Raw genomic sequence first — 72,089 nt, forward strand, 5'->3', positions numbered from 1 at the left:
AGCACTCAGTGGGTATAATATAATTGCTCTTAAAAGTCAGCACAGAACTGCAGACTGACCCCACTGAAAATCCCAATTGTGGTGCTCATTTTGACACAGATGACAGACGATTCATGTTTCTGCCAGCAAAAGAAGACAAAATCCATCAGAACAAATCAGAAACACCAATACCCCACAGACTGAAAATTCTTGATGCAGATGACACAAACAAGCAAAACAACTAAACTATGAGCATATTAAAATGGACTAAAGACATGATGCTTTCCTCATACACAATCCTTCCTCATTACAAAATGATAACAATCGGCAGGATGCACATAGTGATTAAAGTTTTGCAAAATACTTTATAAATATCTCATTTTATCTTCCCAACAACCCTGGAAGTAAATGCTATGATTATCCCCATTTTCACAGATGCAAAGCTGAGGAAGGCAGCTACTATGTAACTCACTTGCCAGGGTTACCTAGTTATATATCTGAGGCTAAATTTGAACTTGTATTCCAGACCCCAGACCCATCATATTAACTCATTTTAATTCACCTAGCTGTCTCCCACCTGAAGGCAGATTTCAACTACAGACAAGGATAATACAATCTATTTTGTCTATAGCATCTTTAGCTCTAAATCAAAATACAATATGTTATCAGCCAATACAAAGAAAATATTAAAAAAGAAAACATACATCTTTTAGTCTAGATTAGATGAAACACAAAAAGAAATCAAGGAGCACTTAAAATGTGAAAAAAGAAAGTTGAAAACTTCAAGTCAATGAAAATTTTCACCTAATGTAAATTCTAAAAATTGTTACTAATAATACCATGACAAAAAGTGTACTGATATCTCAGACAATTTCAAGAGGAGATAAATACATCCTTCAGGAGTAGGATAATATAAATCCAATGGGCTACACAGTTATGCCAATACAGAATAATTCGGGAAAGCTGGGATCAGCTTTAACCATTACCTATGAATATATTCTACCCTTCCCCCAACCGTATGTGAAGCAGCTATCTCCACAATAAATATAGGAGGAAAATATTACTATCAAGGAATACCACTAAGGGTAGGTATGAAAAACCATAATGGCAGAAGTAACATTAGAGAATTGTTGAAAAGCTGAAGAAAGGCCTTGGAAGATGAGAACACTTTCTTATTGATAAACATAGCAGAAAACCTGAGTACTATATTAACCAATTAAACACGATGAAAAGGAAACACGTGTAAAGGAATCCTAAAAATAAAAGAACATTCAAAATTGTAAATTCCATAACTCAGCAAATGAAAGTTAAGTCAAAAGGAACCCAAGTGGTACCCCTCAAAAAGTCATTATCAACAATTTTTTTTATTATACTGACTTAAGAAGAAAGAAGTCTCAGGCAAAAAAGAACCATAAGGCAAAAGGATATCAAAAATTCATATTCCTCTATCTAGTTACAGGAAATCCAATAAAAGAGAAAATACAATTTGAATTTAACAAGAATTAGAAAGCTTGCTCACCTTTATATCAAGGAAGGTGACAAAATTCAAGCCTCTCCACAATACTAAAAAGAAATAGAACCAGATACTATCCATAAGCATTAGTGCCAATATTTGGCAGGAGCAAAAGAATTACTAGCAAATCATCTTATCAGCTTTTTTTCCAATATAAGCTTGAATATAACTTCCTTAACAGAAGATATCACATATCTGTTATTAATGGATGAAAATACCAGTGATCCTCCAGACCCTATAGACCAATTACATGTTTGTGCGCTTTATACAAAGCATTCAGTTTCTATCATTAAAAAACAAACAACAAAAAAAAAAAAAACCTATAAACACTTAGAAGAGACACTGTAATTTGCTGAGGAGCAAAAAGTGTGTGCTAGAAGTCCCAGAAGTTAAAAGAGCAACTTCTCATCAATTCAGTAGTTACTGAACAAGCTACCCAAAAGCATTGTAACATATATACTGTCTTTATTGATCATTACAAAGGCTTTGAATCAATTCCATGCTCACAACTTATTCGTAAACTACAAAAATGTAACATAAACCCAAGTTTAATAGTAATGTTATGGTGTTATAACTACATGGAAAATTATTCACTACTTAAAACATTCCTCCAACTCAACAGCAAAAACAATTCATATAAAACATGACATTTTCAAATAGGCAACTTAAGCCCATTATAATTCCACCTAATCTTATATCCATTATCATCTTTCCTAAGTAGAACTAAATATGGATTTCAAATTTAAATTGAATTAAAACATTAACGAATATGAATTGCATATACTAACTATATGACTATGCTATTTATAGAATTATACTGAAAAACAATTTAAATAGCTCTTCCTGAATTCTTTCTCTAATGATATCAAAATTTCATTTCAGTTCAATAGATGTAAACTTCCTAATATATATCAAGAAAAGATAGAGAGTATAGACTTTTAACTCTAATCTTATCCATTAAATCAATGAATGCAGGTGATATCTTGCTTTCTTTTTCTTTAGGCAAAATGCATCAAGTATAAAGCTATCAAAGAGAAAGTTTCAAAGAAACATATTAAAGTACTTTCTGGCCTCCTGAAGTGCAAGCTGAATGTGAAGATGGCATTTAGAGCAATTAACACTTGTGCAAATCCAGTCTTAACATAAACATTCAGGGTAGAAAAAATGGCCAAAATAGATTAGAAAGAGGGTCCATCACCATTATCTTGAAGCATCTCTGGAAAGAGTAATGCTTTTTATTCAAAAATGAGGAAGAAGATTGATAATCATTCTTAGAACGTGTCTTAAATAAGTATAAAACTTCAGGAAACAACCACATATCACTTTACTGCGCAATAGTAAAGATAGATAGCAAGTTCTTATCACTGACCTTGTATGTCATGAAAAATAGTTTATCTATGAAATAGCTAAAATCAAAGAAAGGAATCAAAGGTCCTCAATGGCCAAATCTGCATGAACTAAGCCCAATATATGGTGATATAATGCATCAAACAAATGGGCATTGTTTGGAGAAATGGAGAGATTTGTGATGACAAGTAAAGACCAGGTCACTACTATCAGAAATCATAGAACAGTTATCATTAAGAAATCTAGTTTTAGTGATTAATGTTGATTATGCAAGAAAATAGTGGAGATTGCAAAATACATTACTGCAAGCTATGAAAATTTAAACCTACCAAATACCTAGCCAGACATGACCTGGTAGCTCAAGCTAATATATTAGAAACTGTCTACCATGAATTTACAGATGATAAATACCCATGTGCTGCAAATATAAGCCTCAAAATCATCTAGAAAACTTAATCAAAAAACTATACACAAATATAACATTATTGTTTACCAAACAGTTGTCAACAATCACCCAAATATCACATTCATTCATAAAAAGTGAGAACAAAGCTTTTAATATATGTTATCATAATAAATAGGAAAGCTAGATGGCACAGAGAATAGAGTGCTGAACTTGGAGTCAGAAAAGCTCATTTTTCTGAGTTCAAATCTGGTTTCAGAGTCTTACTACCTGTTTGACCCTGGGCAAGTCATTTAATCCTCTTTCCTTTAGCTTTCTTATCTATTAGAAAATTAACTAAAGAAGAAAATGGTAAATGACTCTATTATCTTTGCCAAGAAAATCCCAAATGGAATCATAAGAGGAAGATATGACTGAAACAGCTGGACATTAGTAACAACATAATCATTCCCAATGCATTAAATTTCATTTGCCCATTATCGCTTTTAACATGTGATTTTCTTCAGTTAGCGTTGGATCTCTTTCTCGATTTGATTAATTCTACTTTTTAAGGTGTTGTTTTCTTCAGTGAATTTTATTTGCATTTGGCCAGATGTATTTTTTAAGGAATTGTCTTCCTTTTCTGAGCTGTTGGCTCTCTCTTGCATATCTCTCATTTCTTTTCTCATTTTTTCTTCTACTTTTATTTGCCTCTTAAAGTGTTTTATGAGCACTTCCAAGAAATCTTTGGGCTTGAGACTAATTCATATCACTCTTTCAGAGTTCCTCTGTGTACATTTTGTCCTCATCTGAGTTGGTGTTTTGATCTTCCCTATCACCATTGCAGCTTTCTATGGTCAAGGTTCTTCTGGTTTTCGCTCATTGTCTTTCTTTTTCTCTTTGTATTTCCTGTTTTTATACTTTTATGGTTGAGTTCTGCTTCTGGGGTGAAAGGGCTGCTATCCCAAGCTTTCTGTGCAGCTCTGAGCCTTGGCTTTGAGCACAGGGGTCCCTTGTGTTTGCAGGAATTAGCTTGCTTGCTGTTTCCAGGAAAATCTGATTTCCAAGAATTTGCCTTCTGAACTGGGACTGGAGGTTGCCCCACTGGTCTACTCCTCTACTGAGCCAGGATTGAGGGTCTCAGTTGCAATTTGCTATGATTAAGACTCTCTCACTGACTTTCCCAGATCCTGTATGAACTGGGCTGAACACCCTTTTCACCTCAGTGAGATTGACCTTTCTTGAAGTTTTCCCAATCTATATTGAACTGGAGTTTGTTTAATTCTGACAGATTCTGTTTAGAGCATTGGTTTCATGTGGTTTTTGAGGGAAACTGAGTTAGCTCCAGCAACTTCCAGTAGTTTCATTCTGCCATCTTGGATCTAAAAATGCATTTTATCTCAGTGTTACGAAAAACTTTTAGAATATAGAGACCTAATAGAGGTCACAAATTATGTAGGAACACAATGAAATTAATATTATCACTAGCATCATGTTGGCTTCTAGGGTTATGCTGAAGAGGTTGCATTGAGTCTACTAAGCTAACTTTATATTGTAATACTTTTATTCACCTACAAAGAAAGCAGCTATTGTATCCAGCTTTGCAACAGTCCATAGAATATTAAAAAGTAAGAATACTGTCAAGATAACAATTGGTTCCAATATTCTCTCTATCTGAATTCCATTGGAAAAGATGAGAAGAACCCCAGCTTCCAGGATAAGAACTCACTATTTAACAAAAATTTGGGAGAAAATTGGAAAATAGTAGGCATTGACCAACACCTAACACCCTCTACCAAGATAAGGTCAAAATGGGTTCAATGATAAATGTTGAAAGGGATGTAGAAAAACTGGGACCATCCATTGTTAGTGGAGTTGTGAACTGATGCAACCATTCTAGAGAATAATATGGAACTATGTCCAAAGGGCTATCAAACTGGGTATATCTTTTGATCCAGCAGTGTTTCTATTGTTTCTGTATTCCAAAGAGATCATAAAAAGGGAAAAGCACCTATAAGTACAAAAATGTTTGTAAGTCTTTTTTCTAAGAAACTGGAATCTGAGTGGATACCCATCAGTTGGAGAATGGCTAAATACGATATGGTATGTGAATGTTAAGAAATATTATTGTTCTATAAGAAATGATCAGGAGGGTGATTTCAGAAAGGCCTAGAGAGACTTACATGAACTGATGCTGAGTGAAATGACTAGAACCAAAAGAACATTGTATACAACAATAAAATTATGCAATGATTAATTTTGATGTACATGGCTCTTTTCAGCAATGGGGTGATTCAGTCAATTCCAGTGAATTTGTAATGGAGAGAGCCATCTAGATCTGGGGGAAAGACTGTGGGAACTGAATGTGAATCACAGCATGGTATTTTCACCTTTTTTATTGTTGTTTGCTTGCTTTTTGTTTTCTTTTTAATCTAATTTTTCTTGTGCAGCATGATGATTACGGAGGTGTATATAGGGAAATTGTGCATGTTTAACAAATATTGGATTTCTTGCTAACTAGGGGAGGGTATGGGGGGAAAAGGGAGAGAGAAAAAAATGGAACATAAGGTTTTGCAAGGGTGAAGGTTGAAAACTGTTTTTGCATGTATTTTAAAAATAAAAAGCTCCCTTTTTTTAGCAAAAGAAAAAGTTGAAAAGAAATAATAATCTTCCAAAAAAGTTCTCTTCTGATGACCAACATTATAGTGTAGAGGTGACTGTGGGTTGGCAAATTTTATATTTTAAAGGATTTTAAAATGACCTTGGCAACAGATAGATGATAATGCTGATGATTAGATAAATACATAATAATTAGATAGATAGATATAATACTAAGTGCTTACCGTAATGCCAAGTATTATGCTATTTTTGGGGGATACTCACAAGCTAAAATATAGCCCTAAAGAAAGACACCATTTATATGGTGCCTATATGTGCCATGCAGAGTGCTAAATGCTTTGTACAACTATATTCTCATTTTATCTTCACAGCAATCCTGCAAGGTAGATCTATAATGATCCTCATTTGACAGTATAAAAAAACTGAGACAGATAAAGGTTAAGAAATTTGCCCAGGTTCACACAATTAGTAAGTGCTATGGCAAGATTTGGACCTACATTTTCCTTATTCTCCAGCATTTGCCTCAGACCAAGCCTCAGGTCAATATACAGCATAATTACTCAAATGAATCTAAGGATAGCACAAGGTTTCATCTTAACTCTACTCAAAATCTCATGATAATCAATTTGGGAGAGAGGATAGGAGATCATTTGGTGTCTTTTCATGTTTTGGTACCACACAAGGTCAAGATATATTGGAACAAATCAGAAAATCCAAATCCCCACTTCCTAGAAATGCTTCAGTGAAGTGACAAGTATTTCAGCAAAGTATAAGTGCCCAAGAAGTGATCTGAGTAAATTCTTTCATTATGTGTCAGTACTGTATCACAAGAAAATTGGAAACAGACTTCAGCTGTTATAATCAAGGACTTTATACTTGCATTTGTCAATGGTATCTTGGGCTCCAAGTTATACAACATATTATGGACATCAATATGAGGTAAATATAAAAAAAAAAATCAATCCATTCCTAAAACACATAATAGATGTAATAGGATCAGAATTTGAAAAGTTAACTAACTGTGAAGAAAAAAAACCTGAAGAATATGAAGATATTAAAAATCTAAATTTAGTTCACACTCCAGAAATACTAGTAATAAAATGGACAGTAAAAATAATGAGAATGAATTATTTTGAAAAAAGAGATGGGCATGCTTAGAATAGAATTTTGAAAGGCCCTTTTGAAGACTATCCCCAAGTAGAATACTTTTAAGAATCTGGTATCTGCTATAATTATTGTGAATAAGCCTATTTTTTCCACAATACTTGACAAAGAGTCAGTCTGTCAACAAGCATTTAAATGTCTATTTTCTGTCAGGCACTTTGCCAATATCTGAGAATACAAAAAAAAAAAAAAAAAATCCCTATTCTCAATAAGCTCATATTCTTGTTTCTTGGTGGTTGTTCTTCCTTCAAAGAGGAGCAATGACTGTACAGGATAACTACATGACTTGTTTGTGAATTGGGTTCAGGTGAGTTACACAACATCATTAGTCTCACTCTCTGTTCCACAGTCAGTGAAGTCCAGTGAGAAGACAAAAGTCAGGACATAATGTAGTAGATAACTTTGTTATCTTTAATATCTGATCAAACTCTAAATGTTCCACAGAACTTGCTTCAGCCACCTTTAGGGCTGTTGGAACAAGTTGTTCTCATCTGTCCATTTTGTTAGAGGAAGTCTTCACTTATTTGAAATAGACCTCCCTCTAGCTCACTGATGACTTTGAGACCCATTAGTTACCCTTAGCCTGTTTAGCCTGTCTGCTAAGATGCCTGGCGTGTGACTACTGAGAATACCACAGCTTCTTGTAGATACAGGTGAAAGGTAGATACCAGAAAAGGTATCTTTTCTGATACCCTTGACAGCCCTGAAAAGGACTCATCTCAGTAAGCCCCTGTACCACAAGTGCTAGTCCTCTCTGAAGACCCCATCCATTTTGCTCATAGGCTAATGAGAATGAAAAAAAATATTTTAGGGCCTTTATACAATAGTATATGTTGTAGTTGTGATGACCTACAGTAAGGATATGGGAGAAAAAGGGAGCATACCCAAGCTACTCCCAATAATAGGCATTAAACAATACCATGGCAAAAATGGGTCAGAAAAAAAGCTCTGTTGAACAAGGGGAAAAAAGCACCATTATATTTCATCAGTTACCTAAGAAGTATTACCCAATAACAGACAACAAAAAAAGAGGCATGCAGAAAGAATAAGATGATACAAGATATCAAAGCAGTTCAGAAAACTAAATAAACAATTAAACATCAATTATATATATATAGATATACATATATACATATATATATATATATACATATATACATATATATATATATATATATATATATATATATATATATCATAGGGTCTTGAAGGGCAAGAAAAATTGTAGGATGAAGATGATTCCAAAGAAGGAATATATGGAAAATCTTGGTTAGCTTTGTATGTAAATTAATTCCACCAAATTTAATGAAAAATTAAGTAAACCAATCCCCCCAAATTACTACAAATAAAAAATGAACACTGAGCAATTATAATGACTGAGACTGGCTCCAAAGAAGGGATGTGAGTATTCACCTAACAATTCTTTGTAGCAGTAGAAAGGAAGGGACCATCTATGGGTGGGGAACATTGAATATACCGTTAGACTTAGTTGGTTTATAAAACTGACCTGGTCTTTTTCTCATTCTTTATTCTTTGGCATAAGGGATAGCTCTTTGTGTTGGTGAGAAGAAAAGGATATATTGAGAAATAAGTTTGGTGTGAAAATAAAAGATGTCAACAAAGCATTAGAATATTTAAAAATTTTATTTCTTCAGAAAAGAAAAACCAATTTGATAAAGAATGCCTATTTTCCAGACTGTGACATGAAGTGAACTGTATAGCCCATAAAGTTTATACATAAATGTTCATCTCTTGGAAAGATATTACAAATGTACAACAAGCCAAACCTAAGATCTAATAAAAGAAAGAAAATACTGAATTGCCTATAGACCCTTGTGCATTGCTTTTAAAGATTCTAAGCATCACTCTGGAACAGAATACACCCATCTTTTAAGATTAATATTCTGTCTCTGCTACCCAGATATGAACCTGTCTCATGTTCACTTCTAGGGACATGCAAAAATCTTTCCAGAATTACATATAGGCTTTTGAGAATTGTAGTTTTTTCTAAGAGAATGGGGGAAGGTCATACACTTTCATATATAACAGGGATTTCTAGATTTTTGCCAAGAATCAAAGACAAGTACAAAGTCCTATGGTTTTTAGATTCTATCTTTTTGAAAATTTAAACATTTCATGATATCCAGAACACTGTAATTCTCACTTTTTTTCATGCTGTGAACAGAATAATAAACTTTATTCAAAAACAAAACCTATTTCATTAAAAGAAAATTATTTTCAATATGTTCTGTGACAAATATAGAAGGAAAGCATGTAATATTTCTATGTTATTGAAAAACATACTAGATTGTGTGTACCAAAGTTTTCTAACTATTTAATTGTCTTTTTTTAATAATAATTTTTTTGAAAGATCACTGAAAGTGATTCAGGATTCATATTTACAACTTTGAAGATCCTGGGATATAGCTCATGTGGGAAATAAATTTCTCTTTTTGACATTTAAAACCCTTTGCAACCCATCCCCAACTATTTTCCCAAGCTTGTAATAAAAATATTCCCTTCCCACACTCAAGTGTCCAGGAAAATCCTACTCTTCACACATAGCACTCCATTATATTGATTCCCTCCCATGCTGGAAATGCATTCTCTCCTCATAGAATTCATATTCAAGTCTCAAGTATCACATTCCTTTCATAATTCCCTTCAGCCTCCTTTCCCTCACAGTTTTGTATTTATTATAAATAGCAATCTGTAAGTATACATATTGTTTGTATATACATACATATATATATATATATATATATATATATATATATATATATATATAAAATATAATCAGGTGGAATGTTGACACTTTTACTTTTGTCCTTGTAATCCTCTAATGCCCAATACAGTGCCTAGCACATAGTGGGTACACAATAAATGTTTGTTGAGTGATGGATTGATTGATCTAGGACCAGTTATTTGAATAAGGAAGCTGAATCTTCTTTTATCATCTACTTCCTTATCTTGTTTTCGATTTCTTATTAATCCTAATTTTAATACTATGCTCCTAGGCAAATGTAACAGAAGCAAAGTAGGGATTGAGTTTTGCCTTCTTTCTATTATCTCTATCAAATCATTGCAAGCAACATTCTTAAAACTTTTTTAAATCTTTCTCTAGATTCCAGAACAAAAAACAAAAAAGCTTCTTTTTTATTTAAAATCTTTTTTGTGTGTTTTTTCCAGCATTTAATATGTCATACCTCATTCCATGTTTTAGCATAACTGAAATTATTCTGATAAGACCTTGTAACTTATTTATATTCATCCTGAGTTTCAGCCCTTGCTTCCATCTTCTGTCCATGTCTTTGTAGAGTCTGAATTAGTATGCAGCCACGTCTGTCTCTACACAGCTTCCCTTTTTCTCCTTCAACAGAATCATAAACTTTGCACTTTGAGAATTTCATTGGCAAGAGCCTCCCATGCCAAATATCCTAGACTTTGAGAGTTTAGATTTCAAAGATTTCTGAATAATCAAAACTCAGAACCATATATTAGGCACGTACTATGTGCTAGACACTTTGTTAAGTTCTGGGTTTATAAAGGAAGACTAAAAACAATCCCTACACTCAAAGAATTCACAGTATAATGGGGGAGATAACTTGCAAACAACTGTACAAACAAGATACATACAGGATGAATTGGAGATAATCAATAGGAAGAAGTACCAGCATCAAGGAAGATCAGAAAAGGTTTCTTGTAGAATATGTAATTTTAGCTGGAATTTAAAGGAAGATATGGAAGTCAGGAAGTAGAGATGAGAAAAGTATTCTAGACATGGAGGACATTCAATGATATGCCTGGGCTCTGAAGATGGAGTATTTTGTATAAGGAAAAGAAAAAGGAACTAGATACAAGAATGGCAAGGTATGGAAGGTAGGTGTGGTGGAATAAAGTGTGAGAAGACTGAAAAGGCCAGGTTATAAAGGCCTTTGAATACAAAATAGGGGATTTTATATGTGATCCTACAAACAACAGGGAGCCAATGGAATTCGTTCACTGAGTGGTGTGAGTTCAGGTATGAGATAATAAGGGTCTCTATCAGGATTGTGAAAGTGTCAGAATGGAAAAGAGTATACTATATAAAGATGTTATGGAAGTAAAATACACAACCCTCAGCAACTGATTGGATATGGGGAGTAAGAGACAATGAGAAGTCAAGAATGACATCTTGGTTGAGAGCTTGAGTGACTAATGGGATGGTAGTATCCTGAGTAGAAATAGAAAAATTTGGAGAGGAGAAAGATCATGAATTCAGTATAGGATTTTGGATGCTGGGGAAGACATGGCCATGTTTGTAGGCAATAAAGAAGCAGCCAGTAGATGAGAAGAGTCTGAAAATAAGTAAAAGCATAAGAATGGTAGAGGATGAATGGAGAAGATGAGATAGAATGAGATAACTTGTGTATGTTGTGGTTTTCTTGGCAAGGAGAAAAGTAATTTCTTCATGTGAGACAGGTATAAAGAAATTAGTGCAGAAACATCTGAGTGATGTGAGATGAAGAGAAGGGGAGAAAAGAGAGCTCATAGTAAAAGGCCTCAATTTTTCAGTAAAATATGAGCAAAGTTCTCAATCAAAAGAGTGAGGAGTTGAGAAAGCCATGGAAGGTCAAAAAAGTTTGGAAAAGCTTATGTGATAAATGATAAAATAAGCAATTAGGGAGCTGTGAAAGGATTGCCTTGCAGCAGGGAGGGCCCAATTGAGGTTATGTAACATACATTTATAGTGACACTAATCAACATAGCTTTGTGACTTTTTTCCCCAGCACCATTTAACAGATCATTCTACTGTTTCTTCAGATCATTCCCCAGCATCATGTGAATAGGTGTGGAGGCTGCAATGGAAGTAATCTAGGGCTAACGTTTAATAGAGCAAAATCAGGAAAAGGATAACATGGATAGAGATTCAAGAGAAGAAAACAGTGTAAAGTTGAACTAATTCACCAAGGAGTCAAGATTAGAAAGGGAAAAAAAATGTGACCAGTACAGAGGTAATGACCTGGGAAAGAATTAAGGGATCAAGGGATCAAGGGATTGGAGGTCATAAGATTTGGAGTTGCGAGGCAAACAGAGAAGAGAAATGACAACAGATTATATTATATAAGGGAATTTCATAGTTCATAAACTTGGAAGCAGAGCATTTGTGCAAAATGATAAGATTAAAAAGTATGACAATCTCTGAGGAGTCAAGTCATAAAAAAGGAGCAAATTGTGATAATGGTATTTGAGGGAATATCTATACATTTTTCTAGATAAATCTATATCAATATATGTGTGTATGTGTATTTGTATGTATGTCTATATATATATATATATATAAGTAAATATAATATAATAGATAATGTATAAATATAATAATATGAATGTATATAAGTAAATATAAATAAAGCTATAGTATAGTTAGGGACCTGGGGATCCTTGGGGGAAGTTGGCTCAAGAGAATAGTAGACTCAAGTTTTCTGTATGAGGTCATATCATCTGCTGATACAGAGAAATTTGGAGTAGAATTAGGGATTTAATGAGAGACAAACAAGTCTGGTTGAGTTAACTGTCTAGCATGAACTAGAAAGTTTATCAAAGATGAATAAAAGGATTGCCTTGCAGTTTCATAATTTTTTGCTTTCAAAGTTCAAAAAATATCACTTATGGATTGTATTCCAATTATAAGGAATGAGCTGCCCAGCTTTAGTTTTGTTCCTCCTTAGTTATCAGTGACTTCTTATCAGATCCAACAACAATTAGCCAAGACCATAATTGAGATTTAGCTCCCTGCTTAATAATCACTGACCAAGAACAGATGTCTAATTAATATGAGGGATGCTTTTTTCTCATCATCTCCTTTCCAATTACCCCTCATCCATGAGTAATCCAGGGGAAAAAAAATACAGAACTGCTAACAGGTATGGACAAGACAAGCTGGTGTGTTAATATACTTCTCTCCAAAGATCATAATCCAAATGAACTTAAATTAAATTTTAAATGAAAATATAATCATTTCATTCCATTCTCCAAATAATTACAGGACATAGTTAAATCACAGTTACAAAACCATTACTCAGTAAGTTGTCCTCAATAGCCAAGATTTCCATTTAGTTGAGGTATAACACTTTATATGCCAAAACTTTATTTTAATATAGAGTACTACCATTTCCCAACATTCTTTTTGCATAATGAGATGGGGAGGGGGAAGCGGATATTTATCATGTCAAAGCAAAATCAAGAAACTTTCCTTGAGGAATAAATAACTTTTGTATGAGTATTTGGTTGCAAAGTAAACCCACTGTATCGTCTATATATTAATATAACCTCTTGCTCAATGAATTTGGAGGTTTAAAATAAAATTCATTAAATTTTCTCCTAAGAACTGGTTTCCAAGATGTTAAAACCTAAATCACATTCAGGTATTCATATGTTGATAGCTATCATTTTGTCAGGTCAGTAAGTTTTTAGGGAAAGGTGATTTCATGAGCCCATGAAGATAAGGGTTTACTTAAGGAAATACAGTATCCAAAATTTCCCTAATGGACACATATATAGAAGGTGTCTAATGAAGTTATATGACCCACATCTGAGTAATATTTTTTCATTAGTGACTGTCAAATTGAAAGTTTTCCATATGGACAATATTAATTAATGCAAAGTTACAAATTTAAATTATATAATCCCTTTATCTTTGAAAATGATGCAACTTGATGAAATTATTTCAGATTATGGCAGTTTATACGAGAAAACTTTTCAGAGTTTGAGAAGAAACATATCACCTTTTTCCCTCTTGCTGGCTTCAATCTGAAATCTACAATAAACCTAAAAATTTCATAAACAAAATTCTAAACAAAAGAGAACATCACTAGGAGTAGGATAAAGAGTAATTGAACCTTGGAATAAGGTCTAAAAAAGATGGAGATTTAGGTTCATAGGAATGCTGTGTAAATATTGATAGTCCTTGGTACAGATAGGAAAATGGAGACTTAGGGTAGCTAAGAAATAGTTGAAGCTCTACCACTGGTAGCTAAACCAGAGACCTCAATCAATCAAGAATAGTGGGTTCCACCAAGTCTGTCTTTTTGGGGTGGTTACTGAGGTCATCTGATCTTCTGGTTCAGATAACATTGCTTCTCTTTCAGTGGAAAATCAAAGCAATACATCTCCCCAAATCAATTTAGAGAGAAGAATGCTACCATTACAATAAAATTATTAGCAATTCCTCCATTAAAAAAAAGCACTTTTTATATCAGAATTCTACTTGTCTTTAATACTATAGTTTCTAAAAATTTTAAAGTGCTATCACTCAAAAAGCAATAGAAAGGCAATATATGGTGAGTTATTCATGGGTTATTAAAAGGATTATTACCAAGAAGTGAACAAATAGTCCTTCAAATGCTCTGAATATATTTTGTATTTAGCTAATTGTTTAAATTCTAATAAAATGTAACTTTTTCAAGAAAGAAACAATTTTCTACTCATTGTATTCTCAATGCTTAATATGGTCCCCTGAAATATAGTTAAGTCTTAAAAAGAATTAATTGAGTTGATCTGAATTGCCTCAATATGAATGTAGTTGCATGTTCAGAGGTACCAGGGAAAGTTCGTGACATATCCAGTTTGTCTGCTTCCTCTATGTTTTCCCAAGGGCATTGGTCTACAAAGAATCAATTAAAGGAGAGTATTCTTTCTGCACAGTGGATGCAGAAAAGTTATGTTGTGTGTGTGTTGGATGAGAGGAATTGTTGGGAAGGGGAAAAGGCAGAGAACAGTGATTTTCTAGTTAGAGCGGAAGCTATGATTATGAGTTTCAATTAACCTACAAGCTCCTCTGATAAAATTGTCTGAGACTCAGCTCCATCAGGCCCTCAGAACATATTTGAGAGCTCCAGCTAAAAATTTGCAACTGTTCCTTCTTCTGCCATGATTCTGGAAAACTTGGTAGAGGTGGTTAATACACTTGAGTAACAAGTTCAGGTATTTAAATGCCATTCATGCATTGAATGCTGATTAAGTAGCTAATGTGTGCCTCAAGGAGTCACATATGAATTAAGACTCATAGAAGGAGTTTTGTGACAAGTAACCATTTTACTGTCCAGTAGGTGTGAGAAGGAGAGGGAGTTCATTCTGGTGGGATAATTTGGGAAGTAGTCAAAATGGACTCCAAAGGGATAATATTTGGGTTGCAATTGTTCAAGTAGTGTAATCCTGTTTTGACTGACACTTCCTCACATCTTATTGATGATGGAGGTAGAAAAGATTAAACCCAATGATGAGCTAATAAATTCACATAACAACCAGCTTTCCAATGAAAAATATATACAAATGACAGACTTTTAAGTTTAATCTTCATTATTAATATTTCCTCATCATTATCTTAAATCTGTATAATTAGCAAAACAATAAATAGAGCCCTGATTTTTATCATTCTCTAATTTATAAAGTGTAAATGTTCACATGGAAAGCCAATTTGATCACATGCTGCTATATCCTTCTTTGATTAAACCCCTCTATAACCTAGCTTCTTTTGTTTGTTTGTTTGTCAAAAGAGAGAGAATTTAATTGGAGGAGCATACATAAAGCAGATCAATTCCAGTATGTCTAAAGGGTGATAGGTAAAGCATAATCAGGGATCTTAGGTTAAGAACAGAAAGTGAAGAACCTTAAAATGTTAACAATTAACAATAATAACTCACATTTCCAATATTATCACTTCCATAAAGAGAAAAGCCCTAATGCAGATGACTTTTATGTTTAAGTCTCTGCCTCAGGCAAGGAAGCAAATAGAAAAAAAAAAGTTTAAGAGCCAGCATTTTGCTCTGCTGACCCAACTCTGAAAAGATAGACTTGGCAAAGACAATAATAGGAGTGAGCCTAGCAAAAACAATGTCTTAAAGAGAAGAGCAGGTGAAAGGAGGAATAGAAATGGCAGCCAGAGATGCAAGCTTATAGTAGGATAGAATAGCAACATCTAGGAAAGAGAAGAATGTTCATGTTCTTGTTAGTTTTCCTAAATTGTATATATATATATATATATATATATATATAGAGAGAGAGAGAGAGAGAGAGAGAGAAAGAGAGAGAGTGATACTAACCTCAGCAACTCAGGAAATTTTCTGGAATCCAAGTACTTGGATGAAACAAATGATGATCTAGTATTAATAAAGGAATATATTTGTACTGTGCAGTTAAATATGTAAATAAATATTTGCATATACACATGTATATCTACATATCTACACACACATAATTGCTATGTTATGTGTATGTGTTTTTATACATACAAATACATATACATATTTATGTATTTACTCAGCTGGTTAAAATACACATGTAAAGATACATGATGCAAGATCAAGAACTGACGTAGTCAATGGATGGACTTGTCATACTTTTTTATTTCTCACAGTAAGGTTCATTCCCATCCCAATCTCATAGCAGCCAATGCAAGGAAAGGGTATTATTTGATCAGAGGAAAAATTATCTCCCTGAGACTGCTTTATTCTTCAAATACTGGATGTTACTTCAGCCTAGAGACTCCTTGGACAAGACTCATTGGCAAGAGTCAGGCATGCTTATTTTTATATTTTACCTTGTTTATATTTTTACCTTATTTTTTTTCTGCTACCATTTAGTTAAATTTTTACTATACCCACTGTTTTCAGCATATTCATCTATTTACAATAATAGGGGGTCAGTGGAGATTGCAATGGGACCTGGCCAAAACTCACCACATATGCAAATAGATTCTCTAAGAGGAAAAATGGAGATAGATTGATAGAAACAAAATTTTTAAGCCCTCACTATGTGCCAGGAGACATACCAAGCTGCGGATGTACAAATACAGACACGTAAAATAGTGCCACCTCTCAAAGAATTTGCATTCTAATGGGAGAAGATAATATATACCATGAGTTGGAGCAAGAGGTTGAAGAGGTTACACACAGAGAGCATAATGTAGAGCTGGCAAATGAGGTAGAAATTAAGCCTGATAGTACTTCCTTCCCAGGCTCTGGAAATCAGGGTTAGCTTCCTGGCTCTACCATTTCAAAGACATGGGTGTTCCTTATTTTAAAGCATCTTCTACATCTGCCAAGTAACTGGTACAGAGAGAGCAGTTTTCACAATTGTCTTTAGGAATACTTGAAAACTTAATGATTCCACTGCTCTGTCTTTTCACAGCCACAGTGAGTTCACTTGTATTCAGCTGATAGCATGAAGGAACAGATATAAGACTTATTAAAGTTACAGTGGGGAAAGCTAAGGAATAACTGGGAAAGTTTTGCTAAGGACTAACACAGTCAACAGGAGAGAAAAATTAGAATAACATTAGAATCTCTATAACTGAAAGGAATTCCACAGAAATTGTAGAGTCAAATCAGTCACGCACAGATAGATACATCAACCTACAACTATCTATCCCCAAGCCAGCTGAATGACTTATGTTAACTCCTCTTTGCTAGTTATCTACCCAGTTTCTTTCCCAGGGTTGTACTCTTGCAGAATGAATGAATATCATTCATCTTTCTCTAGGCAACTCTAGGATTAAGTTGTGATTCTGCTTTTGATCTTGCTTCAACTTTAGACACAAACTCCAACTTCCGAACCTTTCAGTTTCCTGAGACATTTACTGCTTCTTGATTTGAATTTGTTCATATGGGAATTCTGTTATTCCTTCTTTGCTAAATGGTGAGACAATCTGCAGATAGAAATCTAAAATTGCTACTATGGCATAGTAAATAGAATAATGAACCTGGAGTCAAGAAGATATGAGTTTGAATCATGCCTTGCCAGATGTTGGACTGTGGACAAATTACATAATCTCTGTTTGGTTCAATTTTCTCATCTGTAAAAAAGGGCATACTGTAACTTTCTTCCTTGGGTTGTGAAACTCAAGTAAAAAAGCAAACTTAAAATTCTCTATAAATATTATTATTAATATATTTTGATGAGCTTTTCTAGGTATAGTCCCTGAATATAGAGAATATTCCTAAAACAATGTCTTTGAATGTAATAATATGTATGTAATGATATGAATTAAGAATAATTACATAAAATTACCATATGAAAATATTTAAATTTTCCTTTCCTTTCCTTTCCAAGAAAAGCTTCTCTGAATGTTTTATGTGTTTTCTGTCTCTGTTCCTATATTCCTATGAGCCCTTTACATTATTTACATTTTCTGCATGTTCAAATAAAGATTACTACCTCCACCATATTTTCATGTGTTTATTACTCTGTATACTTACTTGGAAGTTACTCATACTCAATTACTCATATCTGTGACAACCTATAAATTATTTATATTCAAAGATTTTGCTAAAGTAAATTGCAGATGAAGAGAGGAGAAGGAAGAAATGAACTAAGAAAAAATTGATCCTTTTAGGGTCAACTCCCAAGATTGAAGTGATGTGTATAAATCAGGACTTGGCAGAGGGGATCATATGATATTTTCTTTTTTCTTTTATTTTTATGTCTTTCCATTTATATGTTTTATTCATTTTTATTGCCATTACTTTCTTTGTCTTCATTGTATTTGTTGATTTTGTTTTGTTTTTAACAAGTGTAATTATAGACTGTACTCAGATTTTTGGTAGATGGGGGGGGGGGGAGGAGAGAATTACAGATTAGAAAGTAGTTAGAAACCCTTTGGAATGATTTTTTGCTAAGAAAAAGAAAGCGTTTGCCTTACCAAATAACAAAAGACCTGCCAAGACAACACTTGCTTATTTTGCTCATCCCTGGAAATGTAGATTAAGTTCTTAACCCAATTTCATCTGGAATAAATGCCAATAAATCTATGTTCTCTATTGTTTTGAAAATCTAATTTATAATGTCTTGTAAAACATTCAAATTTAGAGAATAGGAATTTAAGCCACACACTTAATACCACAGATATATAGCAACTCAGTAATCGCTGAATCAACCCTCTCACTGGAGACTAGCCACATAGTTAAAAATTCAAACTTTGAAAACTATTTGTAAGAAGGGCCACTGGCAATGAAGTGGAGTGTGAAATCAGGCTGTAACCAAACCAAATTAAAGGCATCCTCTGAATTTATGATTTCTACTTCTTCTGTCCATGGTCTGGAGGTTTCACAGGTATTTAATTGTGCCCTAAGGTTTAAAGACATTGGATTGGGTATTAAAATTGACTACAACAGCAATTCCCTGGTTCAGTGGGAATAATAAATAAATAAATACACAATACATAAGTATATATATATATATGTATATGTATATATATATATATACATAAAATTATTCAAAAATATATACACATGTGTTTTATATATATGATATAAAATCAACATATACATATTATTTAATATATGCATATTATACTTCTATGTATATGGAAGGGGGGAGGAAGGGAGAGAAAGACAACAGCGATAAACAAAGGAATTAAGAAAAGGAGAACCTGCTTTAGTCTAGAAAAAAGTGGTAATGAAAATCTGAACAGGGTGGTAGTCATAGGAATGAAAAGGAGAAAGACATCCCAAAATGACCTAAGTGTCAAGAAGAGTTGAAATGAAAAGCTGAATTTTATTACAAAGAAATATTCATTAGAAATGTCCTTATCCACTTGTATTTACTGATTATTGAAGAGAATTAGACTGCCCAAGCCCATACTGGTATTTCTAAGTCAAGAAGGTACACAGCAGACCCCACTGGCATGAAAAAAAAAAAAAAAAAAAAAAAAGCTCAGTTGATAATGATTTAGCTATAGTCTATATTCTATTTTTAAAAATTCTATATTCTATTTAAAAAATTCAATAAAACTAATGAAAAGTCCTGTTGCAAATGTCTCAAAGAGGTTCAAATACTCTCAATTAGTTATAAACATTCTCTGATTTTTTTATTGCTTAATGTTACCTTTCTAGGTAGGAATGAAACTATTTGCTCTGTATCTGAATGATGTTTAGACTCTGGGTGCATTTTTTACTTTCTCCATTCATGCCAAGCATGTTGCCCCCACATTCTAAAACAAAAAATATATATATTATTCCTCAGCAATCTGAGGTGGGATAGATTGAATTGAAACACTGAGAACCCACTGAAGAAACTGGAAACTCCAGTGCCATGAACCCAAGACAAACTTCAGCTCCTTTATATATAAAGAGCATTGGTGAGTAAAGTTGCCAGACTTGTGGCCTCAGTCTAGCCTGGCTAATCAAGTGCTAGACATTCATTCATTCATTTAATAAAAGAGCAAGGTGAGATATATAGTTAAAACTACTATTTGGATTCAAACCAAAGTCTCTTAACTCTAATCTAGTACCCCCATTGTACTATTCTGACTCCTAAGATCCCTTGGAGTTCTAAGTTTTTAAAGTTATGGAACAAATATTAGCCAAGTAAAAACAAGATAGTGCATTAGAGGCAGCCACCCAGCTGAACTTTCTCTTCATTCCCCTTCAGGTAACTTTAAAATAAAGCCTCAAATCTGATTTTAAAGTGTCAGAGCCGACACAAATTTAGAGTGATATATTTTTCCAGCCTAAGAAAATTTAAGTAGTAGGCAAGATAGCTTTGTAGCATGGGATGGAAGTGTAGCAAAGGTCTGTCCAGAATCCAGATACAATGATGGCAATCGAGACTGTGGCAACAGTTTTAGGAGCTCTCAGTCCAGAGACAGTGAGGATGATGAACAACTTCCCAGAAGAGATTATAAGTGACCTTTTAATAGTACTGGGTACAGCTAACACTGATTGGCAGTTAAGTCATACTATATAGGTCCTGGCAGAGACAAACACTATGGGTTGGTAACAAAAACGTAAGGGTCATGGTAACAAAGCAGAGAGGAGTGCTAGAGTACACAGCTGCAGGGGATCAGGGTCCCTTTCTTGGTAAAATCCAGAATAAAGAACAGGAAAGAAGTAGCTACACCTCTCTCAAAATCACATTACCTTGGAAGCACCAAAAACTTGCAAATCCCCAAAACTAGCAGGACAAAAAAGATTGAATCTTGGGCAGTAATTCCCTACTTCTAGGAGAACAAAGCCAAACTTTAAGTTCAAAGTCAAGAAATAATCTGGAAAAATGAATAAACAACACTAACATTAAAAAAAATTGACTATAAAAACAAGTACAGTGACAGGAAACACTAAGACATAAACTCAGAAGACAACAATTTTAAAATAGCCACTAAAAAAAACACAAAAAAAATGCTTGTCATATCCAAGCTCAATAAAAATTCCTAGAAAAATTATTTTTTTTAAATTCCTGGAAGAGCTAAAGATAAAAGAGTGGTGTAAGAAAAATCAGAAAAAAAAAATGACAGTGATAGAAAGAATTAATAGCTTGGCAAAAGAGGCAGAAAAATACTGAACAAAATACCAAATTTTACCAAAATTGGTAAAAGAGAAAAAAATTAATGAAGAAAAGAACTTCTTAAAAATCAAATAAAGTCAAATAAAAAAGGAGGTTCAAAAATTCACTGAAAAAGCATAATTGTACAAATTAAGGGGTGGGGGGAGTATAAAATCTCACTAAAGAAAAACAATTCCTTGAAAATCAAAACTCGTGAAGTGGAAGCTAATGACTTCATGAGATAGAAAAGAAAGAAAGAGTGAGAGAGAAACCAATAAGACAAAATAAAAAACATGAAAATGTAAACTATCTCATTAAAAAAAATAACCTAGAGAATTGATCCAGGAGAGATAATTTAAGTTTTTTTTTGGACTAATTGAAAGTCATTATCAAAGAAATAGACTAGATAACATATTTTAAGAAATTATTAAGGAAAACTGCCTTGGTATCTTAGATTCAGAGGATAAAATAGAAATTGAAAGAGTACATTGATCACCTCCTGAAAGATATCACAAAAGTGAAAACTCCCAGGAATATTATAGCTAAATTTTAGAACTCCCAGGTCAAAGAGAAAACATTGCAAGCAACCAGAAAGAAATAAGTCAGTTATCTTGGAGCCAGAATCACAGTCAGGATCACACAAGGATTTTGGTAGTTTCCATATTAAAGGAATAGATGCCTTGGAATATAATATTCCAGAATGCAAAGAAGCTAGAATTACAACCAAGAATTCTCTCTCCAGCAAAACTGGGTGTAATCCTTAGAAGGAAAAATAAGCATTTAATGAAATGGAGGACTGTCAAGAACTCCTGATGGAATACTAGAGGTGAGTACATTCAAATACATGATCAAGAGAAGAAAAAAAAAAAAAGGTAAATATGAAAAAGCATTCATACGGTACTTAATTAAGTTAAACCATTTACATTTCTAAATGGGAATATGATACATGTAACTCCTAAAAACTTTACTATTAGGGCAATTTAAAGGTGTTTACATAAAGAAAGAGCATGGGTATGAATTGGAATGATCACCAAAATAATACAGTGTGAGAAAGGTAAAGGAGAGGTAGATTGGGGAAAATTTTCTCACATAAAAGAAGCATTCAAGGAAGAGCTTTTATATTGGAAGGGGAAATGGGGAAGTGGTGGTAGGTAGTGCTTGAATTTTATTTACATTAGAATAAGTTCAAAAAAAGAACTTATATGCCAACTTAATTGTATATAGAAATGTAACTTACCCAATAGGAAAATAGGTGAGGAAGAGATGGGGGATGGGAAGATAAAAAAGGATAGGGTAGGTTAAGTGATTAGAAAAAAATGGATTTTTGAGGAGGGACAGGATAAAAAGAAAGAGAGGGGAAGAAATAGAAGATAATGAGATGAAGGGAAATACACAGTTAATAATTATAATTATGAATGTAATGGGATGAACCAACCCATATAATAAAAGCAAGTAGCAAAATGGAGTAGAAAATTAGAAAACAGAATCAAACAATATATTGTTTACAAGAGATACATTTGAAACAGAAAAACATACAGATTTAAAATAAAGGACTAGAGCCGAATCTGATATGCTTCAGCTGAAGTTAAAAAAAAAAAAAATGGGATAGCAATTGTGATCTCAGATAAAGCAAAAGCAAAAAATTGATCTAATTAAAAGAGACAATCAAGGAAACTACAATTTGCTAAAAAGTACCACAGGCAATAGCAAAACATTTTATAGTGATTTTTCTCCAATAAAGACCTTATTTCTCAAATATATGCTGAATATAAAACTGAATCAAATTTATAAAATTTTTTAAAAGAACTATACCCCAATTGATAGTCAAAGGATATAAACAGGCAGTTTTCAGAAGAAGGAATCAACGCTATCAATAGTCATATGAAAAGATGTTCTAAATTACTATTGACGAGTCAAATTTTCAAAAAAGTATCACCTTATACTTATCAGAAATGACAAATGCTGGAGGGGATGAATAAAAAACAGGCATATCAATGAATTTTTGATAGAGCTGTAAACTTCTCCAAATATTCTGGAAAATAATTTGGAACTATACCCAAATGATTAAAAAATTATACACACTTTTTGACTTAATCATACCACTACTAGGTCTGTGTCCCAAAGAGATCAAAGAAAAAGAAAAGGAACCTATGTGTACAAAACTATTTTTGTGTTTGACAACTGAAAATTAAGGGGATGCTTATCAGCTGCGGAATATTTAACATGTTATATAGCTTATGATTGTGACAAACACTATTGTGCTATAAGAAATGATGGGAGAAGGAGTTCAGAAAAACAAATCAAGACCTATATCAACTGATGGAAAGTAAAGTTAGAAGGACCAGGAGATAATAGCAATGCTGTAACTGTGATTAATTGTGAAAGCCATGGCTACTCTGATCAGTACATAATCCATGAAAATTCTAAAAGACTAATCCACCTCCAGTAAGAAAACTGTGCAAGTGGAAGTAGGATCTTTTCACTTTATTTTTCTTGCTTTTTTTTGAAATATGGCTAATAAGGAAATATGTTTTGCATGACTTCACAGCTATAATTGATATCATACTGCTTGCCTTCTCAGTGAGGGAGAGACGGCAGAGAAGGAGAGAATTTGGAACTCAAAATTCAAAACTAAAAGAATGCTAAAAATTAACAAATTAAAAATAAATAAATAAAATTTATTCTCCCAACTAATGAAAAAGGAATGTGTTAATAACAATGAAAACTTCCAAAAGATACTTCTAATGTGATCTTCTCCAAATTAAGTGAATATATAACATAAAACCTACTTTTTCTACTATTGCTTCAGCAAAAGCAAAAATATTTCCAGATTTGTCTCAGTATATTTGCTACTAGTAGCTAGAGGAGAATTCAAGGCACCCTAGAATCTGTTACTACTTCCAAACTTATCTTAAACCAATTCTTTTCTTGAACTTTGTCTCAAATAAACATCTGCTCTGCTCAACTTCCATCAACAACATCCTTCCCCCATAAAAAAAATCTCATTTTCTCACCTCTGTGTTTTGGATCATAGTCCTTCCTGTGCCTGTATTATCCTATCTCCCTATATTTTGTAATTCCAATTTATCTTTTCTATAAAGCTTCTTTGACTTTTCCTTGAGTCTCATAAAACCCTTGGTCTGAATCTCATGATATACCATGTAATATGTATTATAATTAATGCATCTTATTTTTTACATAAACCCCTTGAATATGGGCCTGTTTTTGTTCAGTCATTCAGTCAAATCCAATTCTTTGTGATCACATAGACACCAGGCCCTCCTATCCTCTTATTTTTTTCAAACTTCATACAAGTTCATACTCATTATTTCCATTATACTATCTATCTATCTTATCCTCTGCTGTTCCCTTGTTCATTTACTTTCATTTTTTCCCCCAAATCAGGGTCTTTTCTATTGAGTCCCAAATTCTCATTATATGGCAAAAGTATTTGATCTTCATCTTCAGATTTTGACCTTCTAGCAAACATCATGATTTAATTTCAAGTATCAATTGATTTGATCTCTTTGCTCTCCAGGAGACTCTTACCATAATTTGAAAGCATCAGTTCTTCAGCGTCAGCTTTCTTTATGGTTCAACTCTCATAGGAATACATTGCCACTGGAAAAACTATAGGTTTGGTTATATGGACCTTTGCTAGCAAGGTAATATCTTTGCTTTTTAGTACACTGTCCAGATTTGCCATAGCTTTCATTCCAAAATTTTAATTTCATGCAGTCACTATCTGCAGTAATCTTCAAACCTGCTTTCATTTTTTCTACATTTACTAGGACCAATTGTCAAGATCTTAGTTTTTTGGTTGTTAAGTTTCAAGTCAGCTTTTACACTCTCTTCTTTCACCCTCAACAAGAGGCTTATTCATTCATCTTCACTTTCTGCCAATATTGATATTGCTCCCAGCAACCTTATTTCAAGTTTTGATATATCCAGTCTGCCATGATGAATTCTAAGTATGTTAAATAAATAAGATGACAATATACAACCTTCTTGTACTCCTTTCAATGTTAAGACAATCAAACTGTCCAGGTTTGGTTCTAACTATTGGTTTTTGGCTTTTCTCTAAAGATGAATAAAATAATCTGGTACTCCCACTTTTTTTAATGACTTGCCACAGTTTGGTTAGTCTGTTTTTGTTTTTTATTCTTTTTTTATTTTTTTTGAAGAGGCAATGGGGTTAAGGGATTTGCCCAGGATCACACAGCTAGGAAGTATTGTGTCTGTGGCCAGATTTAAACTTGGATCCTCCCGAGTCCGAGGCCAGTGTTGTATCCACTGCGCTATCCTAGATAGATGCCCCACCACATTTTGTTGTAATTCACACAGTCAAAGATTTTAGCATAGTCAATGAAGTAGTAGGTTTTTTCCCTGTAATTCCCTTGCTTCTAAAATAATCCAGGCAATGTTAACAATTTGGTACCTAGTTCCTCTGCTTCTTTGAAACTCAGCCTGCACTTCTGGTAATACCTGGTACAGCTATTGCTGGAACCTGACAAGCAGAATCTTAAGCATAATCTTTCTGGTGTGTTAAATAAGCATAATTGTTCAGTCATTTGAACATTCTTTGGCATTGCCCTTCTTTAGGACTAGACATAAACTGATATTTTTCCAATCCAGTGGCCTCTATTATATTTTCTTTTGTACTCTAAGGTCTATTGCTCCAATTATCTTTGATTTCCTACTGTATTCCATCCCCTATGATGAATCTGATAGTTTTCTGGTGTTATTTTTAAAATATGTTGTAAGTATTCATATAATAGATCAACCATGGCCTCTTCGGTATCAGTGGTTGAGGCACAGACTTGTGTTACTGTGATTTTGAATGGTCTGCTTTATTTTTCAATAGATATCAGAATTTTTGAGATTATTTTCCATTACTTCTTTTCTCATCCTTTTACTGACTTTGATAGGTAATCTATTTCTCTAAAGGATTCATGCCCACATATTGATCATCTGAATTAAATCCACCATTCACGTCCATTTAAATTCACTGACATCCAAGATATTGATGTTTAATTTTTTCATCTCCTGTTTGACCATATCCAATTCACCTTTCTTAATAGAAATTATATTATAGGTTACTATGAAATATTTATTGATCTTTATAGCAATTGCATTATCCTTTCATCACCAGATGCATTTATAGTTGAGCTTCTTTTTAGCCTTGTCCTAGCTGCTTCATTAGAGCTGGAGCTACTTGTAGTTGTCCTCCATTCTTCCCCACTAGTATATTGGATCCCTTCCAAACTGAGAAACTTATCTGTCTTGGATAACCCTGCATAGTATAGCTGATAATTTCATTGAACTATGCAAATCCCTCTGCTATGACAAGGCAGTGATGGGAAATGAAGAGACCTGTACTAAATGGACCTTAAAGGTCATCTGGTCAAACACCCTCATTTTACAGATGAGTAAATGAATCTGAGAAAGGTTAAATGATTAGTGCAAAGTCATAAAAAATAATTAGCAGCCTAAGTTCTATGTACTTAACTTCCTAGGTGTCAAACTGATGGATTCTTTTTGAGTCATTCTTTGAATTCTGCAATGATTGATATGTATACTGAGTCTTGCTGCTTATTGAATAAAAACTTATATCCCCAATTCCAGCTAACACAGTTGCCCTGAGCAGCATCTATGAATTTCATTACTGGTTATTTCTCTAATGACAGCTGTGCTACTGCTTAGAATTCTCAGAATTTGAGGACTCTGGGACCAAGAAGTGACTAGCATAAAATCAGCACATATTCTTGAATGTATCCTTTGTCTAATTAACAAGTTATTAGCAAGACAATGTAATATTTCATGTCTCATTCCTTACCTAAAGAAAGCCTTTGAACTCATCCAAGACAATAAACCACAAATTGAACAGAAGTCATAGGTCAAACATAATAGATCACAAGTATTCAGAAGTATAGAATGATTGTTAAGAAAGCAGTTTTTATCTCATTGAAGTAAGGAAGAATTTAGTATATAACATTAAAAAGTGCAATGAAACTCTCCTATCACATATTGCCATGAACAGTCTTTTAGAATATTGTTTTTATGAACCTTTGAATTCCACTCTTTGGATTCTACTATTTTTATCTCACAATTTAAATTTTTTTTTTTAGTTATACGTAACTGACTGAAAGGTGCAGTGAATACAGGACCCCATAGTATTTCTTTATTATCCATGAAAAAAAAAAAAACATACTCTATTCATTGGCACAAAATATAGCCTTAAAGTTCTACTCAAGCAAGCAGTCTTTCACATGTATGGTACAATCATATAATTCTAGCACACAGATAATTCTGTTCAATGACATGCAAATTATTAACAACAAATAAGACATAAAACAAATAGATGTTTGTTTGCCAAAAAAGTTAATCACTATCAAGTAAGGAGATGAGGTCTTCCAGGTAATCATTTTTTACAGATTATATTGTATTGATTGTATCAAATCCCAGAATATCTCAGGGCTTTGAAAATAAGGTTCATGATTATTCAACAGAAGAAATTGTTTTTAAGAACCTATATTTGAAAAACTAAGTGGATTAAAAATGTCTTTTGTCTAGAACGAGTCAGTATTTTGAAATAAAACTTTATTGTACTTAAAAATGTAAAAAAAAAAAAAAAAAAAACACTATTCTTAGCAGCATAGAGTAGGCCAGATTTGGCCCTCAGGGAGTAGTTTGCTGACACATGCTCAAGACTATGTGAGGCAGCTAAATGGTCAGTCCATTGATTTAATATACTAGTATATGTATCTAGACTGGTATTACAGATGGACAATGAGCTGAAATGGGATGAAATTATTCAAGCATATTCAATTGCATTTGAATAATTATACAATGTTTTTAATGACTCCAAATGCCCCTTGTGGAAATATTTTGAAACATCATCTTTGAGGAATTAAAGCTATAGAGTGACCCAACGGTCAAAGGATACCAACATTGTAGCTGTAAGTAGGCTGAGCATATTTCCAATGATGATCTGCTTGCAAAAAAGACCATAAGGATATCATCAACAAGTATCTAATTGGAAAAGGAGATGAGAATAGCTTTGTTGTGACAGAGAGAGATAAGAAGCATATAACCTGAATGAATCACTAGTCCCTACCAAAAAATTTTTTGAAAGACCTATAGAAAGATTAATATAATACTGAGTCATCATCTGTATAGGAACTATAAAAGAAAACAGGCAAAAGATACATGAAATAAAAATGTATGGCAGGATTTTTATGTAGTAATGGATAGATCACAAATTCATGGAACTGTTTCAATATGAAAAATTTGGGAAGAATAGAAAAGAGAACAATTTTTAAAATTAAAAGATTAGGAAACAAAGATAAGAAGAAAAGTTATCAAACTGGAATATGTGGAAAGAGAAGAATTCAGTTTAGCACAAAAAGACTAATAGAGATTGCAGAACTATTCCTGGATATGCTTGTATATTCTTTTGCCCATATTATTTAATTTATCTTTGAAAATATGTGGTAGCAGATGAATCTCTAAATTGATCTTTGAAACATCTGTAGTTTGATTCTGCAGAGACAATGATATTCCAGAATTCACAACCATATAGTATGGCTTTAAAAATTGGCATTAAATACATGAATTTTCATCTCAAGGAATAGCATGGAAAACTTGAATGTATTAAACACTAGACTTAATCAGAATAATGTCATCTAGCAGAAGGAGAAATTGGAAGATCACATCATCTAGGAAAACTCTCTTCTGTTTGTACTCTGCATAATACATCCTCCAAACGGCGTTGAGCATCTTTAGAGAACCTACAACATTCTGTTTTATAGAAGACCACAAAACTCCATCATAATCATGGTTAAATTTATCAAATAATGTTACATGATCTTAAATTATGCAAGAGTTACTATTGTCAAAGAGGAAATTTAATGCTTGGTTTTGTTCTACTGTTTTTAACTGATCTTTTATAATTTATAAGCAATAACAAAGTAGGACTTTATATTTTTAGTGCTGGTCAATTAATTTTTTTACTTTATAGATGTGGTTTATTACAGCAAAATTAATAGACATAGTCTGGATAATCCCTTCTCATGTTTATTTCAAAGATATTTTTAATATATGTATATATTACTCATTAAGTTTTATAAAAATGAGAAAGTAGATATACGGACTGGTAAATATTCATAACATATAAATTACCTTTTTTGGCAATGTTATCATTGAATAAGATCAATAAAATGTTTTTCTTCCTTTTGGTAGCTCCCTCTGTATTTGATATATTGGTGGAGATTTTCTGAAGTTTTAAATAATTTTCTTTTTAGGGGCAGCTAGGTAGCACAGTGGATAGAACAAGCCTGGAAGTCAGAAGAACCTTAGTTCAAATCTGGCCTCAGACACTTACCTAGCTGTATGACCCTGAGCAAGTCACTTAACCCCAATTGCCTCAGCAAAAAAAAAAAAAGATTATACAATAATTCATTTTTTTTTCAATCATTGAACATTTATTGTTTTTTCCTTGTTACTGGGGGAAAAGAAAAACAAAGCCTTATCAATATATATGAATAAGCAAAATAAATTCCCACATAAGCCATGTCCAAAAATGCAGTCTCATTCTGCATGATAGCCCGTTACTTCTTTGTCTGGAAATGGGTAGCATTTTTTATTATTAGTCCTCTGAAATTATAGTTGATTATTTTACTCATCATAATAAATTGTTCTGTTCATTCTGATCACTTTACTTTGCATCAGTTCATTCAAATCTTCCCAACTTTCTCTGAATGCATTTCTTGATTTCTTACAGCAGGGCTTCTTAAACTTTTTCCATTCATGGCCCCTTTTTGTCCATGAAAATTTTATACAAGCCCAGCTATATAGCTTTATAAAATAGGTCTATGAATCAAATATTTACTGATAATAAGTAATAATTTCACTACCACCACATTCAGTTACACAAACCCATGTAGTTTCATGACCCACAGTTTAAGAAACTTTGTATTACGGCATGTTATTCCATTACACCTATATGCCATTATTTGTCCAGCTACTCCACTTAACTGATATCCCATAACTACAAATCTGCAACTACAAAAATAATTGTCAGCAATGTTTTTGTAAATGAATATATACATATATATGTTAGAAATATATATTTACATTTTTTCCTCTTCCTGTGATATCTTAAGGGTATAGGTCAGGAAGTAGCATTGCTAGGTCAAAACATCTAAAGTTTAGTAACTTTTGGAGCAAAGTTCAAAATTGCATTCCAGAATGATTACACCAATTCATAGTTCCATCCTCAAAACTTGGTCAAATCCTGGCTTCTTCAGGGGGCTTTACCCAATTCACCCATCAGCCACTACTGGGTCTGTATTCCAAGAAAATCATAAAGAAGGGAGAAGTACCCACATGTACAAAAATGTTTGTAAGCAGCTCTTTTTATGGTGACAAAGAATTGGAAAATGAATAGATACCCATCAGTTGGGAATAGCTGAATAAGTGGTAGTATATGAAGATAATATAAATAAGAAAATATTATAAAAAATGATGAATAATCTGATTTTAGAAAGGCCTAGAAAGTTACATGAACTGATGCTAAGCAAAACAAGCAAAACTAAGAATACATGATACATGATAACAGCAAGAATGTGTGATGATCAACTATGAAAGACTTGTTTCTTCTCAGTGGTTCAGTGATCCAAGGTAATCTAAAATAAACTTTGGATAGAAAATGCCATCTGCATCCAGAAAAATAATTATGGAGAATGGATGTCAATCAACACATTCTGTGTTCACTTTTTTTTTCTGTTTTTTTTTCTCCCATGGTTTTTCCCTTTTGTTTTGATTTTTCTCTCACAACATGATTCATAAAGCAGTGTGTATTAAAAACAAGCAAACAAACAAATAAATAAAAATATTAAAAACTCCTTGAGAATGAGATCTTTTTTTGTATCCCCAGTGCTTGGTACAGTGCCTGGCACATAGTCGGCTTTTAATAAATGTTTTCGATTATTTGAGAGATTGAGAGTAGGACTTATGCCTAATAGTCCCAGTGCTTAGCACAGTAACATACATGGTAGTGCTTAAAATGCATATGTAATGAATGGATGATTTAATATATAATACCTACCTTCTCTTTGGCCTACAGCTTAAGAAATTGTCTATGAGGAATTGTGGAATTGTTTAATTAGAAGCAGGAGCAGAAGCTAAGCCAAGGATTCCCAAAGTCTGTTCTTTGGACTACCAACAATTCTTCCATCTACATGATTTGTGGGCTAATCTCTCAATTTCTATAATAGCTGATACTTACTATGTTTTGCGTTAGGCAAAAATGAATTATTGATTTATTATATTTAACAAAAACTAGATACTACCTTATTCTTTCTCATGTAAAATTGTAAGAGTCTTCTTATCAATTCTGTTGAGACTTCTGCAGTTAAAAGTAAATTAACAGATTGGCTAGACACACTTCAGGGCCTTTTGCCCCCAACAAAGTGATGTGCAGTCTGAAAAATTTTGAGAGACGAAACACCAAATGACCTCAGAGATCCTCTGCAATTATATGTTTCCATGACTCTCTAACTTAGCAGTTCCCACATTGACTTTAATGGGAATGATGTAGACCTTGCTGTTTAGCTCTTATAGAATATGCTGTATTTATAGAGCACATCTTGAACTTAACCATTACCCACAGCACCCCAGTTAGCAAAATGAGTGTTATTACTCACTCTTTCAGTCAAATAAATGTGGCATTTTAGAGCTAGAAATGACCTAAGAAATTATGTAGTTCATCTTCCTAATTTAACAAATAAGAAGATTCAAATTCATGGAGGTTAACAAATTCATCCAAGGTCATATAGCTAGTTCATAAAAGAACTAGAACTAGAACTCATGTTTTCCGATTCCCAATGGAAAGATCATACTGATATATATATGAAGAATTAATGAGTCATATAATACCATAAGACTTTCTCCAACAATATTGGACAACCTGGGAACAGGAATATAGAAATCATATGATAAGGTTTATCCAAGAGAGAGAGGAAACAAGCATTTATTATGCACCTACTATGTGTAAGGCACTGTGTGCAAAGTACTTTTGAAAGGAGAAGTGATATTTGCCCAAGGTCATAGAAATAGTTAGTGGCAAAACTAGTTACTACTAGAACCTAGCTTTCCTAATAACCATTCTGTACCCTTTAATAGTGATAGATCACATTTATTTAGCTGCTTATTTGTTTTTGATGTACTTACTAAGTTCATTTGTTATTCTTCACTCCCAGAGTGGAAATTCTCTCTATCCATTCATATCAGTAATTTTTTGCCATCTTAGAAATTTGCCATCTTAGAAATTTACCTGAGATAGTAAGAGATTAAATGACTTGTCCACAATCACTCATCTCCTATGTGTCAGAGACAGGTATTTATTTAACATTTTAAAGCTTACAAATCACTTTATCTCAGTTGAATTTCACAACAAATTTGTGAATTAGACGGTGTCAGGGATAGATCTTTAGGGCCTGGAGTTAGATCTAAATTAAAATCTAGTCTCAGACATTTAACTAGTTTTGTGACCCTGGACAATTCATTTCACTTTTGTTTGCCTCAGTTTCCTCATCTTAAAATGAGGATAACAATAGTATCCACCTTTCAGGGTTGTTGTGAAAAACCAAGACTTGAAGAGAACCATGACATCAGGAAGGGAATGTCATGCCATGCAAATAAACTGGATTTGAGTGAGTGAGGGTTGGGCAAAGTCACCTGCCTCACTTTTCTCTCCAAAACCATTATACACTATTGTTGCTGCAAGTCTGGCTATCTCTTTAGTATCTTTCATGCATCATCTTGTATGCATGTCATCATTGACAATATGTTGCGAACAACATAGATCCACCACCATTTGCTTCTCTGTTGTCCTTTGAGTGATCAGCAATTCTGACTCTTCAGGGACTGTGACGTCCTAAGTCATGATTTCTAACATCATTGAAAATAAATTGGTGTTTAAAATGATTTTGGTTTGTCTCTCTCAGAGAGAACTTCCCAAATAAAATCTAGCCTGCTTTCTTTGTACCATTTAAATCTAGGTCTATCCTCATCCATTTGCAGACTCCAGATACACATATTGTTTGATCAGGATTATGGTTTGTCCAACCCATTGAATACCATGGTATGGACAAAAAACAATATATTTTTTCCATCCTTTCCTTCTCTTTCTTTCCTCTCCTCACATCATTCTACTCCTTATTGGGAGAAAAATAATTGTGGGAAGATAATGAAATAAATTTTTCAGGAAAATAGATTTCACTATTTATATTTAGCTCAGGTAAAACAAAAATTTTTAAATGGGACTATCTTCTAGAGATCATATAAAATTCTTTTCCCATACTCATTTACAAGCAAAAGTTTCTTGCAGGAAAATGAGTAAGTCAGCAACCAGAGCAATTACTAAATATAGTACTACATATAGTAGTCAAACAAATTGTAAGAATAACCCTCAATTTGAGAAAGATCCAACTTGGTCAAGATGGATGGCCAGTTTAAAAGATAAGGAAACCAAAGACAGTGCAGGAAAAAAAAATTGTCTAAAACTAGTAGAGGTTAGTATCATGTTTATCTTTGACTTTGCACAGATTTGGGAAGATCAGCGGTGCTTAAACTGGCAAGATATTGAAACACGGCAGAAGATCCAAGCTATACTCTGTATCATGAAAGTGTAAGTTCCAAACATAAACCAGAATTTCTTTTCAGTTGCCTACATATTTGCCAAAACAGTTTTACCCCAATGCTTTTTTAAAGCCTTCAGAAATCACAAGATGAAAATTCTCAATTAATGTGTCAATGGTCTTTGATTGGCTAGCTCTGTGTCCTGTATTTCTGTAATGGAAGCAGCAATCATTTCATCTCTCCCTCTGCTCCTTGCCACAAAATTTGGTTGAGCTCATTGAGAGCCCTAGGGAATGGACATGTGAATCTAGAATCCTAATCTTTCAACAATCAATTCTTGAATAATTTGGTCCAGGATAAACAGCTGCTTTAACCTTAATTCTCTTTACATAGATTTCAGGGATCCATTAATTTTTTTTTTTTAAATATCTTGATAAATTTGGTTTTTAAAATATTTAAAATTTAATTTAAATTTTTAAATTTTAAAAAATATCTTGATAACTGTATTTCAACATAATTGGTTTCCTTTGCAATCCTATGTGTTTTGTGCATTTGAAGCCCTTTTTCCAAGATATCCAAAAGCTAAATCAGACTGGCAAAGGGCCCTTGTTGTTGAGCCTTTTTCAGTCCTTGTACAACTCTTCATGGCCCATTTGGATTTTTTTTGCAAAGGTCCTGATGTGGTTTGCTGTTGCTCTCTCCAGTTCATTTTATTGATGAAGAAACTGGGGCAGAATTAAGTGATCACTTAAGGATCACACAGCTTGTAAGTGTATAAGGCCAGATTTGAACTCAGGAAGTTGTCTTCCTGACTCCAAGCCTAGCAATATATCCACTGCACCATCTAGCTGCCCTTGCAAAGGGCCCTCAACACAAATGCAAAAATTATAAGCATCCTTGTTAGAATTAAGAGAAACAAAAGAGAAGCAAAAGACGTGGGTATCATACTATTTTCATGATCAAGAGACCAGTTTAAATTCTAGGAGATGCAGGCTTTTGCAAAATCTCCTGAGAGCTATTCTTGACAGAACAAACTTTCAGCCTATAAGGAAAAAAAAATCATTTTGCAGTTTGTTTATTCTCTTCCCTGCTCCTATCCCCCTATTCCCTCACAGCGTAATTCCCACAGGAAATAAACCCTTAGGTCATTGGTATTTATGAAGGATTCTCTTCAGAGGAGTTTGTTGCCCCAGCCCGCGAGGCAGTGTGTGTGGACCCTGGAAGAAAAGAGATAAGGGCAAGAGAGAGGGGACAAGCAAAATGGAGGTAAGTCAAATCATTCTGATCAAGCCTCATTTTAATGGGTGCAATAGTACAGATATATATAGCAGTAGGAAAGAAGGCAGGGTTGTTCAAACACAGTACAGGGTGGGGGTCCATGACAAAGGGTTGGTATCCCACCCAAGGATGAGCTGCTCAGATATTTCTGGTGGCAGCTCTATGATGTGATTAGGGGATGCCTAGATATCTGCCTATTCAAAGTTAGGATGTGATTAGGAGATTCCTATTCAGGAAGTCTTTGGTATGATGCGATTAGGAGATTCAACCTATTCAAGGTTGGCCTTATGTGGCTGTAGATTAGTGCCGGCTTCCCACAGTTTGTAATATCTTGGAGGCATTTATAAGTTGGAGTCAATATATCCTATATACCAGAGAAGTAGCAGAAGGGTACAATAAAGCAATTAATTGTCTGCAGTTGGTTAATTAAGAGATACTGCAATACCTTAGCCCAGGGCATTAAAGTAAATCTAGCTGTAGAAAAATCTAGAGTCCTGTAAAATCTTTTTAGATGCAGGGAATAAATCTTCAATTCATTAATCTCTGCAGAATTTTCCCACCCTGCCATGCTTCCTAACATCGTCTTGTGATACCTTCTCATGCTATGGAAAGGACAAGGAGTAAGATTTAAAAGATTGTGAGAACTGGATAAAGAGCTATGGTTTTAACCAACCTGGAAATGCTTCAAATATGAGCCAGGCTACTAGTAGTTCATAAGTTTTTATTATCAGAAAACAATAACTAAGTTTTACTGACAGAGAGTTGTCTCAGGTGAGGAATTTGGTTGTGAGAGTGGCAGCTCCTGAAAACTTTCTGCTAAGATGTGAATAGGACACCTAGTGAATAGAATGCAGGTCCTGGAGTCCAAAAAGATCTGTGGTCAACTCTTACTAGCTGTGAGACTCTGGTCTTACTTACCCCACTTTGCTTTCCTCATTTGGAGCTGGAGAAGGAAACTATAAACCACTTCAGTATGCTTGCCAAGAAAACCCCAAATGGAGTCACAATGAGTCTGACATAACCGAAAAAACTACTGGAAAACAACTAAAGCTATGGACAGAGAATAATTTGCATTGTTAGAGGGAATCCAATAAAGTCACAGATCATTCCAAATATGGCTGAAAATCAGGGTCTCGAAGTATATTTTAGTATTTTTTATGGTACCATGAACTCAGCTGGGACTCAAATGTAAAATGAAGCATTAAAATATTCCAGGCTGTAGACAAAAGCAGACTTTAAATACAAGCCAACCAGCTAGGACTGAAGAAGTTATAACAAGTAATGGGGGAGAAGGGTGAGTAAGAGAGATTTCTGACCAGAAGAGAAAACCAGAAATAAGAATAGTGTAATTATTAACAATAAAATCAGAACAAACTAATTGTACACCAGGTTTAGATAAGCAGACAAAGGGTATAAGGTGAGCAAAATAGGAAACTGGAAATCAAAGTTGTTAAAGATTAGAACTAGAACAAATAGTAGACTACATTTTTACTTAACCCATGGGATACAGAAATTCTTTATTTTAATGTTGAAGCAGAATTTTAAATCTTGATTAGGGACCAAAGGGTAAGTGGATAGGTATAAAGAATGTACAGGAAGTATGTCAAAACAAAGTAATAGATAAGCAATATACATTAATTGCCAGAGAACTGCCTGCTTATTTTATTTTACTCCAATGCATTCCATGATAAGCTGAAAGGCCTGTTTTTCAAAGATATTATTACAATAAGAATTGAAGGTAGAGAGAAGAATGAAAAGTTTTAGAACTTCCCAAAAGGAGGAATTTTCACACCCACAAGGGAATACATCTGTTGAAATTCTTCAGTACTTAGAAGAAAAAGGACTATCTATAATGAGGGTCAGCCTTCTTTTTTACCAATACCATTAACCAAATGCAATTACTAAGACCATCAAGATAAAAATCTAGTGACCAAATGTGGCATTTCATCTTCTCATCAGTGAAATGCTGGAAAGTCCAAGCAGAGATTGAGAAGCAGTGATTTCCCTCCCACCATAAAGTCTGAAACCTAAAATATAAAAGACATGCGGGTAAAGTTCTGTGATATATAAAAAAGTTTGAGACACAGTTTCTGGATAATTAATAATTTCATTAATCATGCTAGAAATAATTTAAAAAGAATCAGTGGCACTCTCAAATGCCAAACATCCCTCATGTAACACATTCAATGCTTATATGACCTTGAAAGAGTGAGTTCTCCTGAGAATAGCAATCAATTCTGATTGGTTGATAATTAATGAGGTAAGAAACAAAATATCTTATCAAGAACTGCACTGACTCACTGATGAATGAAGGAAAGATTTATTTTACATTCTTGCAAGAATGGATACCTAGGTGAATAGACACTCCTTTGAAACTCCAAAGACAACATTTTATTTCCTATCCTGAAGTATAAGTCCCTCCCCTGATTGGCCATTAATTGGATGTTTCAGAAATTATATGGCCTGAATCTCTCTATCCCTCATTACATAGCCAGTCCCTGTCCTCAAAGGAGTTTCTATTCTAGAAAGGGGAAGAGTAACAGAGGAGGACTAAGGGCAGAGAAAAAAAATTCTTTTCAAATCTCAGACCACAACCCTTCATTACAAAAGTTATTCCCTACCCCCAAGAAACTTACATTCTTTTGGGAGAAGATAAACTCCACCTTTGATTATTTCTTGATGTTCGTGGGTTTCAGTTTTCTAATTTGCTTTCTTTCTCCAATTTAATTTTCATAACTATAAAAAACAAATGTCCATTCATTTCTCACAATTAAAAGAATGAATATTATGAGAGGGGGATCTTTTCTATTGAGTCCTGGGGGATGTAATTGCAATCATTCTCATTTTCAAGCCACCCTAAGTTTCAGGAAATTTCTACCAAGAATTAACTTCTAGTCTAACCTAACTATGAGCCAGAATTCACTTTAGATTAAATTCTTGTAAGGTTTTCTAGTTAGATGGAGTAACAAAGTTATTGGAGTAAACTCAAGTTTGAAAGGCATAAACTCAGAGGATTTAGGTAATCTCATCTGGTAGAGAATGATGATCTAGGAAGGGAAAAAAAAACTTTTATTTCCCTAAAAATTTGTTTATAATCACTTCTCTCAGTTCTTGTATGTTTCTCTCTCTTTGGGCAACCTGTGCTTTGCATGAATATGGGACACAACATTGGTATGGGAATTAAAAGAGCATGAAGGAGGATGAATAATTGAAGGGGATAAGTAGCAACAGACTATAGAGCCTATAGAGGCATATTTTTGATATGTTGCAAAATTAAAGGAACAATTGTTGAGATTGGGAAAGGAACCCCAAAAGGATGGGGTCACAGACCGGTGTCATGAGGTATCTCAAAAGAATTTGCAGACTTGAACCCATCTCCAAGTCAAGGGGCAAAGTTTATTTAATTGTATTGCCATTGAAGCCCTCTAAATTCCAAGAGAATTTAGCAAAGAAATAAAAGCAAGGAAACACATTTATCTAGTTCTTCATGTGGGCCAGAGGTAGAGTGGAGCAGTCGTCTCTAGAATTTGGCTATCACTGATCAAGGGATTATCTATCTGACAGCAATGAACTGAGGAGTGGTCTATTCATTACTGTCCCAGAAGTTTGATTTATGGGACTATCCTGAGGCCAGAAGACTTTAGAATCAGATAAATTGTTAGAACAGAAACCCCCTAAGGTCAAGGGATCTCAAAATTATTGCTGCCTTTCATTTCCCCTCTCAAGCAGTTGTACCCTCAAATTCTTTTGGGACAAAGGGATGGAGGTCTCATCTTCTGGTGCTGCTTTATGCTGATAAGGAGTATAGAGCTATCCCTACCTACTGGGGTCCAGACTGAGGAGGGGGAGACACGTGACTTCAAGATGGTGGTGGACAGCATGAAGAGAGGTTCTGGGTGTCAGAATCAGTTAGCCAATGGTATTCAGAATGAACAAATGTTTGGAAGTTCATAGCTTGGAGCCTGGAGGAAACAAATCTACCAATAAGAATGTTAGTTCTCAGGAAGTTATGAAGAAGCTTCAAGGAAGGTGATGTAGAAACATTATGAGTGAGTTTGCAAGAATAATTTTGGAATGGATATCCTACAATTATTATGTGGTAAGAGATCCTTTCTGGCAAGACAACAGGGGATAGTCTGGTTAAAGTTATTCCCCTGCAGGGGTAGCTAGTAGAAAAGGGGTGGCATCCAGGATGGAGATGGTGATATTGGGAATGCAACTTTGCAAATAATGCATCAGGTCACATATATGGGCTGTCTTGGGGATGCTGAGGGCACACCCAACAATCCTGAATACCCTTACTGCCCATGGAGCTCCCGAGTCTGGCTAAGGACTAAGGAGTTATCTCCTACTGGCAGGGGTCCACAGAGTGACCAAGAGAGCTGGAGAGAAAATACTAAGAGCAAAGCTCTCATCCTCAGAGTGTTGTTAAAGTATACCAGGAAAAAGTGGAAAATAACAAGAAAGAAAGAAAGCTAGAGTGAGAGAGAGAAGGACACAGGCAATTTCACTGTTCTCTATCCTATATGTTCCAGTGTTTCCAGGAGCCCTGAGGGAAGAGTAATTTCAGGTCCTCGGGTTCACAGGAATATTCAGGAATGTCTGAGGGAGAAGAAGTAATAGGAGTACCACTTTTAATTTAAAACTTGAGTCCAGCTGAGGGAACCTTCAAGTTTGCACCCAATTCTCTTGAGTCTCCAGGCACAGTTTAATAAGTACTCGCTTGAGGATGTGATTCATTTTCTCCACCTTCCCAGAACACTGAATCTGCCAGGCAGGGTAGAAATGATAAGTAATCTTAAGTGCCTCAGCTACCTTTTGAGTTATTTGAGAAGTGAAGACTGGGCCACTGTCCCTCTGCAAAGAACTGGGCAGGCCAAAATGAAGTTCCTACTGGCTTGCTTCTGGGATTAGAAGCTGGCCTGAGGGTGTTTGAAACCACCCAGAAGGAAAAAGGGTATACCTTTTTCTGAGTTATATGAAGAGGTGTCAGAGTCAGGGAGCTGGGGAATTAAAGGTACCATGGTCAGGGGCAAATGGGCAGCAGCACAGACAGCTGAATCTGCAAGCGTGGTCCCCTTGACCTGATAGGAATCTCCCTTTTGGTGTCTTTTACAAAACATAACAGAAACCTCTCTAGGTTCATGGACAGCTTGCAATAGTTATAGAATTTCCCTTGCATATTTAATAGGAGAATTTTTTTTTCTGTCAAAAGCCCCCTTTCTTTCCATCTTCCTCCATGAGTGTGCAAAATATGAAAAGTATATTTGGAATCTGTGTAGATGTTCACTTTCATTCCTTTCCCAGTTTCAAAGCAAAAGTCCCGGGGGAGGGGAGTGAGAAGGGAAGGGTTTGGGGGAGGGGAATGGATTAGCCTCCAAGGGGCTGTTGAGGGTCACCACAGAATAACCTGCCTTCCTTTCCCCATTTTCAAGAAAACTGGACCCATCTGTAAACTATTCACCATCTGGGTTGTAATGTCACCCAACTGAGTGTTGTCAGGGAGCAGAGTGTTAAGGATATGGTACACTAGGAGAGTTATGTGGGGGGGTGTCTAACAGGAAAGCCTGATATCTGGTAAACCTCCCACTAGCAAGCCACTAACGACCTTTGGCTTTCAAAATGCTCTGAACCCCGTGGGGGCTGATGTTTTATGTTTCCCTGGATTTGCCCCTTCAAGGGCAAAAAGAAATTGTGAATCTTTATGCAATGGTATGCAAAGGAAAGCATCTTTAAGATCTAAGGTAGAAAATCATTGTGTCCCCTAGGATACTGGGATCATGGCTTCTACTGACCGTTTGCTCTGATTATAGAAATTTTTTTAAGAGGAAAAAAGCAGGGACGTGATTATAATAGCATCAAAGCAGGTCTTTCAGGCCTCAGCCTGAGAGCACATAAAGGACAGGATAAAGCATCCTTAGATCTGTTTGACAACTGATCATGCAGTAATAATTCCACCTTATAGTCAGATTCATAAATAATCAGGTGGGAAACAAAGAAACAGAATTGGGAAACTGAGTCAGAAGGATTCTACCTTAAGCAGAGGCCAAGGTTGTCCTCCCAACTCTTGCCCAGATAAGACATCTGGGAAGGCATTTCTCTGAGTAACTTAGGGCATTTCTCTTGAATGGTGAGTTACCAACTTAATGATTGGGCAATCAAATTTAAAACTCAAAAGATTATCAGTTACAGTCCCAAGAGATTTTATAGCAAATTCTACCATCACAGCTTAGGGCTATAGATAATTTTTAAAGTTTACCAGGACTTACATACATACGAGATTTTGTTTAATATGCTTTATATGTTTAAACTTATCCTGGTGCTAAGTATTAATCATTAAACAAGCTTATAAATTCTTAGTAAACAAAATCCTTGCTTACCTTGATGGTTTCAAGAAAACTGGCAAGCTTACAAATTAAGGGAAGTTGACAGAGACCCCAGGGAAAGGGCTGAGCTTGCTCTTGTCCACCTCAACTATTCTGTTATTTTCATAGACTATGCTGTTTGATATCTCCCTCCTACTCTGTGAAGGGGGAAAAAATGTTGCACATCTCATACTTAGAGGTGAACTGATAAGGTTTTCACTTTATCCTTCTTGTTCCACACACAATAATTACCAGTTTTAGGTTTAACATGATGATAATAACTTCAAATAACTTAGTTATCAATTTTAGAATTTTCCTAAGTAATAGCTATTTCCTGAAATTAATTCCCTTTTTGTTTTAGGGAGAAGTCAAGATAATTCTTAAAACTGAGAAAGAACATATTTTAAAATTTACTTAACTTTAGTTAATGGGATTCCCTAGATTCTGATTAAATATTCTAGACAAACTGAATTGTCATTTGATTGTTTTCCAATTTGCAAAAATCATTTCTCTTTTATGACCCAGGAAAAGGGTTAAGGTGCCCTTTATGAACAGGGCCCTCAGAAGTCTGACTCTAGATAACTAGAGTTTTTAAAGTAGTAGCAAACTGCTGTTCTGCTTTCCTAAAATTCCCAAACTTTTCTGTTAACACTATCAGTACAAATAGATTACAATTTACATATCCCTTTAGTAGGCTTTAATTAGAGCTCCTTTAAAATTGCTTTTACTAGCGTATCTCAGACAGATTTCCAAATTACACACACATAGAAATCTTTTATCTGCTGGTCACACCTAAAAAAACCATAAAATTATCAAATATGAAGCAATTATATCCAATAAAGCAGTTAACATTCACATAGTATGTTTTATGCTAAATACTTTTGCAATTATGTGATCATTACAACAAAAACTATTATTTCTCTTTACAAATCAGAAAACTGGGCAGAGATGAAATAATATGCCATAAATTACATAACTAATACATATTCACAATTGAAACAGAGAATGGTGATCTTACCAAATGCAGTGGCTGACTGGCTTTCTCTCCTCACACTGCCATGCTGGATGGTGCCAGGAGTACCCAAATTCTTCCCAGGCAGTTCCTGGACAGAGACTGCTGAAAGCTGGGGTGACAAGAGCCAGGATCTCCCTTCAATGGTAGTTTCAGGTGAATTCTGAATTCAGGGAATGCTAATCATGGAACCTGACCCCACTTTCTCCCCATTCCCCCAAGCTGGGAAGAAGAGGTGTTTGGGCAAGGTTGTGTGGGGTCCCCACAGCTGCTTCCCCTATTTCTACAGGTGAGGCAGAATTTGGGTTTTAATCTGATCCAAAATGAGAGGAGTTAGCAAACAAAGGGACTTGAGCTATATTGATCTTGTTAGCAATCCCTACACCTGAGTTACACTCAATACTCTGGGGAGTGAAGTGGAGAGAATACCTTAATACCATCTGAGGTGCTTTCCCAGAGGAACAGAAAGGGGACTCCAGACAAGATAGGAGTCAAGGAAGGATTAGCAAAAAGTTGCTATTTACCAAGTTTGTTTTTTCTTTTTCTTTTCTTTCAAAATGCCATAAATTCCTAGAATTATTCCTAATGTTTCAGGAATTTTTCTTGAGATCTTAAAATGACTAATTGCCAGATTTCCTAATCATTGCTTTCAAAATTTTGAAAATCTGCTGTTATTTTAATTTTAATTAGCTAACTTTTTTGTGTAGCCCCCAACTTGCCCAGAGTTGAAGTCCACAAAAAAAATTAGACTTTTTTAAAAATCTTCCCAGAATTCTAACTACAGCATAGAGGTTTTTTTGTTTTTTCCTTGCTGATTGTGTTTTAAATCTTTTCAGGTAATAAAATCTATCTCACAGAACAAACATGACACAGACATTCTGCACAGAGATGCAGACACAAAAAAAAAAAAAATGACATAAAAAAAGATTGTCCCATCTTTGCCAAAAGCCATAATATTTTGCCAAAAGCTATCCTATAGCCTTTGTCTCCTCTGGTGTCCCACAGAAGGTGAGAGAGTGACAAAGGCACCCTAGGAAATTTGCCAAAAATTGCAAGAATTTCCCATTCTGAGTGTCCCCAATCAAGGAAAACTTGCTGAGCATGGAGCTCACAATGACCCAAACAAGCCTTCACCCAGTGGCTTGGAAGGTTCCAGCTATAGGACTGTGGGAGAAAAAAGGGGTCTTACCTTGACAAGGAGAGAATCAAGCCAGGGGAGGCCAGACTTTTCCTGTACTGGACCACCAAATGTTGAGCTTAAGAAAGGAATTCCAAAAAGTTGGGGGTCATAGACCAGTGTCACAGGATGTCTCTAAATAATTTGCAGGATTGAACCCATCTCCAAGTCAAGGGGCAAAGTTTATTGTAATTGTAATGCCATTGTAGAAGTCTAAATTCCAAAAGTATTTAGTAAAAAAACAGAAGCAAGGAGACACATTTATCTAGTTCTTCATGTTACAGATATGCTAATTTTGTGGCCTAGAGGTAGAACTCAGGAGTGCTCTCTAGAATTTGGCTATCACTGATCAACAGATTATGTATCAGACAATCAGCAATGAACTGAGTAGTCTATTCATTATTGTCTCAGAAGTTTGATTTGTGGGAATATCCTTAAGCCAGAAGACTTTAGAATCAGATATATTGTTAGATCAGAAGCCTTCTAAGGTCAGGGGACATTAAAATTATTGCCTATCTGTCCTAGAAGTTATATTATATCACAGTGACATAAATTGTGTTATTTGATGAATTTCCATGCTTAAAGGGTGCACAGTGTTTTGTTGAGATACAGATTTCAGAGATGGGAGGTACTGATTATTGCCCCCTACCCAACTAATCAAGAGCAGAAGGTTGTGCCTTCCCATTAGATTACAAAAATTTCTTGCAAATAAAAGGGGAAAAGAGAGAGAAAAAGTCATTGTAGTAAGATCAAAAAATCAAGTCAACCACAAGCATTTATTATCATTTCCAGTGATATATTGTAGGCACATAATAAATGTTTGTTGAATATTTGATTGACCTGGTGAAGAAAAATAGGAAACAAAAATAATGAAAAAAAGGCAAAAAAGAGCTCTAATATGAATGATAGGAGATTGGGGCTGGAGATGAGAGTATTAAAGTTCTAGATATTGGAAGCAATATGTTTTCCAAGCAAGATAAAATCTAAGGTAGGATCAAAGTAATGCATGATTTAGGTGTCATGGAGAGAAAGATTGTTGACATGGAAGAGAATGAAGAATTTTATGAACAGAAGAGTCATCAGCATGAACACTGAAATCCCTGAAAATGTTGGAAGGGAAAAGAGTAGGGAGGAAGACCATGATAAATGTATTAAAGCCATTAGTTTTCCGAAGTTAAGCAGAAAAAGCTACAAGGAAGGGAAGAAGATATAATGTATGAAACTGGAAGAAGATCCCTGAAAATAATGGTGGAGAAACTGTCTGGAAGAAAAGTAGAGAGCAGAGTATACCTAACCTTCCTTATGATCTTATGAATCAAAGAGAGTGAGAGAAAATGCTTCTAATCTAAAGGGTTTTTATGCATGGAGTGTTTGGGCTGGAAAGTATCCCTGAGTTGGAGAATTAGTTTCTCCCTCTTGGCTTGGCCCTATTATATAGATAATGTGACTAGGTCCTCAATTCTTCTCTTTGGGTGGGGGTGAAGCTAAAATAATACGTATTATAAAGAGCTTTTTTGTTCAGCCCCATCCTGGCATGGTATTTCCAAAGAATGTATTTATGTATTTCTTTCTCTCTCCCTCTGTGTCTCTAGCCAACCATGGCCTCCTTCTCATTTGCATTTAATCACACACACACACACACACACACACACACACACACACACACACACACATAGAGCAATTTCCTAGAGACACTGGATTCTTATGAAAACATACAGCAAATAGAGAAAGCAAATAGACTATCAAATAAAGACTGAGGTTACAGGTTCAGATCAAGAGCCGTAAGTGAGGTAAGGGACAGGGAAGCAAGATTATCACCAGTTTCGTTCTCTGATAAAAAAAGGGTTAGCAGCAGCCACCCTGTACCTCGCTGTTTGATTTTCCACTTTCATCAGGGATAGCAGCAGCATCTGGTGGCCTCCCAGTGGGAATATTCTTCCTTCATTTCTCTTTTATTATCCTACAGAGGGTCCTCATCCTCAACCCTGTAATACTTCCTCACTTCTTCCCTTTTCTCTTCTCAGATTTCAGATCTCACTTCTTTAGAAAAAGTCATCCAGAACTTCTATTTTGTATGAGAATACACTGAGAATATCCATCTCAGCTGTATCAACTCCATGAGAAAAGAGAGGTTACATAAGCAATATAGAGACCTTTGGATAGACCATGCTTTCTGTTAAAATGACAAAAACATTTGTTGAAGAGTTTCAAATAAATGAGTTTGCTAAAAAAAAAAAAAAAAAAAAAAAACGAGCAAAGGTGCTAACAAATCAAAAATTACAAAGCTAGAACAAAAGTCAGCTATGTCTTTCAAAATTATAATCTAGTAGGCATGGAAACAAAGAGACAGGATATGAAAAATGCAAAATGGAAGTGGCTATCTGAGGAAGGAATGTACAATATGAAAAATGTACAATAAATAGAGTTCTAACGAGATTTTTTTTTATCTATAGCAAAAAATCAGTATGTAAGAAGGGAAGAAGGAGGCAGCAAAGAGAAAAGTCTAACCATGGATTCAATTATCAGGGAGAGGGGAGTAGAACATTTGCAAGAGAATTTATCTTTTGAGTCATGCAAAATAAAAGCAAGGGCAGGTTTTGAGAGGAGGCCATAGAATAGGGCCATACCATAAACATAGTGCTCTGAGACCAGGAATAGGAGCACTCTGTACAAAGGCAAACAGAGAAGTACAAGATCTCCTTACACACCCTTGGGTTCCTTGGGCAAAGTTCAAAGTCCTCACCTGTAGAAAGGCAGAACTTTGGAGAAGTATACTTGAAACAAGGTGTTAACTCAGTAGAACTGATGAAATGATTGTTCTCTAGTTCACATATATACTTAGTACTTAGCATAGTGATGTAATGGTTCTCTAGTTCATAATAATCAGTATGCTGTAATGATGAAATTCAATAGGGCATATAAGGACTAAGAAGGACTGGAAGATAGACATTCTATCTTTGACCAGCCTTGTGGTGGCTCTCATGCCTCCTGCACTAAGATCAAGACTGGGCCAGAATAAAGAATCTAAACTCTATTCTTGACCATTTTCGTGGTATCTATCCTGCTGAAAACAAGGCCCATCCAAAGGACCTCCAGAATACTAGCCCCAACATTACACTCACCTACTTCCTAGCTCTCAAAAATAAGTACCTGAATAACTTTTTTACAATGTGAAACTCTGTGAGTGCCTAAAAGGCAAAAATTGCTATGAATGTTCAAAGTAAGGAAATCTCATGACCAAAGGCCTGAAGGCAAGAAAACGTGAAATATTGAGAGGGGGCCATAGAATAGAGCCATACCTAAACAACTTTGATGCATGTTCTAAAAAAAGTCCTCCCAAATCTTGTAGGAGTCTTTCTTCCTTTCTCTTGACACTGTAAGGATATAGTAGAGTCTCTAAGTCTGCCTTTGGTTACTCTGTGAATACATTTCTAGTCCATTTTTTTAAAAATGTCCAATTCTTAAACAACAATCTTTATTCTTGTTCTTCATAGTTCTTTTTTTCATAATATTTAGCAAACTACTCATCCTGGACATTGCCATTATTAACAAAGTGATACTTGGTGGGGAAGAGTAACCAAAATTGGTTGGCATGTGAGAAATATGTAGATAAGTAATACAATCCAAAGGTAGGATGATCTTTGGGTTATTTGCTGAGAATAAGGGAGAAAGGTTGCATGAAATTGGAAATTTAAAGATTATGGCAAAGTTGTAAGAAATAGAATAAAGAATCTAGAAGAGATGAGTCAAAGTATTATTGGCCAACATTGAAAATCTGAGGTTAAGTGTTTCTGGCTAAACAGCTTGTAACATTGAATGAGAATTAACAAGTGTTATCAACCCAATTTGCATGATAGTTCTCCATTATGTCCTTGTATTAACAAACATGCATCTGCCAGACTAAGAGAATATTGTGGCATGTTGGGTCAGCTTGTGCTGAGCCAACACTTTTCTTACATTAAAACTATTCTCATCCTAAAACTGCAACTATAGACACATCTGGGGGTAAAATGACAGCTGCCTGAATCAGCTTACATATTGTGTGCCATCTTCGAGATGCTATTTAGGTTTTAAAAATTAGAACCCCAGAATTATCTTTTTGTTCTTGTCTCATTTCAGTTTGGGTTAGAGAGAGAGAGGGAGAGAGAAAAACAAAGAGGAAGAAAGAGGAAGAGTTGTAAATCAGTTTGATTTTCCTCTAACCATGAGGAGTTTCCCAAGGCAAAGCCTTACTCAGCTTAATTGTTTGATTTATTTTTAAAAATCATATTTCAAAAGACAAAAAAAGTATTCCTGAGAGAAAGAATTCCAATATTCTATTCAGGGATATTGTTAGAAGGTTGTCTAGATTCACTAGTGAGTGTAAGATTTAGGGTATTCCTTGTGAATGTTCCACCCATATATTTATACAGATAAAATAGGAATGAGGAAGCCAAGGAGGTTATAGAATATTTCTAATGATGACATACTCAAGAGACATTAAGAGATTGCCTTATCTTGGTGTACGGCGTTAAATATGGATCAATGCCTAGTTTCTGCCATATTAGTTTCCAATTTTCCCAGCAATTTTTATCAAACAGTAAGTTCTTATCCCAAAAGCTGGGATCTTTGGGTTTGTCAAAGACTAGGTTGCTATATTTGTTGACTGTTTTATCCCTTGAACCTAATCTATTCCACTGATCAACTAATCTATTCCTTAGCCAATACCAAATAGTTTTGGTAACTGCTGCTCTATAATATAATTTTAGATCTGGTACAGCTAAGCCACCTTCATTTGATTTTTTTTTCATTAATTCCTTGAAATTCTTGACCTTTTGTTTTTCCATATGAACTTTGTTGTTATTTTTCTAGGTCATTAAAATAGTTTTTTGGGAGTCTGATTGGTATAGCACTAAATAAATAGATTAGTTTAGGTAATATTGTCATCTTTATTATATTTGCTCGCCCTATCCAAGAGCATTTAATATTTTTCCAATTGGTTAGATCAGACTTAATTTGCTCCAATGTAGCAGTAACGAACTGAACCAGCTATGCCCAGAAAAAGAACTCTGGGAGATGACTAAAAACCATTACATTGAATTCCCAATCCCTATATTTATGCACACCTGCATTTTTGATTTCCTTCACAAGCTAATTGTACAATATTTCAGAGTGATTCTTTTTGTACAGCAAAATAACGTTTTGGTCATGTACACTTATTGTGTATCTAATTTATATTTTAATATATTTAACATCTACTGGTCATCCTGCCATCTAGGGGAGGGGGTGGGGGGGTAAAAGGTGAAAAATTGGAACAAAAGGTTTGGCAATTGTTAATGCTGTAAAGTTACCCATGCATATATCCTGTAAATAAAAGGCTATTAAATTAAAAAAAAAAAAAAGAGATTGCTTTGATGGGACAGTGGCACAGTGGATAGAGCACCAGCCCAGAAGTCAGGAGGACCTGAGTTCAAATCTGATCTCAGACATTTAACATCTCCTAGCTGTGTGACCCTGGGGGCAAGTCACCTAACCCCAATTGCCTCAGCAAAAAGAGAGAGAGAGAGAGCTTTGAGATGTGATCTGAAATGTATGAACCAAAAAGGAAGTAGACTGCTAATATTTTGATAGAGAGAAATAATGCATGGCCAATGTTCCACAGATACCTTCAAAAAAATAGTAGGTTTGGTGGGTCCCTTTTAAGAAGTTAGGGAAAAACACATATGAAAAGGCAGGGATATGTTTTGAAAGACATATCCATCAGATGTTGGAGCCTTTGAAATTCTGAGGTAAAAAAGCAAGTTTAAAAGGCCTCTACAATTAGTCAATAAATACTTATTAATAAAACTATAAGCCAGGCATTGTGCTAAATGCTGAGGATATAAGATAAGGCAAAAGTCAGCGTCTGACTTCAAGGAATTCACAGCTAAATAAAGCAGGATCATAGGTAGCCTAAAGTCTGGGGGCAATGCCACTTGCTTTGTCCGGGTCTTTTATTTTTTAATAATAAAATGCTATTAAATTTAGAAGAGGATTGTAATGTTTATTTTCTCCACTCCCTTATTTTATTGATGGGTTTCAAAAGGAAACGGAGGGACCAGGAATTAACATCACTTCCCCCATGAACAAATTAGAGGCACTGTGATATGGTAGTGTCAAGAGAAAGATGACCTTGAAATTATAGGCTCTGAGTTCAAATGCTTTGTTACTTATTCCTTCATGACCATTGGCAAATCATTTAATCTTTTAGACTCAGTTTCCTCATCTGCAATTTAGATGGGTTGGACTAGATGAGGGCTGAAGTTCCTTCCAGTTCTAGATCTGTGTGTGCCAGGGATGGAACTAGACTCCAGGCGTTTAGATTGATGGTCCATTGTTCTTTTTCTCATGTTTCCTATACTACCTCTATCTTTGACAGAAGGATGACAACAAATTGAGTCATCGCTATGTGTTCTACTCATGAATGGAGGTATTATTAATACCTGGTAATAGAATTGTTCCTCCATCCCCACCCACTTCTCTGGATCATGACTTAAAAAACTTAAGCCACCTAACACCTAAGACAATCCCCCTGATTTGCTATGTTCTCGTATGGATGGCTCTCGTTTTGTTTCCATTAAACTTTCCAAAATGGACAATAAGTCAGCATGCATTTATCAGACATCCACTATGTGCCAGGTAAAGTGCTAAGTGCCAGGAATACTAAGAGGGGCCATAAAAATACATAAAATGATAATACAATATGTCATGCTGCAAATAAATTAACCTTATTATTAAATTAAATTAAATGTGAAGCAAAGAAATTAACCTTAGACCCTCTAAGTGAAACTCAGAAGGTTAAAAGTAAGTTAAAGTCTAAAAGCAAAGCTGGCAATTTCTTACTCAGTACTTCCTTGCTTACTTATCCAATCTAATTGCTTTTCTAGTGACTAAATCCTTGAATGACAGCCAGAACAATGCTTATCATTACAGATCCTGTTCTAATCAACATATTTCCTATTAAGATTCATAAAATGTTACCTAAAACTAAAACCATCAGGATCTATGAAAAGTAAATTAAGTCAACAAGCATTTATTAAATGCTGACTACATGCCAAGTCCTGGCTTAAGCATTGGAAAGTAATCAAAACTGTAGCTAATGTTCAATTTTAAGATACTGTGGCCTGCTTTGGATGAGATAGATAATAGATAGAACCATGGATCAAAGTTGTAAGAAATTTTAGAGGGCATCTATTCCAATTCCTGTATTTTAAAGTTAAGGAGCCTATGATCCATCGAGGTTAAGTGACTTGTCCAAAGTTCAAAAAGGCCTACAGTAGTTCAGTGATACAGTGGATAGCATCCTAGTAAATATCTGGCCCCAGATATTTACTAGCTATGTGATCCTAGACAAGTCATTTCACCCTATTTGCCTCAATTTTCTCTGCCAAGAAAAACCCCAGATAGGGTCATAAAAAGTCAAACAAAACTGAAAAACAACTGAACAACACTCAGAGGCATACTGGAAACCCAGGCCATCTGATTTTAGAAAAAGTGTGCTTTTCTATCTTGTCATATCATTTCTTCATTAACATGTATATTGTATTGTTACGGTCCTTGAAATATTCAAATGTTAAATTCGTAATCATTGGAATTCCTCCCAGGAATTGCCTTCCAACCAAGAGTATGCTAGTAAGTATTTAACAATCAACTTATCACACACACACACAAAAATTACTGACAACATAACGTTTAAGTTAAATCTGCACTATTTATAACTCCATCACCTTCACATGTCTAGATAACCATCAAAAATAAAACCCTGATTTGTAGAATTTTCCTATTTCCATAGTATAAATACACTGAAAATTTAATAACTGGCTCTCCAGCTGGTTAGAGCTGGATTTATTTTTGATGATGAGTGGGAAAAAACCCAAAAATTTGTTATTCAACAATATTGTTGTTTTCAAAGCTCTGACAATTGAATTGATGTGATCTTCAGAAACAACAAAATTCACTGATAAAGTCTTTGGGCATTCACTGTTTAGTTCACTTCCAAAATATCATGGATATAGTTTTTACTACATGGCTGCTTTAGATGTCATGTTCAGTCATAAATATGTACAGTACATTTCATTAGGAGATAGATCCAGATAAATTGTTAGGGCAAAAATTTATTGAATATTTAATCTTCAAGAACCTAATTTTTTTCACCAAAATAAAGAAACAACACTTAACTAAACTTAATTTTTTATTAACAACTAAAACTTTACCAAAAATGCAAATTTAAAAGTGGGATTAAAAATACCAATTATTTTTGAAATATTAGGGTATCTACACACATCCTATACACATGTCCATGTTTTATTTTTGAATGTATCTTTTCCTACTTTCCAATCCAACAAGCATTGAAAGAGAGAAAGAGAGAATGGGAGGGAGGGAGAGTTTGGGGGAAAGAAAGAGAAAGGGAGAGAGGAGAGAGTTCAGCAAAACAAACATATCAACTGAGTTATTCAGTGGAATTAATAATACACATCTATACATTTTATCAAAAGTGAGTGAGTTACATTTTATTAACTATTCTCCCAGGCTATTTAATTCCCAATTTTAATTATGTAAGCTTTTATGGTATTTGTTGTTATTGTTGCTTTCCATTTACAATTTAGTAATCGTTGTATATATATATTGTTTTCTAATTCTGTTTACTCCACTCTGAATCAGCAGGTATGTTTTTGAATGCTTCTTTGAATTCCTCATATTCAACATTTCTTGTGATACATTGACATTTCAATACAATCATGTTTAATAATTTGGTTAGCCATTTCTTAGTCAGTGAAAATTTATTATATTTCAAATTCTTTGGAAACTAAAATTGCTGATCTAGCCATTAGAGTGTGTAAGGTAATTCTCTCTCTTTTTTTAAAAACTCCTTGGTGGTATATGCCTAGCAGTGGAATTCCTGAGTCAACAGGCACTCTAATTTCAGTTGCAGAAACTTGAAAAAGTTAAGGAACCAAGATAAAAATCAGTCAAAGACAAAGGGGTATCTGTAGTTAGAAGCTTGTATTTGAATCCTAGTAAATCTCTGAAGTTCTAAATAAATAATCCAATATCTTTGAACTTCAATTTCCTTATCTATAAAAGTGGAATTAAAAAAACCACCATAGCCTACCCCTTGGGATTGAGTAAAGTGCTTTGTAAACCACAAACTAGTACACAAATTTGAGTTGTTATCTTTTTTTTGAGAGGATAAGAATCAATAAGTATTTTTCTCCCTTAGAAATCTTTGATATGCACACGCGCAAACACACACATACACACACACACACACACACACACGGTTTGAATATTGCAACTGGTGATTTTGAATGCAATTTGGAATTTCATTAATTTGACCTTATCATACCTGTATGCCTTGTAGCTGTTTTTGGAAAAAGTAGCAATTTTAGAAACCCAGAAAAATGTTTTCTTTTTCTGGACTTCATAATTTCTTTGATAAGAATACATTTTTTTTTCCTGATCCTACATGGAGAATTCTGTGATGAAAATATGAACTCTTTCTATAGAGTCAGCAAGCTCCTTTTACAACTTTCATAGCATTATTATCTCTTGTGTCCTTTTCTTTCCAAATCTCTAGCACTACAACTAAAAAAATTTCCTCAAACCCAATCATGCTCACCATTCTCCATCTGAACTCTATTTCTATTTCAAGGCCTAAGGACAATACTTCCCTCTTCCTTTGTTTTTAATTGTAGTGGCCTTCAAGATGAGACTGCAGAGTTATAGTATAATGACTCCACAAAAAATAAAGCTAAACCACTATTCTAACTTTATAATGTAAGAGTGGAATCAAATCCTTAGCAGGTTTTGTTGCTCACATATACTTAATAAAGGCAGGAAAGTGATTAGTCAGAAAAGGTTGTACAAAAAAAAAATGTATAAAATTATCTTTAGGAGCTCTTTTTGTAGAAGTAAATAATGGATATTAAGGAGATGCCTATCAATTGGGAAATGACTAAAAAAGTTGTGGTATATGATTGTGATGGAGTACTATTGTACTATATGATGAGCAGGATGCTCTCAGGAAAACCTGGAGAACTGATATAAAGTGAAGTGAGCAGAAGTAGAAGAAAAATATAACAAAAACAGCAATGTGGTACAATGATCAGCTGTGAGTGCCAGCTATTTTCAGCAATAGAATCATCCAAGACAATTCTAAAGAACTTACAAATAAAAATACTATTCCCTTCCGAAGAAAGAATAGATGAAGTCTGAATGCAGACTGAAGCATACAATGTTTTATTTTATTCTTCTAGTGATTTTTTGGGGGGGAGGGGGAGGAGGGAGGGGATTGTTGTTGTTTTGGACTGTTTTCTTTCACAACATGACCAATATATGGATCACTTGTCATCTAGGGGAAGGAGTGGGGAGAAAGGAGGGAAAAATGAGAATACAAGGTTTTTGTAAGGATGATTATTGAAAATTATCCATGTGTTTGTTTTGAAAATAAAAAGGTCTAATTTTAAAAAATGATCAATATAGAAATATATTTTGTATATGAATAACCAATATAATTGATCACCATCTCAGAAAGGTAAGAGAGGAAGGAAAGAGGGAGAAAAGTGATTAGGCAGGATGAAGATAATGACTTCTGAGCTTTATTTTATACATTTTTGTTGTTGAGTTGTTTCAGTTGTGTCCAATTCTTTGATGACTCCATTTGGGGTTTTCTTTGCAAACATACTAGACAGATTCACCATTTCTTTCTCCAACTCATTTTACAGAAGAGCAGTCTCTTCTCACCTCAGTTTAGGCAAACAAGATTAAGTGACTTGTACACACAGCTTAGTAAAATGTCTGGGACTAAATTAGAACTCATGAAGATGAGTCTTCTCAATTACAAGTCCTGTGTTCTATCCACTGTACCATCTAGTTGCCCTGTTTTATACATATTTCTTTATGTAAGTAAACATGTTGTCTCATCTATTAGAACAGGGGTCCTCAAACTTTTTAAATAGGGGGCCAGTTCACTGTCCCTCAGACTGTGGGAGGGACCAACTATAGTAAAAACAAAAACTTTGTTTTGTGGACCTTTAAATAAAGAAACTTCATAGCTCTGGGTGAGGGGGATAATCGTCCTCAGCTGTAGCATCTGGCCCACAGGCCGTAGTTTGAGGACCCCTGTATTAGAATCTAAACTCGTGATCATGGGTTACACTTTTGTCTTTGAATCTCAGTACTAAGTCTGTGTTTAACAAAAACTTACGGTTTCTAGTCTCAATTGTCACCTAGATAGAACAGATGTTAGATAATTCTTTATGCCCTTTCAAATTTAGTTTTGTGAGTCTCTATGTGTGTGTGTGTTTGTGTGTGTGTACAACACACAAAATAGAGCAAACAAGGAAACAAACAGGTGGGAAAATTCACATGGCATGGCCAGTAAGTTCCTGATTTCACAAGCTACCAAATGCAGTTCAACAACAACAATGACAAATGTTAAGAACTTCCTTTATTTGGATAGGTAAGACATGTTTTCCTCCCTCCTACAGTCCATAGTCTAGTAGTACTCATATACATATTATGCATTATTTTGAATTATGTTTATATAAGTTTATAAATAAAAAAAATTTAAAGGCAAGTGAGATCTAAGTAGAAAAAGGTTATTACTAATTACAGTATCAGGAAAAGTGTAATGGAAGAGCCCCCATTTAGGTTGAACTTTATAAGATAGCTTATAAGAGAGAATCAACACATTCCAGGCAAAGGAAACAACTTGAGAAAGGCCACAGAAGTCAGAAAGCATGCAATATTTATTTGGATGGTGAGTACAGTTTAAATTGAGAAAAGAATAAATAGAGGCTTCAAAAATACATTAACAATTGTAAACATTAACTAACATTTATAAAGTACTTTAAAATTTACAAAATTTGCACACTTTACATTGCCCATATTACAAATGAATAAATTGAGTCTCAGAGAAGTTATATAGTCTGCCTATGGTCAAGATTTAAACTCAGGTTTTTCTGACCCTGAGGAACATCATTCTATCTATCATATAGTCTACTTATCATTTCACTATGCTTCTTCTTTATCAAATGGCTATATAGCAGGTCTTGTCATGGTCCTCTCTTGGTCATCAATTTTCAGTAATTCCCTTTTGCCTGATGAATACAATTCTGACTAGCTTTCACGTCTCTCCCCACTTTGGTACCATCCCACTTTTCTATTTCACATTATTCTCTCTCTGTTCTTTCCTTACTCAGAGACTTTGCTCAAGCTGGTTCCTATACTTAGAATCTATATTTCTCTGTCTCTGTTTCACTATGTCTCTCTCTATGTCTGTCTCAGTCTCTTTATTTATGTCTGTCTTTCTGTTTTTCTCTCCTTGTGTTTGTTAAAGTCGCAATCCATCTGCTGAAGCTCATTTAAAATGCTACCTCCTGTATAAAGGTGAGTGTCCTTATTAGAAACATACTTCCCCAGTGGATCTTTGGCCCTTCTGTGATACATTTGTAAAATACTGTTGTATACTATACTTATCTGTGTATATGTGTCATTGCCCTTCTAGACTGTAAGCTCATGAAGGCAGTTACCATGTCTTCTCTAACCAGTGTATCTATCTGGGTAATGAGAACAGTATTCTGATTAAGCATAGTAGGTGCTTTATCAATGTTTGTGGCATTTGTTGAACCTCCTATTTCTGATCATTTCTCAATTAAGACTGTAACTTTAGTTTAATAGTCAGTAGCATTTGCAAAAGTGAAAGATTGCACAGAAAAACACAGAAAAATATCAGTATTATTGGCTCCCTTGACTCTATTTCTGTCCAGCTATTACAAAGATTTGACTTGGAAGGAAAAACCAAGAAATTTTTAGAGAAAATGTTTTTATATTTTACCAAAACTCCAGGCAAGATTCAAAATTTCACATTTGTTTTAAGTTTACAGTATCAAAAGCTATTCCTTTTGTCTAAGTTATGAGTATCAGGACAAAAGCAGGACTCTTAGAGCCCTGCCCCTAAATTCTAGGTAACTGAGGGGATTCAATCTAAACAAAATTACTTTTTAAAAATTCAATCATATTTTTGTGGGCTTGGTGAAGTCTGTAAGATAGATCTCCAGCACATTTTAACCATCCAAGCATATCTCCTAGTCATAAAGTGGCAGGGAGATGTTTAATAATCTCCTGGATAACCTTATCTGTTCTATTTGTCTGCAGTATTTCAAATACCGTGTCACTATTACCTTGTGGACATAGTTTTTGCCAAATTTGTCTCAGATAGTGGGGGGAAATTCTATACCCTTTTGTTCCTCTAAGTGCAGGGAAGTCTTGAAGTTTAGAGAATTTAAACCTATGATGAGTATATTGAATTAAGTTAACATAATCAAAATTATGGAGCCTTACCTTATTCAGAAGTCAGAAGAACAAATCACGCATGAAAGGCACCAAAAGCTTCAGAAGTCATTTTGTTTTGATGATGAGACCCCAATTTGTGTATCTGGTTCAGAATCCCAGGAGCATGAGGACCATGCATTCTGCCCCATACCGGAGGCAATAAAACACTACAAGAAGCAGCATTGACACCCCAGAATAATTTGTGTAAACTTTTAGAATCTTTACAGAAGACTTGTCTAAGAAGATGGAAAGATGTCTGTCATGGTCTCTATGTCTTCCCTAGACCAATGTTAAGGCATATATTCCTGTAATATTTTAATCTTTAAAAGAGGATCTAGAGAAAGAGAAGGTGGAATGGAAGAGCTACTGGAGTTGGAGCCTTAGGAATCAGAACCAGAGCTTTAAGAATCTGAAGATGGAGTCTGAACTAGAGAGTAAGGAAGATGAGGAGGGAGAAAATTATTTACAAATGCTCAATAAGAAGGAAATGGAAATGTTGCAGTAGCTAAAGAAGAGAGAGGCCAAGGAGATTTCTAAGATTTTCAAACAAAGGAAGGAGCAGAAGGCCAAATTGGAACAGCAAATCAAAGCTTGCTCACAGAACTAGAGCAAAAGTACAAAAAGTCAAATAAGTAGCTGCTTCAGAATATGACAGACAAATTGAGAAGGAATGAAGCCCTGCTGCTACAAGATTGGGAATTTTTCAGCCAAAAGCTGAGTTATTTTTATCTAATTATGGTAACAATATTTCCATTAAAATTTCAAGAATCTCCACAGGTGAAAAATAGCAAATTATATCAATTTTGTGAAGATAAAAAGAGATGTATCATATTTAAGCCTGACTCCTCTTCAGGAGAGATACATGCTATTTATATGATCTTTGCCTTGAAAGAATGTCAGAAAAATATTTCTCAGAACTTGATATATTTTGATCCTGAAGAGGAAGAAATACATGAATTATTCCAATAATTGTCATCTTTTAATTCATTGTCATAACTTTCATGAGAATGGCAGCTTATAATATCAAAGTATCAATGTATGCAGAATAGAAAAGTTTCTGGATGATTCTGGACTTGTCCCATATTACATTCTTATCAAATTTGCATCTATTATGTTTTATATATTTGTTTATTTTTGGTGTCTTCAGTTTGAAACTTTTATTCTTTACGTGTTGAATTCCCTCCCCCTCCACTTAATAGTGTTTTGTTTTTTCCAATTACTTGTATAGATGATTTTCAATATTTATGAGATTTTGATTTCCATTCCTTCCCTAACTCCTTCCCAGTATGGCAAGCAATCCGATATAGGCTATACATCTACAATCATATTAAACATATGTCCACATTAAAAAAAAAACACAATCGTGTAAATGGTCAAAGGATATGAACAATTTTCAGATGAAGAAAGTAAAGCCAATTTGGTCAGATAAAAATACTCAAAATCCTTATTGATGTGATTTAGACAAACTATTAAGATGACTCTGGGGTAGAAATGCAAATTAAGACAACTCTGAGATACCACTACACACCTGTCAGATTGGCTAAGATGACAGGAAAAAATAATGATGAGTGTTGGAGGGGATGCGGGAAAACTGGGACACTGATACATTGTTGGTGGAGCTGTGAACGAATCCAACCATTCTGGAGAGCAATCTGGAATTATGCCCAAAAAGTTATCAAAATGTGCATACCCTTTGATCCAGCAGTGTTTCTACTGGGCTTATACCCCAAGGAGATACTAAAGAAGGGAAAGGGACTAGTATGTGCCAAAATGTTTGTGGCAGTGCTGTTTGTAGTGGCCAGAAGCTGGAAACTGAGTGGATGCCCATCAATTGGAGAATGGTTGGGTAAGTTGTGGTATATGAATGTTATGGAATATTATTGTTCTGTAAGAAATGACCAGCAGGACGAATACAGAGAGGATTGGAGAGAATTACATGAACTGATGCTAAGTGAAATGAGCAGAACCAAGAGATCATTATATACGTCAACAACGATACTGTATGAAGATGTAATCTGATGGAAGTGGATTTCTTTGACAAAGAGACCTAATTCAGTTTCAATTGATCAATGATGGACAGAAGCAGCTACACCCAAAGAAAAACACTGGGAAATGAATGTAAACTGTTTGCATTTTTGTTTTTCTTCCCGGGTTATTTCTACCTTCTGAATCCAATTCTCCCTGTGCAACAAGAAAACTGTTTGGATCTGCACACATACATTGTATCTAGGATATACTAGGACATATTCAACATATATAGGACTGCTTGCCATCTAGGGGAGGGGGTGGAGGGTGGGAGGGAAAAATCGGAACAGAAGTGAGTGCAAGGGATAATGTTGTAAAAAAAAATTACCCTGGCATGGATTCTGTCAATAAAAAGTTACTATAATAAAATTTAAAAAAAAAAAGATGACTGGGGTACCACCTCACTTCTCTCAGGTTGGCTAAAATGACAGGAAATACAAAGATTAATGTTGGAGGGAATATGGGAAAACTGGGATACTAATGCATTTTTGGTAGAGTTGTGAAATGATCCAACCAATTCTACACAATGATGTGGAACTATGTCCAAAGGGCTACATAACAGCTTATTTTTTGATCCAGCAGTCTCACTATTGGGTCTGTATTCCAAAGACATTGTAAAAGAAGGGGAAAAGACCCACATGTCCAAAAATGTTTGTAGTAACCTTTTTTGTATTGTCAAATAAGTTATTGTATATGAATATGATGGAATATTATTGTAAGAATGATGAGAGGTTGATTTCAGAAAAACCTGGAAAGTGTCATATGAACTGATACTTAGTGAAGTGAACAGAACCAAAAGAACACTGTACACAGTAACAAGAATATGTGATGATCAATTGTGAAGTTGCCTCTTCTCTACAAAGAAGTGATTCAAGGCAATTCCAATAGACTTGGGAGGGAAAATGCCACCCACATCCAGAGAGAGTATTATGAAGACTGAAAATGGACCAAATAATGTTTTGACTTCTTTTGTTTTTTTCTCACAGTTATTTCCCTTTAGGTCTGATTTTTCTTGTACTACATAACAAGTTTAAAAGAATTGCACATATTTAGCCAAAAAAAATTCAACCATATCTTTTTAAATTTTTTAAATTTTCAACACCAGAAATAGCAAACTACAAAAAATTCTATATGTAACCATTTTATCTCACTTGCTTTTTTATATAAAATAAATTCAACAAGTTATTTTTAAAACATTTCAGCTTGCCTGTTCTTCCTTCTGGAATTCCTTTTCTTCTCTTCAAAGTAATTTTTTTTAAAAATATCTGAAAGTCCCTTTTTTCTTTTCATTATTATTCCTTTCTCTTCCCCCCAAACTCACCAAATTAAAAATCTTACAATAAATAAGCATATTCAAGCAAAATGAATGGATGCATAGTAGCTATGTGCAAAAATGCTTATTTTGTGTCTCTTATTTCTCTATCAGAAGATGGTTAATATGATTCATCATAGGTCCACTGATGACGTGGTTGGTTGGTTGGTTGGTTTTGTTGAAGTTTTGGTGAAGTTTTTGAATTGTTTTTGTTCTGGAGTTCTGAACTTCAGTGAGACTAAAGTTGATGAGGTCACTTCACTAAGTTTGTTCCCAATACTCTAGGAACCCTAAGAATAGGACTGCAGGCTACCTAAGTAAGGCTCAACCAGCCTAGTTCAGAAAAAAAAAAAGAATAGATAAAAGCTTCCCAGCTGATTAATATTTCAGTAAGACCTATGAATGACTCCACTAAAAGACAAAATAAAAAGAAGAGTCTTAAAAACAAAACAAAATCAAAAAATGATTGGTTAAAATGTTAGCATGTAGGTCTACATGCTAACCCACAAAAAAAAAAAAAAAAAAAAAAGCACACCACTCCTTTCTTGTACCTAGAAATTGTGCAATAACAAAACCTAGTCCTGTTCTTTTCATGGCATTTCCCCTGTTATGCTCTCACCTCTCACCTCCAGCTTTGGATCATGGTCAAAAAATCTTCCTATTTCCTTCCTAGAGTTATGCATTTGTTTGTGCATGTATTATGGTTTGAATTGACATAATATCATACTTACCCACCAGAATCACAATTTGAACTATGTTTTCCCCACCTGCCCCAGCAGATGTTCTCTTCCCTGGTTTTGTCACTTGTGCCATCTGCCCTGTCCTAATAGAAAGTGGGCATGTGACAGTTAACACATAGTTATTTCTAAAGAAATGAACCTAGACTCTTATTAGTGGAGAGTTTATAACGGAATGAGGGAGAAGAGAACATTTGAGAAAGACAGAGAAACAAAGACACAGATGTAGATCGTTGAATCTCAGACAGAGCCATATTTACAGGTGGTAATAGAACTTAAAAACATCCAAAAATATCAGAGCAAGCTCTGAATCTTATTAATTAGAAATTGTATTGTATGTGTATGTATGTGTGTGTGTGTGTGTGTGTGTGTGTATATATATATATATATATATATATATATATATATATATAATTTGTCTGTTTTTGCTAACATGCTTGTTTCTGTTCAGTAATCTCAGTTGTGTCTGTTGGTTTTGTTGTATTGTTATTGTTGTCTTTTGGGGTTTTGAAAATGATACTGCAGTGATTTAGCATTTCCTTCTCTAACTTATTTTACAGATGAAGAAACTAAGGTAAACAATTAAAATCACACAGCTATTAAGTGTCTGAGGGTGAATTTGAACTTTGGAATCTTCCAATCTATTGTTCCTCTTATCTGTCATCATTCTAAACTTAGCAAACACCAATGAAATGTTTATTTCCATATATGTAGAACAAAAAAAGAATGTACATGAAACCATGAATCTCCACTATATACAACTTGTTTTTCAAGACAATTAACAAACTTTATTAGTATATAATATATTTAACATGTAAATATCAAAACTGTTCTCCTTGTCTACAATTCCTTTAAGCCTTGCTTCTTTTCTCATCTGTGAACTTTTATTTCCTGTTTTTGTTTCTTTGGGGAGGAGGGGAGTGGGGGGAGAGAGTCATTCTATCCCTATTTTCTTTCTCCAATCATTTCCCCCATTCCAAGGTGAAAAAAAAAAAACTTTTTTATAATAAATATGCATAGCCAAACAAATTCTCACATTGACTAGGTCTAAAAATATTTAGGGCTTTTTTTTTTTTTTTTTTTTTTTTTTTGGATCTTGACTCCATTATCTTCAATCAGGAGGTAGAAGCATGTTTCAGCACTGGATCTCTGGAATAGTGGTTGGTCATTACACTAATCAAAGTTCTAAAGCCTTTGAAAGTTGTTCTTTCACTTAAAATGTTATTGCTACTTTGCAAAGTTTTCTCTTGATTTTATTCATTTCCTTCTGTATCAATTCATATAATTCTTTTGAGGTTTCTCTGAAATTATCTCTTTCTTCACTTCTTAGATTGAAATAATATTTATTACATAAATGTATCATGATTTATTCAACTATTCCCCAATTGATAAGCACCCCCTGGTTTCTATTCCTTTGATATAGCAAAAAGGCCAGCTATTGATATATTTGTCCTCTTTTTTTCATCTCTTTGGTACCTAAGGCTACTAGTAGTATTTCTAAGTAACAGTATATAAATACTTTAGTGACTTTGGGAGAATAATTAGACATTCAATTCCATAACCAATAAACCAATTCACAGCTTCATCAACTTTGCATTAGTATAATTTTCTCCACAGCTATCTCGACAACTGTCATGTACCTATTTTATCATCTTTGTCAATCTAATAGGTGTGAAAGGGAATCTTCAATTACTGACACACAAATTGGAAGAATTTTATTATTCATAATTATTCATTACCATCTCATATTCATTTTATGATGCAAAATATTTTATATATTTATAGACACACATATGATTTGATTATCACTATTACCACTCCATTTTAGAAATGAAGAATTTGAGACTCAGAGAAGTTAAATGACTTGCCTCAAGTCACATAAAACCATTTGTCATACAGAAGAGATCAAACAAATTAATGATTCCTAATGAAAGTAATTTCAGAACCATCTGAAAAGGGAAATATTTGCTGAACCCAGTTTGAGAAGTGGCCATATAAAGTCTAAAGTGGTACCAATATACAAGAGTAATTATTTCAGAGATTTTAATAGATCTGTAATCTCATCCATGGTAATAATCCCTCTATTAGTGCAGATCAAAACCCATTCATATCTTATTCTGTACAATTCATGTTCATATCTTCCACAAATCCTTCATAGGGGATATATTCGACACTCTACATCCATTCCTCCCTATCTTCTCAACATTTCATGGGTGCTAGTATAGTGGTAGACTGATTATCTTTCTCTTTTGCTATGTAACTTAGCCCACCTATTTCTGTGACCACACATTTCCTTAATGATAATGTTTATACCATTCTTGTTCATGAAGTACACAATCCCTCTACTCACACAAGTCCCTTGAAATCTATTCCAGATTTAAGACATATTGTAGATCAGGATTCTATAATACCTCCTGAGCTTCCACTACCCAGGTTCTTTCATGAGTCAACCAAAATTAAAAAACAAAAGAGCATTTAAAAATTACAAGAAGAAACTACTCCCTACTCCCCAAAAATCGAAGGGGTACACTCTTCCTCTTATTATCATATGAACAGGAATAGATGGTATACATACAACATGCTTGGCTAAAGAGTACACATGTGCCCAGGGCATGTCCAACTCCTGCCTTTGTATCTACTCTGAATTTTTTCTCTGCCTACAATACTACTGCTTGATCCCCACAATTCCTTAAGCATTCTCTAATGTTCTCTTCCAGCTGTATTCTTCTTTACACTAGGGTTCTCTGTTTGTTTGTTTTTTTCATGTTACCATGTTGCTCTCTGCCCAAATTCCTTCTGAATTGATCTCTGTATCTAAAACCATTTCCCAATCTTAGACTATTGTTTTAGTTAATAGTCTAGGGAACCATTTCAACTCTTCTTAGAGATAGAATCCAGTAAGCCAGATCTGTTGGGCTAACAAAAAATCTTTTACAAAATGTTCAAGTCTACCTTTATAACTTCTCATTCTGCTGCTACTCAGACCCTCACAACTCAAACAGTTATGAGTTATGGTTCAAAAATTCCTTGCAAACCATTCTCAATAAGATCAGGAGTGAAACAAGGTTGCCCACTATCACCGTTACTATTTAATATTGTATTAGAAATGCTAGCTTTGGCAATAAGAACTGAGAAAGAGATTAAAGGAATAAGAATAGGCAACGAGGAAACCAAATTATCACTCTTTGCTGATGGTACGTTGGTATACTTAGAGAACCCCAGAGATTCTACTAAAAAGTTATTAGAAATAATCCACAACTTTAGCAAAGTTGCTGGTTATAAAATAAACCCACATAAGTCATCAGCATTCTTATATATCACTAACAAAATCCAACAGTCAGAGTTACAAAGAGAAATTCCATTTAAAGTAACTACTGATAGTATAAAATATTTAGGAATCTATCTGCCAAGGGAAAATCAGAAACTTTATAAGCAAAATTACAAATCACCTTTCACACAAATTAAGTCTGATCTAACCAATTGGAAAAATATTAATGCTCTTGGATAGGGCGAGCAAATATAATAAAGATGACAATACTACCTAAATTAATCTATTTGTTTAGTGCTATACCAGTCAGACTCCTAAAAAACTATTTTAATGACCTAGAAAAAATAACAACAAAATTCATATGGAAAAACAAAAGGTCAAGAATTTCAAGGGAATTAATGAAAAAAAAATCGAATGAAGGTGGCTTAGCTGTACCAGATCTAAAATTATATTATAGAGCAGCAGTTACCAAAACCATTTGGTATTGGCTAAGGAACAAATTAGTTGATCAGTGGAATAGGTTAGGTTCAAGGGACAAAACAGTCAACAACGATAGCAACCTAGTGTTTGACAAACCCAAAGACCCCAGGTTTTGGAATAAGAACTTACTGTTTGACAAAATTGCTGGGAAAATTGGAAACTAATATGGCAGAAACTGGGCATTGATCCACACTTAACACTGTACACCAAGATAAGGTCAAAATGGGTTCATGACCTAGGCATAAAGAATGAGATTATAAATAAATTAGAGGAACACAGATAGTTTACCTCTCAGACCTGTGGAAGAGGAAGGAATTTATGACCAAAGAAGAACTAGAGATCATTACTGATCATAAAATAGAAAATTTCAAATATATCGAACTGAAAAGTTTTTGTACAAACAAAACTAATGCAGACAAGATTAGAAGGGAAGCAATAAACTGGGAAAACATTTTTACAGTCAAAGGTTCTGATAAAGGCCTCATTTCCAAAATATATAGAGAATTGACTCTAATTTATAAAAAAATCAAGCCATTCTCTAATTGATAAATGGTCAAAGGATATAAACAGACAATTCTCAGATGAAGAAATTGAAACAATTTCTAACCATATGAAAAGATGCTCCAAGTCATTATTAATTAGAGAAATGCAAATTAAGACAACTCTGAGATACCACTACACACCTGTCAGATTGGCTAGAATGACAGGGAAAGATAATGCGGAATGTTGGAGGGGATGTGGGAAAACAGGGACACTAATACACTGTTAGTGGAACTGTGAATACATTCAACCATTCTGGAGAGCAATTTGGAACTATGCTCAAAAAGTTATCAAAGTGTGCATACCCTTTGATCCAGCAGTGTTTCTACTGGGCTTAGATCCCAAAGAGATCCTAAAGGAGGGAAAGGGACCTGTATCTGCATGAATGTTTGTGGTAGCCCTCTTTGTAGTGGCTAGAAACTGGAAATTGAGTGGATGCCCATCAGTTGGAGAATGGCTGAATAAATTGTGGTATATGAATATTATGGAATATTATTGGTCGGTAAGAAATGACCAACAGGATGATTTTAGAAAGGCCTGGAGAGACTTACACGAACTGATGCTGAGTGAAACGAGCAGGACCAAGAGATCATTATATACGTCAACAACAATACTATATGATGGACCAGTTCTGATGGACCTGGCCAAATGAACTGAACCAGCTACGCCCAGCAAAAGAACTCTGGGAGATGACTAAAAACCATTACATTGAATTCCCAATCCCTATATTTTTGCCCACCTGCATTTTGGATTTCCTTCACAGGCTAATTGTACAATATTTCAAAGTCTGATTCTTTTTGTACAGCAAAATAACGGTTTGGTCATGTATACTTATTGTGTATCTAATTTATATTTTAATATATTTAACATTTACTGGTCATCCTGCCATCTGGGGGAGGCGGTGGGGGGTAAGAGGGGAAAAATTGGAACAAGAGGTTTGACAATTGTCAATGCTGTAAAGTTACGCATACATATAACCTGTAAATAAAAGGCTATTAAATAAATAAATAATAAATTAAAAAAAATTCCTTGCAAACATGTTAGTTTCACTATCATTAATAAGTAGATGAAGAAAAGAAATGTTCATAAATCTTTGCATCTATTTTCTGCTCTTCCGGTATCATCTGACTTGGCTTATGTAGGTTTTATAATAAGCAGCTTCCCCTTCCCCACCCCCAGCCATACCCTACACACTGATTTTTTTAAAATATCAAAATACTGGTTAAACTTTGCCATGTAACTCTGAAATGTTTTATAAATGAACCTGTACCACACTTCCGTGTTGTAAACAATTACTACATTTTTCCATCTACCCAGTGATGGTGGTGAAATGGGAGCAATGTCCTATATGTCTCAACCCCACTCCCAAATCTCATAAAAGTTAAGCTACTTTTTTCCCCTTTAAAATGTATTTAAATCATCCTTGAGATTTAATTGTCTCCGGATAATAAAGGCTTGGATTATAAACAATATTTCCTAGTTTTGTTAGTATAGACAACCACAAAGAACTTCCACCTTTCTCTATCACTATTATCACTATTACCACTATATTTTAGAAATGAAGAATGTGAGACTCTGAGAAGTTAAATGACTTGTGCTTGGTTGACATACCACCATGGATAACTTAGAAACAAGAGATTATGCTGAGCTAAATTAATGCACAGTGCCCTGTCTTCATATTCTCATTGAATATTCTTCTCCTTACTTCAGCTAAGTACTATTCCTTTTATTAACTGTTAAGTGACCTATAAGTGTCTCATATTGTTATATCTCACCTAAAATACCAAGGGACTTGACTGAATCAGGCCCAACCCAGAATACAAGGAAAGCAAATGTTTGCAGGCTAAATCTATTTCTGGACTTTTTTTTTTTTTACTTCTTCATTGTGGTGATTATTTTATATCAATTTAACTTTTGTAAGAAATGATGGTAGAAAAATTGTCATTCTTTTTATCCATTTCCTATTTTCATAATCATTAACTTGCTTGAATAAGTTAGATTGCAATTTCTGTAATTGTATAATCTGTCTTCTCACATTTAATCTTCAAATTTGCACTAACTAATTGTTAAATCACAATAATTTTTTTGTCAAATGGGTATTTTTTTAATATGCTCATCTCTCTAGTCCTAGTTTTTGAATTAGAGCTTTGTTCTAGAGCCAGATTCTATTCTCTCCTACACTGTTAGGTAAAATAATGAGCCCTGCTTGGTCTCATCTTGGGTCACATGGATTCCTTTGTAGATTTCTGCCTTCCAGAGTTAGGATCCTCTGAATCTTTAAGGTTTAGAGAGCTGGATCTCCTATCAGATCTGACTGTCCAAATTCTTAATTACCAATAATCATCCCTTATCATCTATTAATATATCAGGTTCTTAACTTTTTGTTTGTCTGCCAAACTCTGGTGAAGCCTATGAAATGGTATTTCTTATTGCTCAGAGTGAAGCCATTCCCATCTCTGCCTCTGAATCATCCTTTCATTTAGCTGTGAATTCTTCCTACCTTTTTAATTATAGAGAGAACACCAACACTGATGTGGTTTAATTCCTCCCACTAGGTGATTAACCTGTTCTCAAAGATCTCACATGTAGAGCAGAACCAAGAGAACACTGAAAACACTAACAACAAGATTATTTGATGGTCAACTGTGACGGATTTGGCTTTTTTCAACAATAAGGTGATTCAAGGCAATTTTAATAGATTTATGATGGAAAGTGCCAGCCACATCTAGAGAGACAACTAAGGAGACTGAATATGGATCAAAATATGGTATTTGCACTTTTTTGTTATTGTTTATTTGCTTGGGGTTTTTATCTTTCTCATTTTTTCCCTTTTCATCTGATTTTTTCTTGTGCAGTATGACAAATATGGAAATATGTTTCGAAGAATTGCATATGTTTAACCTATATCATATTGCTTCCTGTCTTCGAAAGGAGGGAGGGAGAGAGGAAGAAAAATTTGAAACACGACATTTTTGCAAAGATGAATACTGAAAACTATCTTTGCATTTATTTGAAAAATAAAATATCATTTTAAAACAATTTTAAAGAAAAAATATCTCACATTTAGAATATCGAGAAATTATCTGGAATATTTTGATTCTTAGCACTTTCTATCTCACTCCTTTTTTTTTTTTTTTTTTTTTTCCTATCCTTCAATATACCACTCAAACATGAAGAAGCCTGAGAGGGCTGATGGCTCTTTTAGTTTTGGGGTTTTTTTCCCCCATGGTCAAAAATCATCATTACCTAATGTTGTCCAAACTATTGTTGCTGGATCCTTCTGTATTGAAATAGGCTAGTCCTTTGACATTAGGCACAGTCATTTTCTGGACCATAGTCAAAACTTGTCCATCTTGGCACAACCTTCTAATACTTTCTATTCACTTGAAAAATCTTTGGAAACCAAGAATTGCTTCCATGCTGAAATATGACTTCAGAAAAGGACTTATCTGGAGAAATCGTGATCACAACACTAGGGACATCTGGGTAGTTCAGTGGTTAGCTCTCTGGGCTTGAAATCAATATAGATCTTAATTCAAATGCATCCTAAAACACTGACTAGCTTTATGACCATGGGCAAGTCACTTATTCTCTGTTTATCTCACTTTTTCCAATAGTCAAATGGAAGAAATCAATATAGATCTTAATTCAAATGCATCCTAAGACACTGACTAGCTTTATGACCATGGACAAGTCACTTATTCTCTGTTTATCTCACTTTTTCCAATAGTCAAATGGAAGAAATAGTAAGGATCGAACAAGATAATATTTTAAAGTTCTTGGTGCATAGTAAGTGCTATGAAAATTGCTTATCCCTTCTTTTTAGCAACTCATTTTACCACTATCTTCTTCAGTTACCCAAAATGAGGAAAATTATAATACCTACTTCTCAGGATTGTCAACAGGGTCAAATAAGAAAATATTTATAAAATGATTAGCAAAATGTCTGCCAAAAAGTAGGTGCTTAATATATAGCTGTTTTCTTCCTTTCACAATATGATTATGCTTGATATTGTAGTGGGGAAAGGAAAAGTAACAACAACAATGAAAAGAAAACACTTTACATGTAGATAAAATGAAAGCATTTCAGAAAGGAAGGAAGTTTTTTTGTTTTTTTTAATATCTTATTAGAAATTTGAAGAAAATATGTGCTGGAGATCTAAAGGACCAGATACTCAAAAGTTAAAGATGCTAAAGAATATCTCCTTCAAGTAATGAGGATGCCCTAATTAGATGAATAAGGAAGCCCCATAAATCAATAAAGCAAATTTATAAGCAAGAAATTAAGCAAAATAAAGTAGGCCAGAGAACATTAATGTTAGAAGGTAACATAATGATCACTATTTTTCCTTCAAAGGTGACAGTTTTTTACAATAATATTTATATTATTTAAAATATTTTGAAAGAATTCATTTGGAATGGCTTTAAGAGTCATTCACACATACAAACATATACACAAACACATAAAATAGTCTCAATTTTTAATAGTAATAATTCTTTTCAGACCTAAAACAATATTGTCTAGTTCGATCATCTACTTCATTCACTAGAATTGTTCTCAAATAATTTTTGACTGTTTTCAAAAATCAAATACATCCGCAAAGGGAAAAAAAAAAAATCATCCAGAGTTTTTTGATAGAAGTGAAACAAATTCAATGGCCATACTCATTCATAAAAGAAAAGTGTTGACTCTAGATCTGGAGCTCTATCCTTTGTGCCACCTAGCTATCCCGTATTATAAAATGTTATTCATCAAGTCTATTTGTAAAGAAATAGTAAGAAAAATTATAGAAACATAAATTACGAGAATTAAGAATTACTTAAAAATATAAATCAATGGAACAGACCATTATGTCCCTCCATAAAATGTTCTTTGACTTCCAGAATTTGCAATCCTGAACACTGCTCAGAGAATAATAGCAACTTCTAATTGCTTTCCCCTGCTCCTTGGTTGAGCAGAATTGTTTTATTTTTATCAGTCCTATCCTTTGGTCTATTTATATCTTTATGGCTACCTTTACTTTTTATTATTTTACTTGGATAAATAGGTTTATTCATTTTTTTATGTTTGTGAATGATTTTTTATGCACTTAGTGTTTGATGGGGAAAAACTTAAAACTGTCAATATTGTACTATTAACCTCTTAAAAATGATCTTTTATTCTGAAAATATTTCACCACCAAATGTATAGATTTTTAATATGTAGTAATTATGCCTTAATAACTATTTTTGAGAGAGATAGTTAAAGGAAGGACTGAATGTCCAGTCATGGACCTTCTGTTTCTCACAAAAACAAGACAGCAATATCCTTTGGAAAGGATTGGAACAGATCCTTGAATCAGATATTTATTCATTCAACTTGCAAATTGAGTCATTTTTTATGTATTAAACAGCAAATTCATATGTATTTTATCTGTATGATATATAATACGTATCTAAATGATATTAACTCAAAAATGAAATTCCAAGAGCCATTCTCTAATCGATAAGTTGTCAGAGAATATGAACAATTTTTTAAAAATTGTATATTATAAATGATCACATTAAGACATTCTCCAAATAACTAATTAAATAAAAAGCATTTAAAGAAATTCAAAAAAATTTAAAATTTTCCCTTTCACCATGAAAATCGACCAAAAAAAGAATTTTTAAAAATCCAAGAATGGTAAATATTAGAAGGACTATGGGAAGATAAACATATTAATACAGTGTTGATAGATCTGTGACTAACTTTTCTGAATTTTGAAATTTTAGAATTAGCCTAGTATAGTGACTAAATCCCTATACAATTTAACTTAGGAATCCCACTACTCATAGCATACCCTAAAGAAGTCAATAACAGAAACAATCATCTGATATATTAAAAATATTCAATACACATTTTGAATATATATTTAAAATATATCAAAAAGTATTCATTAACAGCATTTTTTGTGAGCAAAGAATGGGAAATAGAATGGGTGCCCATCAATTGAAAAAACTATGGTAATATGTAAGTAAATAGGTAGATAGATAGATAGATAGATAGGTTATAAAGAGAAACAATGGTATATATGGGAAAAAAATGTTTTTAAACCACAGGAAGATTTATACCAAGTCAAAAGCTAACTAATTGAGAAGCAAAGTGAAGGACCTAGAGAACAAACAATTAAAAATACCTCCCTTCTGCTAGCAGAGAAGAGGTCCCATTAAGACAAAATTCTGTACACATGATCATAGGTCATCACTATTTTTGACGGGTTTTTTTTTTGGTTTTTTGGTTTTTTTGCTTAATTGCTTTTCTTTTTACAAAGGAGAGTCTAATCTAGAGAAGGAAGGGAGTATCTTTTTTCTTTTCCCCCAGAATAACTATAACATAAAGACACAAAACATAAATTCAAAATATTTTAAATAAAGAAATGAAATGTTAGTGACCAATTTACTTTCTTTTCTAATATTTATAAAAACCATATAGGCCAGTTGACTTCCTAGGTCAATAAGACCTTCATTGCCCCTACTCCTTCAAGAGTTATCAGGCAGAGGACAAAGGGAAAAGGTCAGAATTTTGCTACATTAACTTTTGTTTTTTAATATATTGTTATTTAAGTTTGAGTTTTAA

The sequence above is a fragment of the Sarcophilus harrisii genome, chromosome 2 (genome assembly GCF_902635505.1).
Source record: "Sarcophilus harrisii chromosome 2, mSarHar1.11, whole genome shotgun sequence".
Taxonomy (NCBI): Eukaryota; Metazoa; Chordata; class Mammalia; order Dasyuromorphia; family Dasyuridae; genus Sarcophilus; species Sarcophilus harrisii.